The 71,980-nt window shown below is 42.2% G+C and overlaps 1 protein-coding gene across 1 annotated transcript; it reads right to left on the bottom strand.

Moving 5' to 3' along the window:
• Positions 1-24,003: 24,003 nt before the first annotated feature.
• PRDX4 (peroxiredoxin 4) lies at positions 24,004-47,248 on the bottom strand. The gene is made up of 7 exons (XM_055121041.1): positions 46,878-47,248; positions 43,515-43,632; positions 34,472-34,588; positions 31,098-31,220; positions 29,145-29,275; positions 28,531-28,565; positions 24,004-24,120 (listed from the first exon to the last, which is right to left on the bottom strand). The coding sequence occupies exons 1-7, from the start codon at positions 47,122-47,124 to the stop codon at positions 24,070-24,072; spliced, it is 822 nt and encodes a 273-aa protein (XP_054977016.1). The 5' UTR covers positions 47,125-47,248; the 3' UTR covers positions 24,004-24,069.
• Between the last annotated feature and the right edge of the window lie 24,732 nt (positions 47,249-71,980).

Below are 71,980 nucleotides of genomic sequence, written 5' to 3'. Positions count from 1 at the left end.
ATCAGGTAAATTTATTTGTAATATTTTTTTAAGTGTGTCTGTTTTAGGATTCTTGTTTCCTCAGTATTTTTGGAGAGTTTGAGGAATATGGGCACTAAGTCTTCTTTGAATTTTTTGGGTCTACACCTGGTGATGCTCAGGATTTTCTCCTTGCTCTGCACTTGGGAACTACTCCTGGCAGTGCTCAGGTGACCATATAGGATTCTGGGTGTCGAACCTGGGTCAGCCACATGCCAGGCAAGTACCCTATTCACTGTACTATCTAGCCCTAAAGCTTTGTTAGAAATTACTAGTGAATCATTCTGGACCCAGACTTTTTTTCTTGGAAAGAATTTTTTTTAATTTTATTTTTATAAAATTGGTCACAGTAATTTATTACAATCAGTATTTCAACACCAATCCTATGACCATTACACCTTCCCACCACCATTATTTCCTATTTTCCCGACAAACACCCAAGCCTGCCCCAATAGCAGGCCCATAGTGATTTATTTTGTATTCTTATGATTAATTCACTAAAAATGATCAAAAAAGATTTCCTTAGAAAAATGTTTGTGGAAATTGTTGTATCTCACCGTGGAACCATTCAACTCTTGTTTAAGAGATTAGTAACCTAGTTAAGCCTTGAGTGTTAATATTTTCTTAATCAAGATTAGTTGCTTTCTACTTTACATCCCATCTAATGTGGTGTGCTACTCCTGGAATATCAGTGGTGTAGAGTATGAGATGTCACTCTAGAAATTCTAAAATTTTGATAGGGTGATACAGCTGGGGTTAAAGTTTTAACTGAATGGTAACTTTGGAGTCCAGAAACATCTCTGCAGCTCGATGATCTCTTTATGAGTCGCTGGGTCATGGCAAGTTAATAGGCTTATTTGGCACCAGAGGTAGTTCATGGGAGTGATTGTCAGGCTCCCGGAAGAACAGGGGGATAGTGGGAGGTCACCTGTCCCCGACTCTGTGGGAACCTGGAGATTTTGGTCACAAAACCCACATACATAAGTTTTTCAACAGATTCATTTATGGATGAGGCTCACCTGAGCCTGTGGAGTCTGGCTGTGAGCATGCCATCGATTGGGTTCTGGAGGTTTTTGGCTGCCAGGGCTCTGCATGGGTGAGTGGAGGGACTCACCTGCCCCCCTCCAGAGTTCTTGGAGAGGTTTTAAACTGCTGTTTCTTTAATTGACATTTGTCTATTCAGACTTTCTGTTTCCTCTTGGTTTAACCTTGGGAATTTGTATAATTCTAATAATTCATCCATTTATTTTAGGTTCTAGAGCTGTTCATAATAATCTCATGGATTTTTCTTCTGAGATCTCTGTTGCAATTTCTTCCCTCTCAACTGTAATTTTACTTATTTGGTTTTGTTTTCTGGTGAGTCTAGCTAAGGGTTTTTCAATCTTTCTTACTATTTCAAAGAACCAACTCCTGGTTTTGTTGATCCTTCATATTGTTTTCTTGTTTTTTTTACTATTGATTTCCACTCTATTTTTTATTATCTCCTGCCTTCTACTTGCCTTGGGGTTTGTTTTTCTAGTTTCTCTAGCTGAGAAGTTATGTCATTGATTTGAGTTCCTTTTTTCTTCCTGGTGTGTGCTTGAATAGCTATGAACTTTCCCCTTGTTTTGCTTTTAACATGTCTCATAGGTTCTGGAATTGGTGTCTTCATTTTTGTTTGTTTTGAGGAATCTTTATTTTTTTCTTAAATCCCATTGTTGTTTAGAAATATGTTGTTTAGTTTCTAGGTATTTAATTTTTTGCCACTTTCGTTTTAACATTTATTTCTACTTTTGTGGCTTGGTGATCTAAGAAGATAGTTGGTATGACTTCTGTTTCTGTAATTTTGCAGATGTTCAAGTCATGTCTCAGCATGTGATCTATCTTAGAGAATGTGAAGTAGAGAAGTATGTGTATTCAGTATTTTGGGGGTGCATCTGTTCCTTCTAGAGCCTGAATATTCTCTGAACATTCCCTTTTCGATTTGTATTCTATTAATAATTTTTCCCCTCACATTTTAAGTGAGGAACTTAATTCCTCACATTTTAAGCTAGGAACTTAATTCCTGAAGAACTGAAATTTACGCCCTCTGAAGAAAACCCCAGGGAGTTTACTATCTAATTTTTTTTTGTATAAGTTTGTGGAAAAATCAAAATCTTTAAAATTTTTAATTATTTAAAATTATTTTTATTGGTTTCATAGTTTTCATTATTTTAAACCATTGTTTCATTTTGAACCAGTTCCTCCACCGGTGTTTCGTGATCCCCCACCATTATCCTACACAATTTTTTTTCTTTCTAAAGATAGAATTTGATTCTGTGGGATGGCTGTGTCCATAGGGCAAGTTCTTCTGTTGCATGAGATATTGGCTGGAGTAACTTAGGGAGCTGTTTGCAGCTTGGAGGTTAACTGGGAGTCTATCTGGGGCTGAGATATCTGGCATTTAAGCTGGGGTGGCTGGAATGAGTGGTTGCTGGCCAGGCTACTCGAACAAGCTGGTTAGAATTTGTAAATGGAGGCTTTTTTTAGGGTGGTGCTTTGTGGAAACCCAATTCTCAGGTCCTGAGGGTCATCCTCCTTCTACCTTTCAAAGTCATTTTCAGAGGGGGAATGATGAGTGGCATCATGGAAATTGACAAAGATGAGCATTGAGAAGAGATTACTGGTTGGGTGTTTGAGAGTTTGCTAAAGAAGACAGTTCCGAAAAGATATGGTTTCTGGTCTAAATGGAAGGAACTCTGGCATTATAAGCATCCAACTCTTTCCAGGGTGAATTCCTCAGACACTGGTGCTGGTGAGATACTCTTGTTTAAACATTATATGGACAAGTAATTTTGGAAAGCACTGTATAGGATAAATACTCCTTTGAATTTTAAGATGTGTCTATACTTATGAAAGGCTCCTTGAAAAGTAGGGCTGTCGCAACCACATGCAAAAGAATGGGCTTAGACCTCGACTTGACACCATGCACAAAAATCAGATCAAAATGGATTAAAGACCTCAACATCAGACCACAATCTATAAGGTACATTGAAGACAAGGTCGGCAAAATCCTTCACGATATTGAAGCTACAGGTATCTTCAAAGATGACACGGAACTAAGCAATCAAGTAAAACAGAGAAAAACAAATGGGACTACATTAAACTAAAAGTTTGTGCACCGCAAAAGACACAGGGACCAGAATACAAAGGCAATCTACAGAGTGGGAAAGGATATTCACCCAGTATCCATCCGATAAAGGATTGATATCAAGGGTATACAAAGCACTAGTTGAACTCTACAAGAAGAAAACATCCAACCCCATCAGAAAATGGGCCGAAGAAATGAACAGAAACTTTTCCAAGAAAGGGATACGAATGGCTAAAAGGTACATGAAAAAATGCTCAGCATCACTAATCATCAGGGAGATGCAGATCAAAACAACTATGAGATACCACCTCACACCACAGAGAATGGCACACATCCAAAAGAACAAAAGCAACTGCTGTTGGAGAGGATGTGGAGAGAAAGGGACCCTTCTACACTGCTGGTGGGAATGCTGACTGGTGCAGCCCCTTTGGAAAACAATATGGACACTTCTCAAAAAATTAGAAATTGAGCTTCCATTTGACCCAGCAATACCACTTCTGGGAATATATCCTGGAGAGGCAAAAAAGTACAGTCGAAATGACATCTGCACTTATATGTTCATCGCAGCACTGTTTACAATAGCCAGAATCTGAAAAAAAAAAAACCCGAGTGCCCGAGAACAGATGACTGGTTAAAGAAACTTTGGTATATCTATACAATGGAATACTATGCAGCTCTTAGAAAAAATGAAGTCATGAACTTTGCATATAAGTGGATCAACATGGAAAGTATCATGCTAAGTGAAATGAGCCAGAAAGAGAGGGACAGACATAGAAAGATTGCACTCATCTGTGGAATATAAAATGGCAGGGTAGGAAACTAATACCCAAGAATAGTAGTATATAATACCAGGAGGTTGGCTCCATGGCTTGGAAGCTAGCCTCACACGGTGGGGGAAAGTCATCCCAGATAGAGAAGGGAACACCAAGTAAAATGTGATTGGAAATCCCGAGCCGGGAGGGAGATGCACACTGAAAGTAGACTAGAGACTAAACATGATGGCCACTCAATACCCCTATTGCAAACCACAACATCCAAAAGGAGAGAGAGAGAACAAATTCGAATGCTCTGCCACAGAGGCGGAGTGGGATGGAGGGGATGGGATAGGGAGGTGGGAGAGATACTGGGTTCATAAGTGGTAGAGAATGGACACTGGTGGAGGGATGGGCTCTCGAACATTGCATGAGGGAAAAACAAGCACGAAAATGTGTGAATCTATAACTGTACCCTCACTGTGACTCACTAATTTAAAAATAAGTAAATCATTAAAAAAAAGAAAAGTAGGGCTGTCGCAATCCTTGTTAACTTTTTTGGTAATAAATTCCACAGCTGGCAGAGTTCTGTCCAGCATGGGCCAGTGGTGTTCCGGCCTTGTGGTGTTTGGTAACCAGCAGAGCCACCCAGTAATGGTGCTCAGCTCTGCTTGGTGGAGCTCAGTATGGTATGCTTTCCTGGAGAGCTAATTCAGGGCCTTAAACTCGCTATGTATATGCGTATGTGCTTTACCATTTAAGGTCTTTCCTTCAATTTATTTAAGTATTGAATGTAATCAAAGTAGAGAGAAAGTATTATGGAAATTGTCTGCTACACAGGCAGGGAAAGGGTTGGGATGCGGGGGATACTGGGGATTTTGGTGGTGGAAAATGTGCACTGGTGAAGGTATGGGTGTTTGATCATTGTGTGACCGAAACTCAGACATGAAAGCTTTGTAACTATCTTATGGTGATTCAAAAAAATTATATAAGAATCTTTTATATAGGTAATTTGACTACAGAACTCATTTCTTGTTTTTAAAACCTATGAACAAACTGAACACATAGGAGTTTTCATTACTCTGTCAAAACTGGCATCAGTCTCCTATTTTGTAAGGCAGTATATGGTGTTTTCCAAGGAAAACAATTGCACTGTTTTCTTTTTTTTTTCTTTTGGGATCACACCCAGCGATACACAGGGGTTACTCCTGGCTCTGCACTCAGGAATTACTCCTGGTGGTGCTCGGGGGACCATATGGGATGCTGGGAATCGAACCCGGGTTGGCCGCGTGCAAGGCAAACGCCCTGCCTGCTGTGCTATCGCTCCAGCCCCTACACTTTTTTCTTTAGATATGAAAAATCAGGGGCTGGAGCGATAGCACAGCGGGTAGGGCGTTTGCCTCGCACGCGGCTGACCCGGGTTCGATTCCCAGCATCCCATATGGTCCCCCGAGCACCGCCAGGAGTAATTCCTGAGTGCAGAGCCAGGAATAACCCCTGAGCATCGCTGGGTGTGACCCAAAAAAGTAAAAAAAATAGATTTGAAAATTCAAGTGTTATTATTTTGTTTCTGAATACAGATTGTGGAAAAATTTTAGATTTACATGCACTCTTTAGTTTTCAAGAGCTGGCGTCTTGCTTTTTGAAAAAGGAGTATATTGTTTGGTGTCATTTCATAAAATGTTTCATAAAATGATAGCTTGTAATATTGTGTTTATCTTCACAGAGAATCTGAATAATTATCTTTTAGTTTTCTTATACCCCTTCATGGAAAAGAAGAAAAAGAAAAAAAAGAAATGCATCAGGAATGTGAAGGTCAGTTTATAAGATACTTGCTTCCATCTTGATCAGTTAACACAATTTTGCATTACTAATTTCTGCTTCTGGGAAAAAGCCTCAATGATTTCTATTTTAACTTCAATTCAGAATGACGAACTAATTAGGAATTAATTTTATTATACTCTGCAGCTACTTGAATGATATTAAAGGTTGTAAAAATCAGTTGAGGTAATTATAAAATATGAATTTTAATATGCAGCCTACATATAATTGGGTTGTTAATATTGTAGGCACTGTAGTAATAAAATTAGAGTGTATTTTACTCATCTAATGGTTATAGTTATGCGCTGAAGTAAAAAAAATTTATTATCCACATTTTGCAGATGAGAATAATGTGGCTGAGAGAGTAAAGGCACTTCCTAAATGTCATCTGATAAATGCTGTAAGGAGGGTAGATTCATACAAATTCTAGAATCTTGACCCTTTGTCATGTTTCATACTTGTATCAGCTGTTACATAGAGAGTGTTAATAATGTTTATGGAGATAAATTTAAATATATGTATATACACATGCATATCAGTAACATTGAGTCTCAATAGGAAATAGAGATAGTTGGAATATTCTTGGCATATTCTTGGCAGAGAGTCTCTTGCCCGCACGCCTGGCTGTCTTCCCCGGGGCCCCTCGGAGGGGATGGGCTCCAGCTTCCCTCTCTGCCTCGAGCAGAGCTCCTGGCGGCCGAAGACCACTGGAACCTAGCCACAGCCATGCCCCTCTCCCTCAAGGCTCCTCTCCACACGTTCGGACAAGCCTCACGAATGAAGGTACTGGCAGAGGAACCCAGTTGTGTGTAATCCCATCAACGGCCACCATCCAGAGACTTAAAACCAAGCTCCCAGATATCTTATAACCTACTTCTCCCTCTGGGAGAAACTAGCAAGCTACTGAGAGTTTCCTGCCCACATGGGACAGCCTAGCAAGCTTCCCATGGTGTATTCATATGCAAAATCCAGTAACAAGCTGGATCTCATTCCCCTGACCCTGAAAGAGCCTCCAATGCCGCATCCTTGGGAAGGCCGAATGGAGAGAGGCTTCTAAAATCTCAGGGATAGGACAACTGGAGAGGTTACTGAGCCCGCTCAAGAAATCGACAATCAACAGGATTTCGTGATCGTGATCGTGATTCTTGGCATTAAAAAATTATCTCAGAATAAAATTTCTGCTAATGTTTTTGGCTCCTATATATTAACTTGTGGATATTTTTCTTCTCCTTTGGAACAAATTGTGGATTACTATGAAATATAACAGGAAGCATGAATTCAAAATAGAGATTTGGGGGCCAGGAAGATAGCTGTCAGCAGTGTGGGGACCATGTCTGAACTCTGGCACCACATGGTCCCCTAGTGCCACTGAGTATGACCCTGGAGGCCCTGAGCACTGCTGCGGTGGTCCTGATAGCACGTGTATCATAGGACCAAAGCATTGAATATCCTGGACCAGTTATCGGGGTCCCAGGTTTCCTGAGAACTGGTTGGGAGTCCCCACCCCGCCCTCCTACCAGAGAGGGATTTTGTCACTTAATGCATTTAAAGGTTCTTGACTTTAAATGTTGCTTCTAGATGAAACTGTTGTTATGAAATTATTTTGATATATAGGGATCAATCTGAAGTGAATTTTCAGATCTTTTGGTCCAACAGGTGCATTTCTGGCAGGCAGTGGGGCTTGGGAGCAGTGGTTTTGAGTAGAATGTTCACTCCTCCGAGGTATTGCCTCCTTCTTGTACCCCCTCACTCTGTGATTAGCCTGCAGAATCTCTCTCTTTAGGTTTGGGTTAATCATCCATAAAAAGAGGTGTTCTCTTCTCTTCCCAGGTCCCCCTGATTTAAGCCCTCATCCCTTCACTTGATGCAGCTGTTTGGTTAGTTCAGTATTTTTATGATTATATTATATATCATTTAAAAATTTTGTTAAGGTACCATGATTTATTTATTTATTTATTTATTTTTTGCTTTTTGGGTCACACCCAGCGATGCTCAGGGGTTACTCCTGGATTTGCACTCAGGAATTACTCCTGGAGGTGCTTGGGGGACCATATGGGATGCCGGGGATCGAACCCAGGTCGGCCGAGTGTAAGGCAAACGCCTTACCCGCTGTGCTATCGCTCCGGCCCCAAGGTACCATGATTTAAAGAGTTATTCACAGTTTAGTTTTAGACACACAGTGTTCAGCACCACCCACCACTAATCCCACCACCAGTGTTCCCAGGTTCCCTCCCATCCCCCCTGTCACTCCAACCTGCCATTTGACAGGTACTTTTTAAAGTTCAGTCATTAAAGTTTGGGTCTTATGATTTCAGTGTTGTCCAGTCTGTGATTTGGATATTTAGCTGTCATTAATATTACAGATGTACCTGAAATCGCTTGGCCCCTACCCCCCATTGCGTCTCATCTATCTCTTCTCCTCCTCCCCTCTATTTCTTTCCTTATCCACCCTGTATTCTGAGGCCAAGGGTGATCTAGGCATCCCCCTTTAAACTATTGTGTTCCCTCATCCAGTTACTCTAAAGACTACATATGTGTGATACCATTCTGTGTTTCTCTTCTTCTCACTTACTTCATTTGACATGTTATCTTCTAGTTCCATGCATGTTTCTGTGAATAGCATTTGATCATTCCTTACAGCTCTGTAGTATTCCATTGTGTATATATTACCTCATCTTCCCGATCCACTTGTCTATCAATTGGACATCTAGGTTGATTCCAAATCTTAGCTATTGTTCTGCGTGCTGGAATGAATAATGCTGTGCATATGTCTTTTTAATGAATGTTTTTCTGTCTTGAATATAGATACTTAAAAGTATAATTGCTGGGTCATATGGGAGCTCAATTCTGAATGTACTGAGAACCTTCCATACTGTTTTCCATAGGGGCTGGATCAGGCAACATTCCTACCAGGAGCAGTTGAGAGTTCCATTTTCACCACATCCACACCACCATAGATTGTTTGCAGAATTTTTGATATGTGCTATTCTCACTGGTGTAAATGATCTCTCATTGTTGTTTTGATTTGGATTTCCCTAATTATAAGTTATTATGAGTATTTTTTTTTCATGTGCCTGTTGCCCATCTATTAGTCTTTCTCAAAGAAGTGTCTGTTCACTTCTCCCCATTTTTTGATGGGGGTTTTAGACTTATTTTTGTTAATCTTTGTGAGTACTCTCCCACTTGGAGAGCCGGGCAGGCTACCGAGAGTACCCCACCTACACAGCAGAGCCTGGCAAGCTACCCGTGGAGTATTCGATATGCCAAAAACAGTAACAAAAATGGACCTCATTTCCCTGACACCGAAAGAGCCCCCAATATGGCAACATTAAGAAGGATGAGCAAGAAGATGCTGATAAAATCTCAGGGACGAATTAGACTGCCAAAATGAAGAAAGACTAAAATGACTGTCTGTACTTTCAATGCACGTACACTGGCATCGGAATCATCCACTGAGGACCTGATGGTGCAAGCACAGAAGATAAAGTATGTGGTCTGACCAAAACAAGAAGGCATCAATCACAGCATGCCATTTTCGACACTGGAGAAGAAATTTTCCTTGGAACATATGACAACAGAGGCATGGTGGCATTGGTGCCCTTGTCAACGTGAACTTGGCCATGTGCATTGATTCATTTGAATGCCTAACAACCTGAATCGGACGATTACACTTGAATAGATGTAGTCACTGCCAGTAGTGACTACGCATCTTCGTCGTCTACGCACCAACATCCAACTACAATGAAGAAGAAATTGAGAAGTTCTACATGGAGCTGGAGAAGTTCTATAAAGAAGACCACACCTTCTACAAGATCATTGTTGATGATTTTAATGCCAAGATAGGACCGAGAAGGTTGCCTGAAGAACTCCACATTGGGACCCATGGCCTAGAATGGAATGATCAGGGTGAGAGACTGTCTGAGTTCATCATGTCCACCAAGACCATCCATGGTAATTCATAGTTCCAGAAGGCCGAATCTAAACGATGGACACGGGAGTCACCCGGTGGACAGTTCCACAACGATACTGACCACATCATATTCAATCGAAGGTTTGCCTGACCGATGTCGCTGTTGTCCCAAAATTCCAAATGGGATCAGACCACCGTCTCCTTCGTGCAAAATTCTACTTCACAGAGCAGGGATAAAGGTCTGCAAAATTTAAGTTTAAGAAGGGAACTCCCAGAATGACCACCAACGGGAAGCTCTTTGGCACTATTGAGGGAACATGGGAAGATGTTGTCCTTGACAACATCGACGTGGAATATGATCAACTGGTTCAGCATCTCCATGACTGCACAAAGAATGCTGAGAGTGGGAAAGCCACAAACAGACGCCTTTCTTTGGAAACTCTTGAGCCAACGTGGTTTGTCGCGAGCCTCAGGTAACCACAAGCTAACATCCGAGCTCACAAAGCTGTGCAGAGAAGTGATAAAGAAGACCTCAAGGAGAGAAAAGCAGCAGTTTGGCCAATGTGGCAGAAGCCAGGAAAAGTATTCGCAACGCTTGCCTGTCCTTCACCAACTACAAGACCAAGATGACTGCCCTGCGATGTCCTGACGGATCTGTCACATCTCCCAGAAGAGCAATGGAAAAGGTTATCCATGACTTCTACTCAGATCTCTTTGACAGCCTTGTCCACCTGCCTATAATTCAAATTCTGCAGGATGGATATGTTGTTCCCAGCGTTCTCCCTTCGGAAATCCGACACGCCATTTCGTCGGTAAAGAAGTGTACAGCACCGGTCCAGACAAGATCAGACCCGAACACCTGAAGAATCTGCCGCCAGTACTCGTCAATACACTGGCTCAGCTCTTCACATATTACCTGTCTGAATGCAAGGTTCTGTCCCAATGGAAAATCAGAGGACTGTTCTGTTGTACAAGAAGGGAGGCATCACGACATCGGTAACTATCCCCTGATCTCAGTACGTCATGATCCTGCACGAGCTGTATGATGGATTCACCACCAGGATATCACCATTCTACAAGGAAGTCATCACTGATGTAAAGAGAGGGGTTCGGCAGGGTGATACTCTTTCACCAAAACTCTTCAGTGCCACCCTAGAGAATGAAACGCGACAACTAGAATGGGATGGAATGGGAGTGAAGATAGATGGTTGGCACCTCCGCTTCACTGGTGACATCCTTCTCATAACACCAAACATCAGCCAAGTGGCACAAATGCTGGCCGACTTCGACCACGAGTGTGGAAAGGTCGGACTACACCTTAATTTCAGTAAAACAGTGTTCATGAAAAAATGAACTAGTCCCTGACGTTCCATTTGCTCTCAATGGAACAAACATATCCGAATGCAGCAACTATGTATACCTTGGTCGAGAACTCAAAATGAGGAATGACTTAGTGCCAGAACTGTGCAGGAGGAAGAAAGCAGTGTGGAACACTTTTCAAGAGCGTCAAAGAAGTGGTTAAGAGGACAAAGAACCTCCGGCTCCAAGCACATCTTTTCGACTCCACCATTCTTCCTGCACGAACATATGCCTCAGAGACCTGGGCCCTATGAAAACAGGATGAGAACGCTATTCGAGTATCCCAAAGAGGAATCCAAAGAGCTATGCTTGGAGTATCATGTTCCACTCAAGTGAGAGAAGGAATCCGGAGTTCCGACCTCCATCAATGGTCAAGAATCAGGGATGCTGTCTTGTTTGCCAAGACATCAAAAATCAGATGTACTGGACATGTAATGCTGGATTCCATGGGACGTCAAAAGACCGAGTGTCCGCCCACAAGCGAGATGGTCAGACCTCTTCGTCAAAACCCTGAATGAACGATCTGAGGCTCTTCCTGTTCCTAGAGCGAGCAGATATCTGGGCTATACTAGCACTCGACAGAGATGAATGGAGACATTACTGGCACCTGCTCGAGCAAATCGAAGATCAATGGGATGACAAATGATACAAGTGATTTTTGAGTACTTTATATGTTCAGGATATTAATCTTTGATGTGTTGATTGCAAATATTTTCTCCTATTCTTTTACCTGTCTTTTAGTTTTAGCCCATGTTGCTTTTGTCACACAGAAACTTTTTAGTTTGATGTAATCTTATTAGTTTAGACTCTGTAGCCTTTGCCAATGATTGAAGATTCATTTGAGGTTTAGATCTTCAGCATTCTGGCTATATTTCTCAATGTGCTATATAGATTCGGGTGTGATCTTAAGATCTTTGGTCCACTTTGAGTTAACTTTTGTGGAGGGTGTGAGGTATGGATCCAGCTTTAATTTATTACACGTGGTCATCCAATTCTCCCAGCACCATTTGTTGAAGAGACTGTCTTTATTCCATTTCATGCTCTCAGATCCTTTGTCAAAAAGCTGACTGTGTATATGGGATTTGTCTTTGGATATTTTATTTGGACCCTTGGTCAGAGAGTATGTCTTTATTATAGTACTAGGCTGTTTTGATCACTATGGCTTTATAGCTTCAAATCAGGTCATGAGATGCCTCCCAGTTTCTTATTTTTCAGTATAGTTTTGGCTGAGGTCTTTTATGACTCTACATAAATGTCATAATGGACTATTCTAAGTCCTTGAAGAATGTTGTCTGAATTTGGATAGGGTTTGTATTGAGTCTATGTAATAGTTTAGGTAGGATAGTGGTTTTGACAGTACTGGTTCTTCCACTTAAGATGTGTATGCTAAAAAGTTGGAGGCTCTACTGAAAAGCATTTGGTAGCCAGAGGAATTAATAAATTACATATAATCATATTTATTACATATGGTATACCTTACTACATATGACAAATACCTTAACCCAAACTTTCTCTGGTCCCTATTTATAATCTTTTTTTTTACATTGGCCATACCATGAAGTGGTATCTCATTTTGATTCTGATTTTCATTTTACAAATAATAAACTATGTTGAGCATAAAATGTATATTCAGCTGGCTCGTAACCATTGATGAAAAGTATGACTGTCACTGTTACTCCGTTGCTCATCGATTTGCTTGAGTGTGCACCAGTAACATCTCCATTGTGAGACTTGTTGTCACTGTTCTTGGCATATCGAATATGCCATGGATAGCTTGCCAGGCTCTGCCGTGTGGGCGAGATACTTTCGGTAGCTTGCTGGGCTCTCTGAGAGGGGCAGAGGAATCAAACCTGGGTCGGCTGCATGCAAGGTGAATGCACTACCTGCTGCACTAATCGCTCCAGCCCATAAAAAGTATAATCAGTAAAAATTGAGATGTCTAAATGAATTATACTTAAGTTTTGAATTGGTTTGAATTTTAAATAAATTACATATACTCATATATATGACATATGGTATACCATGTAATTTACATGAACACTGTATCACTTGTCATCCATTGATCTTTGATTTGCTCGAGAGGGTGCTCAGATCCTTCATTCAGGGTTTTGACGAAGAAATCTGACCATCTCGTTGGTGGGCAGTCATGTGATCTTTTGATGTCCTGTGGAATCCAGTCGGTAATAGCTTTAGTCCAGTGGTCGTCTCTGAATCGCATTACATGTCCAGTACATCTGATTTTTGATGTCTTGGCAAACGAGACAGCATCCCTGATTCTTGACCATTGACGGAGGTCGGAACTCTGGATTTCTTCTCTCACTTGAGTGAGACATGATACTCCTAGCATAGCTCTTTCGATTCCTCTTTGGGTACACGAATAGTGTTCTCATCCTGTTTTTGTAGGGCCCAGGTCTCTGAGGCGTATGTTAGTGCAGGAAGAATGGTGGAATCAAAAAGATGTGCCTGGAGTCAGAGGTTCTTCATCCTCTTAACTACTTCTTCGACGCTCTTGAAGGCGTTCCACGCTGCTCTCTTCCTCCTGCGCAGTTCTGGCACCAAGTCATTCCTCATGTTGAGTTCTCGAAGCAGGTACACATAACTGCTACATTTGGAGATGTTCGTTCCATTTAGAGCAAATGGAGCATCAGCGACTAGTTTGTTTTTCATGAGTATCGTCTTGAGATTCTTGTTGAGATTCAGCTGTAGTCCGACATTTCCACACTCGCAGTTGAAGTCAGCCAGCATTTGTGCCACTTGGCTAATGTTTGGCATTATCAGAACGATGTCATCAGCGAAGTGGAGGTGGTGTAGTTGCCGACCGTCTATCTTCACTCCCATTCCATCCCATTCCAGTCGTCGCATGACATTCACGAGAGTGGCACTGAAGAGTTTTGGCGAAATGGTACCACCCTGCCGAACCCCTCTCTTTACATCAGTGATGACTTCCTTGTAGAATGGTGAGATCCTGGTGGTGAATCCACAATACAGCTTGTGGAGAATCTTGATGTACTGAGTTTGAACGCCCCGATTGGCTAGGGTTTCAATGACCACTTTAGTCTCAACAGAAACGAAGGCCTTCTTTAAGTTGGTGAACTTTAGAAAGAGTGGCATCTTGAACTCTTGCAAAACTTCAATGAGTTTGGTCACTGTGTGGATATGGTTGATCGTGCTGAATCCTTTTTGGAACCCAGCTTGCTCGCATGGTTGTCCTTAATCTAGTGTTCTGCCTTTTCTCTTCAGGATGACACGAGTGAACAACTTGTAGAGGACAGACAGCAGGCAGATTGGGCGATAGTTGCCGGTGTCATGAATGTCTCCCTTCTTGTAAAACAGAGCGGTCCTGCTTGTTTTCCACTGGGACAGAACCTTGAATTCAGAAAGTAGTGTGTGAAGAGCCAAGCCAGTGTATTGATGAATACTGGTGGCAGATTCTTCAGGTGTTCGGGTCTGATCTTGTCTGGACCGGGTCCTGTATGCTTCTTTACCAACGAAATGGTGTATCAGATTTTTGGAAGGGAGGACGTTGGGAACGACATATCCATCCTGCAGAATTTGGTATGTGGGCAGGTGGACAAGGCTGTCAAAGAGATCCGAGTAGATGTCATGAATAATCCTCTCCATTACCTTTCTGGAAAATGTGATAGATCCATCAGGACGTTGGAGGGCAGATGTCGGAAGGCAGTCATCTTGGTCTTGTAGTTGGTGAAGGACAGGCGAATGTTTGGAATACTTTTCCCAGCTTCTGCCGCATCAGCCAACACTACTGCTCTTCTCTCTTTGAGGTCTTCCTTTATCGCTTCTCTGCACAGCTTTGTGAGCTCGGATGTTAGCTTGTGGTTACCTGAGGCTCGTGACAAACCACGTTAGCTCAAGAGTTTCCAAAGAAAGGCGTCTGTTTATGGCTTTCCCACTCTCAGCATTCTTTGTGCAGTCATGGAGATGCTGAACCAGTTGATCATATTCCTTGTCGATGTTGTCAAGGACAACATCTTCCCACGTTCCCTCAATAGTGCCAAAGAGCTTCCCGTTGGTGGTCATTCTGGGAGTTCCCTTCTTAAACTTAAATTTTGCAGACCTTTCTCCCTGCTCTGTGAAGTAGAATTTTGCACGAAGGAGACGGTGGTCTGATCCCATTTGGAATTTTGGGACAACAGTGACATCGGTCAGGCAAACCTTCGATTGAATATGTGGTCAGTATCGTTGTGGAACTGTCCACCGGGAGACTTCCATGTCCAGCGTTTAGATTCGGCCTTCTGGAACTGTGAGTTACCATGGATGGTCTTGGTGGACATGATGAACTCAGACAGTCTCTCACCCTGATCGTTCCATTCTAGGCCATGGGTCCCAATGTGGAGTTCTTCAGGCAACCTTCTCGGTCCTATCTTGGCATTAAAATCACCAACAATGATCTTGTAGAAGGTGTGGTCTTCTTTATAGAACTTCTCCAGCTCCATGTAGAACTTCTCAATTTCTTCTTCATTGTAGTTGGATGTTGGTGTGTAGACGACGAAGATAGAAACTACTGGCAGTGACTACATCTATTCAAGCATAATCGTCCGATTCGGGTTGTTAGGCATTCAAATTAATCAGTGCTTATGGCTAAGTTCATGTTGACAAGGGCACCAACGCTACCACGCCTCTGTTGTCATATGTTCCAAGGAAAATTTCTTCCCCAGTGTCGAAAATGGCGTGATGTGATTGATGCCTTCTTGTTTTGGTCAGACCACCTACTTTATCTTCTGCGCTTGCACCATCAGGTCCTCAGTGGATGCTTCCGATGCCAGTGTATGTGCGTAGAAAGTACAGAGTTAGTCTTTCTTCATTTTTGACAGTTTAATTCGTCCCTGAGATTTTTCAGCCTCTCCTTGCTCATCTTTCTTAATGCTGCCGTATTCGGGGCTCTTCCGGTCTTAGGTGAATGAGGCTCATTGTTGTTACTATTTTTGGCTTATCAAATACGCCACGGGTAGCTTGCCAGGCTCTGCTGTGTGGGCAGGGTACTCTTGGTAGCTTGCTGGCTCTCCGAGAAGGATGGAGGCTTTTAGGGCAGCCTCCAATTGCCCTTAGAGGTGTTTCCATGGTTCACACCATATTTGAACCCCATCAAATATGGTGCAGGAATTATGGAAAATGAGTATTAAGTGTTTTATGGTGTGTTGCGTGGCCGCTCTGCGGCCGGGCTGTCCGGAGAGTGGCCTGCAGCGTGGCGGTGGCTGGTTAGTGGAGGTAGTGTGGGTTGGCTGGTGAGGTATTTATCTGGCTTGGGTAGGGTGGGGCATCTGGGTTTGACCCCCTCCCTAAGGTGCTGGAGATGGGATGAGGCAGACAGAGGATCTTGTTTCCGGGTCTAGTTTAGCCTAGAATCCAAGGTCGCAAAGTTCTGCTTACCTGCTTCTGTGGAGTTTCACTCGTGCTTGAGGTTCAGCCCAAGTGTTCAGAGAGTGGCCTGGAGCGTGGCACTGGCTGGGTAGTGGATGTGAACACATGTAATTTATTAATATATATTGCACTGTCTGTCATCCCGTTGTTCATCAATTTGCTCGAGTGGGCACCAGTAACATCTCTATTGTGAGACTTGTTACTGTTTTGGCATGTCGAATACGCCATGGGTAGCTTGCCAGGCTCTGCCTTGCAGGCAGGATATTCTCAGTAGCTTGCTGGGCTCTCCAAGAGGGACGGAGGAATCGAGCCCAGATCAGCCGCATGCTAGACAATCACCCTACCCGCTGTGCTGTTGCTCCAGTCATTGCATGTGGTAAAAAGAAAAAAATAACTTTGTTTTCAGTGATTTTGCCTAATCCCAGTGTAAATATTGAGGCAGATTTTAAGTGGTAGCATCTAAGTTAAATTTAGAATTGTGAAATACAGTGGAATTATCAACTTAAAATATGAGAGTGAAATTGAATGTAAATGACTGAAAAACTACCTGTCCAAAGCAGAGTTTGGCATTAAATGTAAAAGGACAAAACACAACAGCTCTGATATAGAGACAAAAAAGTAAATGCACATCCTTTGGGTTTAAGTGAACATCATACATCAGGGCATTTAAAGAGCAGGCTTAAACAAAAGCCTGAAAATGGCATGGAGCTGTATTATCAGGAATTATTTAATATTCTGTTTTTTGACTTTTAAACTAAATTGTCATAGGAAGAAAATCTCTGAAGAGCAGAGGGTGCAGAAAATGAATGGAGGATCCAGACACATTTGAGAGGTTGCAAAATACCGAACACTAGACAGATACATTCAAATGAATTTAGAATCTCTCTAAATCCATCCTCCAAACTATGACCCTACATTTAGATCTATTCAGAAAATTTGGTGACTGTCTTACCTTACAGAAAAGAATATATACTACTCTTCATATATTATTCATATACATGTATATATTATATACACATAATCACTGTATCACTGTCACTGTATCATTGTCATCCCGTTGCTCATCAATTTACTCAAGCGTGTACCAGTAACATCTTCATTGTGAGACTTGTTACCATTTTTGGCATATTGAATACTCCATGGGTAGCTTGCCAGGTTCTGCTGTGCGGGTGGGATATTCTCAGTAGCTTGCCAGACTCTCTGAGAGGGATGGAGGAATCAAACATGGGTCGGCTGCATGCAAGGCAAATGCCCTACCTGCTGTGCTATCGCTCCAGTCCACACATGCACATAATACATTAACATATTATTTATATATTAATATATAACACATTGAGATATTACATATATTAACACATAATTATAACATATTGTAGTATATTATTTATCAATGCATTATAATTATATGTTAGTAGGGCATTTGCTTTGCACGCGGCCAACCCGGGTTCGATTCCTCCGTCCCTCTTGGAGAGCCCAGCAAGCTACCGAGAGTATACGCCCGCACAGCAGAGCCTGGCAAGCTACCCGTGGCGTATTAGTGCCCAAAACAGTAACAAGTCTCACAATGGAGATGTTACTGGTGCCTGCTCAAGCAAATTGATGAACAATGGGAAGACAGTGCTACGACAGTGCTATATTTCACCATATATATTATTTAATAAGATATATTCACTGTATCACTGTACTGTCATCCTGTTGCTCATCGATTTGCTCGAGCGGGCACCAGTAATGTCTCCATTGTGAGACTTGTTGTTACTGTTTTTGGCATATCAAATACACCACGGGTAGCTTGCCAGGCTCTGCCTTGCGGTCGAGATACTCTCGGTAGCTTTCCGGGCTCTCCGAAAGGGATGGAGGAATCGAACCCGGATCAGCCGCATGTAAGGCAGCTGCCCTACCTGCTGTGCTATCACTCCTGCCCAAGATTATATTGTCATATATAATTTATATATGAATATTAATATTTAATACACAATATATTACTGTATGTTATGTGTAAATATGCACATTTTATACAGAGACTTAAATTTTTCTTGGAAATATAGGGCTTTCTACGTGCCCTACTGTAGGGATGTTTTGGATTTTGAATGTTGTGGAAATTGAGATTCTTTAATACAGTATACAGTATGACTTAAATAAAACTGGGATGAAGAGATAGTACAGTAGGTAGGGCACTTGGTTTGCACACAGCCAGCCTGGGTTCAATCCCCGGCATCCCATCAAGTTCCCCCATGCCCTGCCAGGCATCTCTTCTTTCTTCTTTGAGTATTAGTGCTGAAGCCATATTTGGCCACTGTGAATAATTTTGCTATGAACACATATTCAAAGGACATGATTAAAACTACTTAAAATAGATATATCTTTTGATAAATAAGTAGGAGTGGCTTTGTTTGACTATATGGAATTTCCAGTTTTAATTTAATTAGGAATCTCCATACCATTTTTCATAGAGACTTCACCAGTTTACAATCCAGCCAACAGGGTAAGAGTTCCTTATCTCCACACCATCAATAATACTTTTCTTAAAAAGTTATTTAAACACTATGATAGTTCTTGATACAGTTGTTTCAGGCTTTCAATAACACTTATTTCTAATCTTTTCTTTTTGGATCACACCCAGTGGTGCTCAAGTCTTATTCCTGGCTCTCTGCTCAGGGTTTACTTTTGGCAGTGTTCCATGTACCATATGTATATGATGCTCAGTGGTGCTCAAGTCTTACTCCTGGCTTTGTGCTCAGGCAGTGTTCCATGTACCATATTTGTATGGTGACAGGGCTCAAACGGGTCTGCTGCATGCAAGGCAAATAAATACCTGAACCCCAATACTTTCTCTGGTCTCTAATTATAATCTTTTTTTCTTGCATTGGCAATACCATGAAGTGGTATCTCACTTTGATTCTGATTTTCATTTTCCAAATAAACTATGTTGAGCATAAAATGTACATGAAGCTGGATTGTGACCATTGACAATGAGTATATATTCAGTACAAGTTGAGATGTCTAATTGAATTATACTTAAGTTTTGAATTGGTTTGAATTTTAAAGTTGTTTTCATTTTTTTTCCAAATTCGTTTTTAAATGAAAAAAAACCCCTCCAAATAAGAAAAGCCCTTCTTTCTGTTTTAGAAGGTTAGCCTGAAAAGGATCTCAGAACATGGCAAATTATTATTGTGGGATTTCAGTGTGCCTTGCACCATCTAGTGGCTTATAAATTATAGTGCCCTGGGTTCCCTTTTGCTGAATACTTGCAAATCCTATTCCTCATGTGTCCTGAGATTGAAGATATATTCAGTTCTTACCTTCTAACCTTGGCCACACGTCTGGACCTTAACCCTAGCCAATCAACTCTAAAATATGTGTGATTTCCCAGTCAAGTATTTCATAGAAAACTAGCCACAGTTTTGTGTTTTGAGGTTGGATCAGAAGTACTGCTGTTTTTTTATAAGGGTAGTGTTCTGGTGAGATGTTCAGTTGAAGACTAGAAAGTGCTTTCACTCTTATCTGTGTTTCCTTCCTCATTATAGTTACTTATGCTCACCTTGGAGTCACCAGAGGTGTATAATCACAACGTTTGGGAGAGAGACTGTTTTGACTTGAGGTCGTTTTCTTTTCTTTAAATCTGCAATGCCTAGTGAAGTCCCTTGCATATGTGCAGTAAGAAAGATTTACCATGTGAAAACAGTGCATGATTTCATGATTTGGGGTGTTTGGCTTAGCATTTGATGTGTTAATTTTAAAATGTACTGTTGTAAGCCCACATAAGTTAGATCTTTAAAAACACATTTTTTAGTTTTTTTTTTTGCCTAAGCATATAACATGCCAAAATAGTGTTGTTAATATGGAATTGGTAAATTTTGGTTATCTGAGGAAATGTATAGTACGATAAACATTTTCTATTTTAAATGCTAGATAAAAAAATCCTGAATTTATAGAAGTATGTGTATTATGTTTGCTTATAGGTAAGGATAATGTACACATACACAAACCTCTATGTCCCCTGCATGGAGGCTTTTATGGAAATAACTGAAGTGCATATTCCATTATATATTCAAATATATTCCTGTGACATGTCAGAAAATGTACAAATAACAAGAGATAAAGGTGCGTTCTTTCCATGTTATTAGATGGGAGGGGCATTAGAGTACAAAATATTAAATAATAAACTAGTTAATGTATTTGAGAAATTTAGAATGTAAGATTAGATGCACTCTCAGACAGAGAAGAAATGGTGGAAATGACTCCCTGCCTGGGATTGTGGGGATGAAAATATCCTGATGGACTAGATAGTTGCCTTGCATTGTTCGATCGCCAGCAACACATATGGTTCCCCGAGCCCCACTGTGAGTGATCCCTGAGTGCAGAGCCAGGGGTAAGCCCTGGGTATGACACAAAAACAAAAAAGTAGCCCCTCAAAGAGCAGTCAGTAAATCACTGAAATGCTGTAGTAGTGCCAAGTCTTAGTGGCAAATACTGAAGACAGGAGGAATATTTTTTATTAAACAAGTTTTATTGGATCACCGTGAGATAGTTACAAACTTGCATGACTGCATTTCATTGAACAATGCTTGAGCTTCCATCCCTTCACCAGTGCACATTTTCCACCACCATTGTTCCCAGTGTCCCACTGCTACCCCCACCCTACCCGACTCCCTGCCTCTGTGGCAGGTACAGTCCTTACTCTCTAATTTTGGGCATTGTCATTTGCAATACAGATAGTAAGATGTCATTGTGTTCGGTCCTTGGTCTGCTTTCAGCACACTTCCCCCAACCTAGGCGATCCCTCCAATCACCATTTACTTAGTGGTCCCCTCTCCGTTCCAGCTGCCTTTTCCCCCAGCACGTGGGACCAGCTTCCAAACCAACATGTGAGAAATTCGAAAGAAGCAGGGAACAACTCCTTTTTTTTTTTGAGTAAAGATATTGTCTTTGTAGTGTTCTTTAGAAACTTCATGTCACTTTCATGTATTTTGGCTATGTCCCCATAGCATGGCCTTTCTGTCCCAATGTAGATGCAGCTACTACACTGTTCTGGTCTCTTTTCCATGATCTTTTGGCTGCTGCCATTAGGAAGATTATTTCTCTTTTGTGGGGATATCCTGTGACTTGTATATTTGGCAGCATCCCTGGCCTTTACCCACTAGCTGCCATAAGACTGTCAAAGTTGTGACAAGCAAAACCATCTCAAGACATAGTGTCCAGGGCTGGAGTATACCGATGACCTCTGGTTGAGAAGTTACTGCTCTAGACGATACTAGGCCAGCATATTCTGGGAGTACGTCTCTTGTAGCTGCATCCAGCTGGGCTTGGGGTTTGTACTTGCCAGTAAGCCTGCAGTGGTATGGGTGGGGGTGTTCTTCTGAATATTCTTTTTTTCAGTTCTTTCTAAATAGCCAGATAAGGTCACCCTTAGACTATCATTTTGAATATTATATACTTTCACAAATCAGTTGTTTGTAGGAACTTTTTAAAAAAGTCATTTAGGTGTGTATTTCATGCTATTTTAGTTATAGGATAAAACATTACTGTTAATACAGAAAGTGGCAAGTCAGGATGTATTTTCAATTATTTGTAGATACACAGAAATTAACACTTTCAGGATTAACTTCAGTGATCAAATACTTAGTTTCTGATAGCAATTTTTGTCTTGCTTTGCTGTGCCACATCTGGTGGTGCTTAGGGCTTACTTCTGGTTTTGCACTCAAGCATTACTCCTAGTGGGGCTCCAGGTACCATGTGGAGTGTCGGGGATAAATCCCCAGTCTGCTGTGTACAAGGTAAGTGCCCTGCCTGCTGTATTATCTCCCTATTCCCATTGATGGCAAGATCTGTCACTTGGTCACTCCTGAATAAATGTGTTAAGAGTAAGTGACCAATAGTTGCAGAATGCTGAAACAGTAATGCTTGGCTTTTTCAAATGGTGCTAATAACTCTCCTTGTCATGTTTACAAGAGGCTAGAAAAACTCCAAAACATGGTAATTTTTAGTCATGGAGATACAAGCTTATTCCATGATTTAATTGCAGATTGTAAACAGAAGATCACTTAACGGGATTCTAATTGTATTACAAGTATCGACAAGATTATCATAAATCTGCTTCAACACAAAAGCACTAGCTATCTTCAACTTTACTAAGAGGCTGGTTTCTAAAATTTTGATTGTAAGCTACCATTAATAATACTTTGCTATAGGAAAGGGTCTTTAATGACTATTTAAGTAGCTATTTATGGACATGGATCACCATGTCCGCATTAGAGTACTCATTACTAATTACCTACCGTTAGTGACAGAACACAGCGCTTCAGTTAGGAGGCCACTATTTCCAATTCTAGTGGCCTCTGCTGGTTTGAGGGACTCTTTGTGGTATAAGGGACACACACAAGGAATTATTTACAAACTTTGTACAAATTGAGACTAGGAAGCTAAATTAAAGGGAGTCCAAAGGGCTCTGTGTTATATACAGAGCTCTGGGGTTAGATGTCCCTACCGGATACCATGAAAGGTGACTGTGCTCAAAACATTTTTTTCTGCCACCCTCAAAAGTTTAAGGAGCCACCATGAAGTACAAAAGGAGATCAGAAGTAGAATTATCCTTTCTGGGTTCAAAAGTCTGATTCTGCCTTTTCTTGCTAGCTCTGGTTGCTAGATTTCACTTGTAACTCCTTTATCCGATCTTGAGTTCGCCATGTTAAAATAAAGAACTAAGGGGCTAGAGAGCTAGTACAACAGGTAGGGTGCCTGCTTTGCATGTGGCCAACCTGGTCATAACCGTTATGGTGTCCAGTTAAAAGCCAATTGGATTGGTAAGCTTTGACCCCCATCTAGTGGGTCGTCTCAGAATGAAACAAAAAGAAAAGTAGACAATCACAGAGGGACTGGTCAAGCTTTAGGATATAGCCTGGGCAGCCATCAGTGAGCTATCGAGGCTGACCGTTGGTTCGGTACAATATTACTACCCTGACCTGGTTTGCAACACCTGCACCACTGTTTAAGTTGACAGGGACGTAAAGGCCAGTGAGCGAATCAGCACTCAGTATGCAAATGAAGGCTGAGATGCTCCACAGTCCATCAGTAGGCACCTTTGAAGTACAAAGTTATCGCAGTTCCCTATTCTATTTCTGCCTCTTGCCCTCTACATTTAAAAGACCTACATTGTTTTATTCTGTTCTTTTCTGGGTGCATCCCTCAAATCTAGTCTTTCCTGGGTGAATTTTTGCTGTCCATTTGTAGTCTAAGACCTGTACTGCTTTGCCCAAGGGACTAGCCTGACCTTAGAGTTGGGTTATTGTTAGGGGATGATCTCCCATATCTCCCAGTCTCCTGAGCCCGCCAGGAGTGATTCCTGAGCAGAGCCAGGAGCAAGCCCTGAGCACCACTGGGTGTGGCCCAAAACCAAACCAAACACACACCAAAGAAACACCAGAAAAAAGAACTAAAAATATTGTAAAGATTTAAGTGAAATAACAGACGCAAGCTGCCTAACCAATGCCTGGTACCTACCATAAATTTCAGAAACATTCTTGTTGGTAGTGATGCAAAACGTCATTTCTCATTCTGAATAACAGAAACTGCCAATGTTTTGCTCAGCTTAAGCATTAAACATCTCTGGGCTGTGACATACAATTTTATATTCTCCAAGAAATTATTGTAATAAAATGTGAAACTGAAACAGAGAAGTTTGTTTATTGAGACGTTTCAAGCATTGAAATCTGAGGAACTATTTTTCAGTTGAGTTTATCAAAATACTTTAGTTTTCCAGCTGGATCTGGGATTATCTGTAAAAAAGAGACCAGTAAATCATACATGTTAAAAGTCAAAGTACATCGTTAAGTTTGATATTAGTTGCATGGTTCTTGACTAAAGACAATATAGACTTTTTAATACCAAATTACTTATATTTAGGAAAATGAGATTTGTCCTACCTATTAATGCTAGGTGTACTCCAAAATGGCAAATAAGGGGCCAGAGAGATAGTATAGGGAATAAGGCCAGGGGAGGGGTTAGATCCCTGGCACCATATAACCCTTGAGCATAGTCAGGAATAGTCCCTGAGCACCAGTGTATGTGTCCAAAAAATCCAAAAACAAACATAAGGAACCCCAAAGGCAAGTAACTCATATATTAGCATCTGTACTCAAGCACCCCAAGTTTACTTACAGCTCTTCTCTTGACCACCAAGCTTTCATGACATCATCAGGTTTGATCTAATTAAATCAAACATATTAAGAGAGCATGGCTACAGATGTTAATGTGATTTTTAAATTATCTGATGAAAAGATCATGTGTCAGTGGCTGAAAAGGAAGCAGTGCGTGCAAATGAATCTGAGGGAGATGCAAAATGCACATGTTTAATTTCAAACTGCAAATTAAAAAAATAAAATACACCTTCAACAAGTGAATGAACTCTGAAAGAAAAGTTCACTCTAGAGTCTTAGTAACTTTCTAGGCTTTTTTTGTAATTTCCAACAAAACTTGGCCTCATTATGAATTATGCTACTTGTTGTGGATAGAATATATTTATTCCTGTGTCAGAAAAGAAACTATTGAAATCAGCCTCTGTAATCGTATATATACTTTCTTAAGAATTTTTCTTTTCTTTCTTTTTTTTTTCTTTTTGGGTCACACCTGGCGATGCACAGGGGTTACTCCTGGCTCTGCACTCAGGAATTACCCCTGGCCGTGCTCAGGGGACCATATGGGATGCTGGGATTTGAACCCGGGTCGGCCGCGTGCAAGGCAAACGCCCTACCCGCTGTGCTATCTCTCCAGCCCCTTTCTTTCTTTTTTTTGCTTTTTGGGTCACTTCCGGTGATTCTCAGGGGTTACTCCTGGCTCTGTACTCAGGAATTACTCCTGGCAGTGCTTGGGGTACCATATGGGATGCTGGGAATCGAACCCGGGTTGACCGCATGTAAGGCAAATGCCCTACCTTCTGTGCTATTGCTCTAGCCCCAGAATTTTTCTTTAATGTCAAATATTATCTAACTTTTCAGGTATTACTTGAAGGAACATCATGTTTTTAACCAACTTATGATTTCAATTTGCAAATACTTAAGGAATAACTACCATGCGCCACCAGTGTGTTGGGCAGTGGGAGATATACAAAGTTAAGGATCATATCCCACAGTACTGCAACTCATATGAGAACTAAGGGGAGATGTACATGTATACAGTGTTTGATGCAGTGGGAGCTGAGAGGCCACCAGGGAGGGCAACGGTCTGAGTAAAAGGTGTATTTACGTTGGTCTTGAAAGATGAGTAGAATTTAATTAAGGGGACAGGTGTACCAGACTATTACAGAAAGACCCAAGTAAATACACAAAGGTCTACTGGACTTATTTTGGGGAAAGTGAGCCACGTGATTTGGTGACAGCACAGTATGTGAAAGACAGAGAAGAGAGAGGGAGAGGCAGAGAGAGAAGGAGTAGGGGCAGTCTGATTCTGGGTATACTGGAGACTCAAAGGTTCTGGTCTGAGGACATCTTCTGGGCAGAAGGGAAACTGAGGTAATGGAGACAAATCAGGAGAGAAAAGATGGTGACAGACATGAAAATTATCTTCAAAGAAAGACTCTGAGATTACTTTTTTTTCCTTTTGGGGCCACACCTGGCTCTATTCAGGGCTTACTCCTGGCTCTGAGCATAGGGATCACTTCAGATGGTCTTGGGGACCATATTTGGTGCCAAGGATCAAACCCAGGTCAGCTGCGTGAAAGGCAAGCACTCCAGCTCCAACAAATTATTTCTGACCCCACATGCTCTCCAGATACTTTCTCCTCTCCCTTTAACAGTTGTATTTTTTATTTTTCAAAAAATTATTTAATCACCATGAGATACAAAGTTGTTCATGACTGAGTTGTAATTGTACAATGTTCGAGCACCCTTCCACTCACCAGTGTCCACTTCCCTCTACCAGTGTCCCCAGTTTCCTGCCTGTCCTCTAGCCTGCCTCTATGGCAGACACTTTTCTTACTTCCTTGTAGACACTGTCGTTTGCAATACTATTACTAGAAGGGTATCATGTATATCACTTGACCTCCTTTCAGCACCCGATTTCTTGTCCAGTGGTTACTTCCCATTATCATGGTCTGAACTAAGCTCCCTCCCCACATTGTGGCAAGCTTTCTAATAAGAACTGTTGTATTTTTAAATGGTTTTTCTTTATTTGCCTCCTTTTCCTTACTTTTCCCTTACCCACATCCTCAACCTACTCCAAAGGGTAGGGTGCTGCCCTAGATGTGGTCACCAGTGATTCCACACTGTGGATACAGTTCCCTAGACTCTAAGGCTCTATGCCAGGAGACACTGGCATTCCCACTACCATCCCTCTAGCTTCCCTCTATTCCTGCCACTTATGCCCCATTTCTGGTCCCTGAAATATGTTCAGCTTCTATCCTTATTGTTCTTTCTGTGTTGCACTTTACATGACTGGCTTTCTCTACTCCAGTTTCACTCACATGTCAGTAAGAAGCATTTAGCCATACTCTAGGCACACCCCCATCTATTCTATCAACCTGTTCCTAAGAGCATCTGCCACAACCTAAATTTAGAGTGTAACTTGAGGGTGGGGACCATGGCTGTGCATTTCACTGATAAATATTATCTGGCTATTGTAATAGCTCGAATAGTTGTCATACAAGAAGTGTTGAATAAATGTCTATTCAGAATACCCATAGGGGGAGTTTAAGGCACTTGATCACATGTAGCTGATCCCTGATACTGCCAGGAATAATCCCTGAGTACTCCCAGGTGTGGCCCCAAACTGTCCTCTCATTAAACCAAAAAAAAGAAGAAAAAGACTATCCATAGAAACATAATGATGATTTCCTGGCAGGTGGTGGCAGGTGAGTAAGGGAAATGAGATATTGAGCAAAGGGTACAAAAGCCTTCATTTATAAGTTCTGTAGATCTAATATACAACATATTGACTACTGGAGATGTTTTTTTTGCATGAGGCCAACCCAGGTTTGATTCCTGGCTTCACATATGGTCCCTAAGCCCTCCAGGAGTGATCTCTGAGCACAGAGCCAGGAGTAAGCCCTGGGTGTGGCTCCAAAACAAAACAAAAAACTAGAGATCGTTAGGGTGCCTTGTATGTGGCCAACCTGGGCTCAATCCCTGGAACTCCATACAGTTCCCTGAGCACCTCCAGGAACAATTCCTGAGCGCTGAGCCAGAAGTAACCGTTGAGCATTGTAAGCAAAACAAAGACAAAAAAGACAACTAGGTGAGATGATGTAATATGTTAATTAATATGAATGTGGTTTTTCTTGCAGCCTATACCTATACCAGATTATCATGTTCTATATTTAAAACATCCAATTGTGTGAAATAAACCTCAATAGTGCTGTGGTTTAAACAGTATGCATTAACGCAGGTATATTTTTTAGAGGGGAAATTCAAGATTTTTTCCTGAGATTCTTTAAGTGTTGGTGGCCTCAAAAATTAAGTGGATAGTCAATATGTTTTCTGAAATGTACTGTTATTTATAACCTACTATTAATAATAATATTTATATTCACATTATTTATAAAATATTTCCAAGCAAGCTTCCAAATTGTATTTAGGCCAGAGATAACTTCAGTGAATGTAAATTATAAAGTCTCCCTAAATGAAGGTATGTACCTGGTTATATTTATTTGTTCAAATGACAAGGAAAGAATCATTAACATCAATGTTAATTAAGCCATATTTTTCTTAAAACTTTTTACTATACACTGTAAGGCTTTCTTTGTGATTTCTCTTGGTATGGGAAGAAATCCAATACATGATCTCAAAAGATTTCTGTGTGTTTGACCAAGTTATACTGTTTCCAGATTCTTTGTTAAGTTGTGGGAGCCATATCCAGCAATGCTCAGAGGTTATGAAGTGCCAGGAATCAAACTCAGTTCCTTACATATGTTAAGACATGCTCTGCCACTTAAGCCACATCCTCAGCCCTCCTTTCCTATGTTCTACTTTGGTGGATATTTACTTTAAAATTCACAGCATTAAGTAGTATATCCTGCTGTCCTCAGTCTGTTACTCTCTGTACCGTCAGAAAATGCCTTTACTCTTAAGATTTTGCCCTAGTAATGTTTACCTTTTTTATAAGATGCAGTTCTATTACAAGAGATGATTAACCAGAATGTTCCCTTATCTTTTCTCAATCATCCCCTTAATGGAAAAAAAATCAATGTGACTTACTGTTTCACTACCAGGCTTCCAACCAGCAGGACACACTAAAAGGAACGAAAACAGACAAGAGACAGTTTTAAAACACAATCCACTTCTCTCTAGTAAGTCTTGGCTTTTCTTTTTCCAAAACAGTGTATTAATTAGAACATTTTTCTGAAAACAACGTATTATTATTTTTCTAGGCCACTGAGCATGCTCAGCTTTGTTTCTTATATTGTAAATGTATTTGAATATAACTACTTATAACAACATAATGAGGCAAAAATGAAAATAGATTAGCTGCCTGCTCATAAGCTCTGTAATAAAATTCTTTTTTAAAAATAAGTTTCATCATTTTATTTATTTATTTTTGGGTCACACCCAGTGGTGCTCAGGGGACCATATGGAATGCTGGGGATGGAACCGGCTTGGCCGCATGCAAGGCAAACACCTACCCGCTGCACTACCGCTCCAGTCCCTGCGGTAAAATTCTTAGTGTTAAGTAACCTAACAGGTGTGAAATGTTTTGCAGTTGAGAGACCCAGATTCAATCCCAGAGCACCACTGGGAAGTACCTCCAAGCACAGAGCTGGGAGCAGCCCCCAGCGGCTGACTATGGCCCAACCCTAGGATGGAAAAGGTACCTTCTCCATGTTTGTCAGTGTACTGGAATGCTTGAACTAAACGTAGTGTCTCATCCACTGATCTGCCCACAGGAAGATCATTCAGAGTAATCTGTCTTAGGATTCCTTTGTCATCAACAATAAAGAGGCCTCTGAAAAACAAGAGCAGTAGAGATGGTTAGGGTAATGAAAATGTTCTAAGATGGACTGTGGTTATGGTTCCACAACTCTGACTATACTGAAAATCACTGAATTGCAGGCTTTAAATGGCTGAATTATATGGTAGATGAATGATATAATCTCAATAAAACAGAAAAAAAAAGAATTATAAAATACTTAAACTTTCAGAGAAAACATTATTAAAAAGCAATTATTTGTACTGCAGAACAATCAACAAATATAACAAAATTATAGCTGTCCTGACCTAAAAGTACCCCTTTTTTTCAGAAAATTCTATGTACATTTTATTACCCATGTAACCCAGTGAGAACTGTTAGATAAAATAATTCCCTTAATTTTTTCCACTCCAAAGACACGTGTTTATTACGTCCTATGAGAGTTGTATTCAGGAAAACCGTTATTGAGGTCCGTCTTGAAAGGAGAAAAAAGAAATGAATAAGGAGCCTGGGTTCATGTCCGTTTCTTTCATTAACCAATGGTTTGACTTTGCTGAGTCCGTGGTATTCTATGAATCTTTCTATCTTTAAAATGACAGGGAATGATCTCTAAATTATTTTTCAGCTCTATCAGTCTGATACATAATTGAAGTCAGATACTCACCAATGACCATTTTAAAGTATCTACATTTTTTTTCAAATAGAGCAAATAATTTGTCTTTTTTTATAATTTATTTATTTTTAATTAGAGAATCACCGTGAGGGTACAGTTACAGATTTATACACTTTTGTGCTTATACTTCCCTCATACAAAGTTCGGGAACCCATCCCTTCACCAGTGCCCATTCTCCACCACCCGTAAACCCGGCGTCCCTCCCACCCTCCCCACTCCCATCTCCCCCCCACCCCACCCTGCCACTGTGGCAGGGCATTCCCTTCTGTTCTCTCTCTCTAATTAGCTGTTGTGGTTTGCAATAAAGGTGTTGAGTGGCCGCTGTGCTCAGTCTCTAGCCCTCATTCAGCCCACAACTCCCTTCCCCCACATGGCCTTCAACTACAATGTAGTTGGTGATCGCTTCTCTGAGTTGCCCTTTCCCCGGAACGTGAGGCCAGCCGCGAAGCCATGGGGTCAACCTCCTGGTACTTATTTCTACGGTTCTTGGGTATTAGTCTCCCACTCTGATATTCTATATACCATAGATGAGTGCAGTCTTTCTATGTCTGAAACTTTACCAAGGAAGAAATACGAATGGCCAAAAGGCACATGAAAAAGTGCTCTGCATCACTAATCATCAGAGAGATGCAGATCAAAACAACCAGGAGATACCACCTCACACCACAGAGACTGGCACACATCCAAAAGAACAAAAGCAACCGCTGTTGGAGAGGATGTGGGGAGAAAGGGACCCTTCTACACTGCTGGTGGGAATGCCGGCTAGTTCAGCCCTTTTGGAAAACAGTATGGACGATTCTCAGAAAACTAGAGGTTGAGCTCCCATTTGACCCAGCAATACCACTGCTGGGAATATATCCCAGAGAGGCAAAAAAGTACAATCGAAACAACATCTGCACATGTATGTTCATCGCAGCACTGTTTACAATAGCCAGAATCTGGAAAAAACCCGAATGCCCCAAAACGGATGACTGGTTGAGGAAACTTTGGTACATCTATACAATGGAATACTATGCAGCTGTTAGAAAAAAGGAAGTCAAGAATTTTGTAGTTAAGTGGATGGGCATGAAAAGTTTCATGCTGAGTGAAATGAGTCAGAAATAATTTGTCTTGATCTAACGAAATTTAAAGGATTACAAATAAATTTGGGTTTGGCATAATGTGAAACCACTGAAAGTACAGTACCTAAGAGTATGGCCGGAATCTTCCAGATACACGCCGTAGTCCTTGGCTATCTGATGGGTCAAATCTGAAAGAAGTGGAATCTTTATTGGCCCAAGACCTCCCTGTTTTCGAGGTGTATTAATCCTGTAATGAAGAGAACAGTGACCTTTCAGAGTTAAGTGAATGGTGCAGACCTAAACAGCATCTTCTCTGCATGTGCACATAGATGAATGAACATATACACATTCTTTAACAAAAAATCCTCTCGTTCTCCCATCCCTGCTTAATTATACTCAGATCCTTTAAACGCTAATATGTGGCTATATGTTTTCTATGTATATTAGCTCTTTAACTTACAGACTACTTTCTATTTCAGACAATTAAAGTTCCTGGATACTATAAAGTGGTTATTTTAAACATGGATGAAAACATATCACTCTGTAAACTTATCTGATTACATCATTTTTAGGGGGTGGGGCACACTTGAAGTGCTCAGGCTCTGCACTCACAGTCACTCCTGGTGGGGGTTGGGGTAACGTATGTGGTCTTACGGATTGCATCTGGCTTAGCTTCATGCAAGGCAAGCACCTTACCTGCTCTACTCTGGCCCTACTCTTGATTACTTCTTACTGCTGGAAACAATGGATCAAAGGAGATTCACTGCTCATAAGTATAACCTTAGAATCGTGAACTTGTGATCAGAAGGTACTTAAGTGTGACATTTTAATAATTCCAAGGCAAAAAGAAACGGAAAAGTCCATTAGAAGCAGCTAAGGAAGTTATTTGTAACTTGAGGAGCAAAAACCTTCAGATTGAAATAATTTGTAACTTGAAACCAGGGAATGTGAACTGGTGCCCCATTGGGAGGAGACACAGCAGGGAGCCAATAGCGAAATCCTACTTTCACTGTTGAAAACTCTGGTTAATACAAAACCTACTCAGCTGACACTGTCACTGTCATCCCGTTGCTCATCGATTTGTTCGAGTGGGCACCAGTAACGTCTCTCATTGAGAGAGTTATTGTTACTGTTTTTGGCATATCCAATACGCACAGGTAGCTTGCCAGGCTCTGCCGTGTGGGCTCCATACTCTCGGTAGCTTGCTGGGCTCTCCGAAAGGGGTGGAGGAATCGAACACGGGTCGGCTGCGTGAAAGGCGAAAGCCCAACCGCTGTGCTATGTCTCCAGCCCCAGCTGACACTATATCCCAGAATTCTTTGGGAAAGAAATTATTTGAGATGACACTTTTTCCTTAGGTGGATTTGTTTGGATTCTATAAAGCTTTAGTTATTACAGAAATGAAGCAAACCAAATCCATATTTTTGATATTTTATATTAAATAATCACTATATGTTTATAAAGTTTTAAAATAGCATTTTAGAGAATTTTGCCTGCTAGAACAAGATTCATGTTGTGATTCTAATTAAAAAAGTCTAATTTGGGGCCGGCAAAAGAGCACAGCAGGTTGAGTACATGCTTTTTATGTGGGAAGGCAGGGTTTGTTTCCCCAACACTACTGATGGTGACCGCTGATCACAGAGCCAGCAGTCCCTGAGTCCCACTGGAAGTGGCCCAAAATAAAAACAAAACGTCTAATTGGAAATTTCAGTTTATAAATGGTAGAGAAATTTTTTCAGTTTATAAACCATTTAAAAAAATTTCAGGGACTGGAGCAATAGCACAGCGGGTAGGGTGTTTGCCTTGTACGTGGCCAGCCCAGGTTCGATTCCCAGCATCCCATATGGTCCCCTGAGTACCACCAGGGGTAATATCTGAGTGTACAGCCAGGAGTAAACCCTGTGCATCGCCGGGTGTGACCCAGAAGGCAAAAAAAATTTTTCAAGTAATTTTTGAATGGTAGGCACTGGTTTTGACAAAGTTATTCATAGTTGAGAATAGGAAAGGAAAGCAACTGAAGAGGGAGAGAGGAAGGTAACAGGGGTCAGGGGGCAGGGGCCACGGGCACATTGGTGGGGAAGAGGTGCTATTTATCCATCGGAACCACAGAACCAAGAAACCTGTTTTATTTTTGGACCACACCCAGTGGTGCTCAGTGAGTGTTTATTTCTGGCTATTTGAGGACAACATGCAAAGAATGAATTCAGGTTGGCTGCATACAAGGCCAGCACCTTATCTGCTGGACCATGTCCAAAAACATTTTTAAGGAACTTAAAAGACACTATATTTATTAAATTTGTGGTAATTACCACAATTTTGTGGTTCTTGGGAAGCTATGTCTGAAAATTGAGATTCTTCAAGGAAATCAAATAACAAAGAACTACATCTTAAAGCACTTAAGGTAATGTAAATTAAATTTTAGTAACTATAATTGTAAATACATGAAAACTTCCATGTCATTAGTGAATATTGAGGGCTTTTTCGGGGGCACGCACAACCAGTACTGATCAGGGCTTACTCCTGTCTCTGCACTTGGGGCTCACTCCTGGCAGGGCTCAGGGAATATATGCGGTGCCAGGAACTGAACCCAGGGCAGCTACTTGCTAAGTGCTTGACCAGCTGTGCTATCTCTATGGCCCTGAATATTGAGTTTTAAAACCAAGATAATTTCAAATGAATCTTAGTGGGCACAAAATATCATACTCAAAATTGTGGACATCATTAAAAACTTAGGAATCAACACGCACATTTCAAAATTTGAAGCTTTCTGTTTAGCTGTTCTCCAGAAATGCTTAACCAACTTCATAAGTGTCATTTATTCACCCCTCTGCACGGTCAATGTAATTTTTCAGTACTTGCAATCTTTGCCAGTCACACCAAAAGAGGACAAAAATTAGCATTACTCATCAAAATCTGTAATTCTTAGCAATTAATTGGTGGAATGACTTTTCATGTTCAATGAATTTCTGAAAACGAACAAAAAATTTAAAAAATCATTGTTGATGGAATCTAGGGGCCAGAGAACTAGAACAAGGGTTCAGGTGCTTGCTTTGCATTCAGATGACCCTGGTTTGAATGTGTTGCCCTGAGCACAGAGCCAGCCAGGAGTACTCCTGCACACTGCTGGGCATGGGGTAACGTATTTATGAATGCCTTTGTGTTGGACTCAACATAATATAAATGTGTAACAGAGAAACAGTATTTAAAAAGTTTTTACCTACAATTTAGCTTTATCCAATTTATTATAACAAAGTTATATAACTGGATAGATTTTCTGCTATCACTATTACCTGTCACCTTTAACTGCCTTTCATATTGAAATGTCCTATAACCACCATGAAGCATTTTTTACGATAATTTCATTGAACTAGCCACTTCTAGGTAAATCCATTCCCAAACTGACAAACTATTATATTTCATCATGTTAAGAGTTGTATGCCCAGAATTTACAACTAAGTCATTTTCTTTACAATACAAATTTAACTATGAGATACTGACCAGGCCAAATGGGTAAACTGTGAATCAACAGAACATGCGACCACTTCTGTGTTTATAGATCTGAATTCTTCAATTCTGTCACTGAAGGCGATAATTTCCGTTGGACACACAAAAGTGCTAAAAGGTGAAAAAAAAAAGTTGAGTACTCTCAAACAGCCTATGTGTAAAGTTTCAAGCACCGTAGCTTTTACATCTTCAATATATAATGATGTATATTAAGAATAGTTGTCCCTAGTCCCTTGGAACCAGTGCACTGCTTGTCTTGCAGGTGGGTCCGAAGAGCAGCCCCCCCACCAAGGGCGCACTCGCACCCCGCACCCCCCACCAGTCCCCAGCACCTTCCAGGCCCCCAAGATCACTTCCGGCTCCCCTAGTGTGACCTCTGAGCCAGGGGTCGTGGGCCTCCAAGCCAGGGGTCATGGCCTCCTGTGGGGCCGGTGGCCATCTTCTTTCTTAGCACTTTGGACTCATATCTTGACCTCCCTCATGTAATTCTGGGGAGAATATCCTAGCCCTTTTAAATACATTAGGCCAATAGTCCACTAGCTTATCCCAACTACACCATAATACCCATAGACAGAAACACCTGTACAAGTCCAATGTAAAATAATACATCCCCCGAAGCTTCACTAGAGGCCTCACATAAGCCGCAGAGGAACACATGAGAGGAAGTTGCAACTGCTGAAAGGGAAAAAGGCAAACACCACAGACCGAGCTCACCCAGAATCTCTAATCACACTAAGAGGGAAAACTGATAGTGAGCTGGAAGGCCCCACCTCCACACTACCACCACAACATGAAGAAACGGCGCAAATCCCCACCACAAGGGGAAGATGAAGGAAAAGTTCCAGAGGCCTCAACAGAGGCTACTCACAAATACGATCTCTCCGATAAGGAGAGATGTTGAAGATGTTCAATGAACATCGAAATGTTGAAGATGTTCAATGAACTCAAAGAAACAGTGGAACAGACATCCAGAAAATTAAAAAAGGACTTGAATGAAACAGTGGAATGGGCAGTCAACAAAAAATAGGAAGAAATGAGAGCAGAAGTAGAAAAGCTACAAACAGAAATGTCACGAATAAAGGATTCGATAGATGAAATAAAAAACTCAGTGGGTGCCCTCAACAGTAGAATGGCTAGAGCTGAAGATAGAATCAGTGACCTTGAAGATGAGTAGCAGAAAGCTTAAACACAACAACAGACCATGGGAAAAGACCAAGAGGAACAACATAATAATCACTGGAGTACCAGAAGGACAGGTAGGTAACCCCAATGAAAAAGCCATAGTTAAAGATATCATTGCTGAAAAGTTCCCAGAACTGGAGAATGCAGGCATCCATATCCAAGGAGCTCGAAGGGTGCCAGCTAAAAGACACCCTAATAAAAAGACTTTAAGACATACTATAGAGTGATGAATGACACAGATAAAGACACAATACTACAAGCAGCAAGGTCAAAGAATGGAATCACAAACAAAGGAGCACCCCTTAGATTTACAGCCGATCTATCAGAGGAAACCCTCCAAGCCCAAAGACAATGGGGAGATATAGTGAAAAAACTCAATGATATGAACACCTCACCAAGAATACTCTATCCAGCTAAACTCACTCAAACTCAAAAGAATCATACACTATTTCATGGATAAACAACAGCTTAGGAACTTCATAGACTCAAAACCAAACTATGAGGGCTTCTGTAAGATAAGCACAACAAACTCCTACAGAAAGAGCACAAAACCCTGTGACAATAGTCTCTCTCAACGTCAGTGGTCTAGATGCACCAATCAAGAGACACAGAGTGGCAAATTGGATTCAGAAACTGAACCCAACATTCTGTTGCCTATAAGAAACACATCTGAACGGTCAGAGCAAACACAGACTCAAAGTCAAAGGATGGAAAACAATCCTTCAAGCAAACAACTCCCTCAAAAGAGCCGAGGTGGCCATACTAGTATCTGACAACATAGATTTCAGGTTGAAAAAGATTAGAAGGGACAGTGAAGGCCATTTCTTACTAATTAAAGGAAATGTACAGCAGGAAGAAATAACACTCCTAAATGTATATGCACCTAATGAGGAACCAGCTAAATACTTACAACAACTTCTAACAGATTTTAAGGAGGACATTGCTAACAACACAATAGTAGTTGGGGACTTCAGTACTGCCTTACCACCTCTAGATAGATCAACAAGAATAAATATCAGCAAGGAAACACTGGCCTTAAAGAAACAGAAGAGAGAGAGCTAATAGATAGCTAATAGAGCTAATAGAGCTAACAGGGCTTTTCATCCCCAAAAGAAAGAAATACGTTTTTTTCCAGTGCACATGGAACATTCTCCAAAATAGAACATGTGCTGGGTCACAAAACATACCTCAATAGAATCAGGAAAATAGAAATTGTATCAACTATCTTCTCAGACCATGATGCACGATGCACTGAAAATAGAAGTTAACCACGCACAGACGCAGAAAAGCAAACCAAACACCTGGAAATTAAACAACTAAATGTTGAACAATGAGTCGGTCAGGAAGGAAATCAAGGAAGAAATCAAAAGATACCTGGAAACCAATGAGAACGAAGACACGACTTACCAAAACTTATGGGACACAGCTAAAGCAGTGTCAAGGGGATAATTTATAGCCCTGCAAGCATTCGCCAGGAAAGAAGAGCCCACATTGATAACTTGACTTCACAGCTCAAGATCTTAGAAAAAGACCAACAAAAGGAGTGCAAACCAGGCAAAAGGAAAGAAATACAAAACTTAGAACAGAAATTAACAACATGGAAACCCCCAAAAATACGAAAGATCAATGAAACCAATAGCTGTTTCTTTGAGAAAATAAACAAGATTGATAAACCACTAGCAAGACTCACAAAGAGAGAACTCTAGTAAACTGTATCAGAAATGAAAAGGGGGACATCACAACAGAAACCAAAGAAATTCAGAAGATCATCAGAGACTACTTTGAAAGCCTGTATGCCACGAAACAAGAGAACCTAGAAGAAATGGATAAATTCCTGGATTCCTATAATCTCCCAAAGTTGAACCAAGAAGACCTGGAATACTGGACTAGATCTATTAATATCAAGGAAATTGAAACTGTAATCCAAAGTATTCCCCAAAGCAAAAGCCCAGGTCCTGATGGATTCACTAGCGAATTGTTCCAAACCTTTAAACCTTTATTGCCAGTTCTTCTCAAGCTTTTCCAGGAAATCGAAGACACAGAAACTCTCCCAAACAGTTTCTATGAGGCACATATCTCCCTAATACCAAAAGCTAACAAAGACACCACAAAGAAAGAAAACTACAGGCCAATATCCCTGCTAAACACGGATGCAAAGATCCTCAACAAAACACTAGCAAATAGAATCCAACAACTCATCAAAAAGATCATACACCACTACCAAGTGGGATTCATCCCGGGGATGCAATGATGGTTTAACATTAGGAAATCAATCAACATAATCCATCATACCAACAAGAGAAAATGGACACAGATAAAGCATTTGACAATATCTTATGATGAAAACTCTCGCCAAAATGGGTTTTGAAGGAACTTTCCTCAATATAGTCAAAGCCATCTACCACAAACCCATGGCAAGCATTATCCTCAATGGGGAAAAACTAAGAACATTCCCTCTAAGATCAGGAACAAGACAAGGATGCCCACTCTCACCACTTCTATTCAATATAGTACTGGAATTTGCAATAGTGATTAGGCAAGAAAAAAGATATTAAGGGCATCCAGATAGGAAAGGAAGAAATTAAGCTTTCACTATTTGCAGATGATATGATACTATATTTAGAGAACCTTAAAGCCTCTACCAAGAAGCTCCTAGAAACAATAGACTTGTATAGTAAAATTGTAGGCTATAAGATCAATACCCAAAAGTCATGGCTTTCCTATATGCAAAGAATGAGAGAGCAGAAAGTGACTTGAATAAAGCAATCCCGTTCACAATCATGCTTCAGAAAATCAAGTACCTCGGGATCAGCTTAACTAAGGAGGTAAGTGCCTATACAAATAAAATTATAAAACACTACTTCAGGAAATAAAAGAGGACACAAGGAAATGGAAACATATCCCTTGCTCATGGATTGGGAGAATTAACATTGTCAAAATGGCAATACTCCCCAAAGCATTATACAGATTCAATGCGATCCCAATAAGGATACCCATGACATTCTTCAAAGAAATGGACCAAACACTCCTGAAATTCATATGGAACAACAAACCACCATGAATAGCTAAAGCAATTCTTGGGAAAAAGAAGATGGGAGACATCACCTTCCCCAACCTTAAACTCCACTACAAAGCAGTTAAAATTAAAACAGCATGGTATTGGAACAAAAACAGAGCTGCAGACCAATGGAACAGGGTGGAATATCCTTACACACATCCTCAAATATATGATCACCTAATCTTTGATAAGGGAGCAAGAAATGTGAAGTGGAGAAAGGAAAGCCTCTTTAACAAAGCCTCTTTAGAGACCTCAACACCAGACACACCAGTCCATCAGGTACATTGAAAACATGGTCGGCAAAACCCTCTACGACATCGAGGCCAAAGGTATCTTTAAAGAGGACACTCCAACTGGCCAACCAAGTGGAAACAGAGATAAACAGATGGGACTACCTCAAACTGAGAAGTTTCTGCACCACAAAAGACACAGCGAACAGAATTCAAAGACAATAAACAGAATGGGAAAGGATATTCACCCAATACCCATCCAATAAGGGGTTGATATCAAGGTTCTATAAGGACTGGTTGAGCTATACATTGAGCTATACAAAAAGAAAACATCCAACCCCATCAGAAAATGGGGCAATGAAATGAACATAAACTTTCTCAAAGAAGAAATCTGAATGTCCAAAAGGCACATGAGAAAATGCTCTTCATTACTAATCATCAGGGAGATACAGATCAAAACAACAACAAGATACCACCTAATACCACAGAGACTGGCCCACATCCAAAAGAACAAAAGCAACCGGTATTGGCGTGGATGTGAGGAGAAAGGGACTCTCCTTCACTGCTGGTGGGAATGCCGACTGATTCACCCATTTTGGAAAACAATATGGACAATTTTCAAAAGATTAGAAATTGAGCTCTCATTTGACCCAGCAATACCACTTCTGGGAATATATCCTGGAGATGCAAAAGAGTATAGTAGAAATGACATCTGCACTTATATGTTCATTGCAGCACTGTTTACAATAGCCAGGATTGGAAAAAACCCGAGTGCCCCAAAACAGATGATTGGCTAAAGAAACTCTAGTACATTTACACAATGGAATACTATGCAGCTGTTAGAAAAGATGAAGTCATGAAATTCACATACAGATGGATCAACATGGAAAGTATAACATTAAACAAAATGAGTCAGAAAGAGAGGGACCGACACAGAAAAATTGCACTCATTTGTGGAACATAAAGTAACAGAATGGGAGACTACCACCCAAGATTATTAAAGATAAGTACTGGGAGGATTACTCCACAGCTTAGAAGCTGGCCTCACATAGTGGGGGAAAAGGCAGTTCAGTTAGAGAAGGGATCACCAAGTAAATGATGCTAGGAGGATCTGCTCGGGATGGGAGATGCACCCTGAAAGCAGACTATAGACGGAACATGATGGCCACTCAATACCACTATTGCAAACCACAACATCCAAAAGGAGAGAGAAAGCAAAAGGGAATGCCTTGCTATAGAGGCGGGGTGGGGGTGGAGGAATGGGGTGGGGGGATGGGGTGGGGATAGTAGGAGGGATGCTGGGACCATTGGTGGTGGAAAATGGGCACTGGTGGAGGGATGAATACTTGACCATTATATGACTGAAATATAAGCACGGAAGTTTGTAACTGTACCTCATGTAACTGTACCTCATGTTGATTCACTAATAATAAAAAATAGCTGTATATATGAACCTTAGCAAGAAGGGACTGTTCTACAAATCTTATTTGGACAAATATAATTAAAAATCACATATAAAGCTTCAGTGACATTCCAATAAACTTAATTTTCATAATTTAATAAATTCACTGTTGACTGTTATTTCCTTCTGTATAGAATTACCTCCACACTATTGATAGTGTTTATATAATTACCCCCACATTATTGATATAGTGTTTCATACCTTTCAAAGGCTCTACACAATGTTTATATTATGCATTTATTTTCATGTTGAGATGAAAAAATGCTCTCATTCCCTTCCTTTTCTTGGTAAGGCCTCTTCCATCTTGCCTCCCAGTTCTGTGGTGCCAGGGATTCTACCTCGTGGTATCTTCATTTTATTTAGAGCATATGACCTTAGGGTAGTATTTTCCAAACCTTATTATGGACTCCTTAAAGCCAATGGAGTAAGTTCCAATAAATGTTTAAAAAAGTGAAATAGGAAATTTGAGGAATACATCATACATAGTAAGGGTAACTTGAAACATGTATAGGTTTATATAATACACGTATGTGTGTACAGAAGTGGCATCTTTTTGTATTGTTTGGGGGCCATACCTGGCAGTGCTCAGGGTTTAATCCTGGCTCTGGGCTCACGGTTCATAAAGGACCATATGGGATGCCAGAAATGGAACCTGGGTTGGCAGCATGCAAGGCAAGCACCCTATCTGCTGTTCTATTGTTCTTGCCCCTGAGAAGTGGTATTAAATATCTTAACAACCTTCAGTGGACCTTGAAAATATTATTCTAAAAATATAAGCCAGACGGAGAGAGACAAATACTGTACGATCTCATTCATATGTGGTATAGAGAAAAAAACAAATTTAAAAAAATATTTTTTTAGACTACAAAAAAGTAATTCCAACAAAGAACTATAACTTTCAATGTTTTAGTTGTAGTACTTTTCAAGATTGTAATGTTACTTAGGATGACGTGGAAGTAGCACTTGCACTTGCATTTGCTCAAGCGGGCACCAGTAATGTCTCCATTGTGAAACTTGTTCTTACTGTTTTTGGCATATTGAATATGCCACGGGGAGCTTGCCAGGCTCTGCCGTGTGGGCGGGATACTCTTGGTAGCTTGCCAGGCTCTCCAAGAGGGACAGAGGAATCAAAGCCAGGTCGGCCGCGTGCAAGGCAAATGCCCTACCCGCTGTGCTATCGCTGCAGCCTTGGAAGTATCTTTGGCAAAAAAATTTTAATAAACGATAAAGTATAATAAATAAAAGTGAGTAAAAGCCAGCTCAAAACTGTGATAAAAATATGTCTACTTCAGGGCCAGGAAGACAGCTCGCTGTCAGGATGAGTTCAAATCCCAGCATCACCTGGAGCCCCAACACCTCTGGGTGCAGCCCTAGAGGCCCCTAAGCAATGCTGGTTGCCCTGGTTACCACCAACAGCACCAGACTGCAGCAGTGCTGCATTCTTGGGCCCTTGCATTGAACCACCTGGTCCAGTTGGCTGAGTACTGCCGCGAGTGGCTCTCTGACCTCTTGAGCACTGCTTGCAAGGCTTCCTCCAACAAGCATATTTGGGAATAAGTTAAAGGTGACTTCAGTTCTGAGGCTGGAGTGGTAGTACGTCACGTAGGGCACTTGCCTTGCATGCCTCCGACCTGGGTTCGGTCTTCAGCACCCTACATCCTCCCCTGAGCACTGCAGGGTGTAGCCCCCAAACAAAAAAACAAAACAAAAAGCAAAGTTAGCATTAGCTCTGAAGTTTCTGAAAGGCAACTGGTAGGAAGTGATTGGGAAAGCGGCTATTTTTCATGTGGTACGAACTAACACTTTCCACCGTGGAAACCAGCAGGGCTGTGCAGGCGTGTTCGTTACCATGAAATAAAGAAGATGTGAAAGAAAGTCTGAAGATTTTGACTGGGAGGATGGCAAATTCCTACCACAACCCAGTCTTGGCTTTTCAAATGTTTTGTTCACGTGGAAGACTGATATATGCAAACAGCCAGTTGTAATCTAGAATGGCCCTGGGAACCTCGGCTAGAATGTACTTTTAAAATATTTCCCCAAAGGTAAGAATGGTCTGACAGTCATTCATTTTGAGATTCCTTTCTACTTGGATCTGAGGAGGGGTCAGAAAACTTACTCCGTAGGCCAAATCCACCTCTCTGCTTGTAACTGAACCTTCAGTGGATCATAGCACCCATTTGTTCTGTACTGTTTATGGTTATTTTTATGCCACAACAGCAAAATTTAGAGCAGATGCAATGGATATCACCACAAAGCTATTGGGGCTGAAGCAACAGTATAGCAGGTAGGGCACTTGCCTTGCATGCAGCCGACCTGGGTTTGATTTCTGGCATCCCATCCCAAGTCTGCCAGGGGTGCAGGGCCAGGAGTAAACCCTAACTACTGCTGGTTTTGGCCCAAACCCAAACAAACAACCTCCCCAAAAAACTATTGGCACTCTACAAAAGTTTTCCCACCCCTAAGCTTAGAGACAACATATAATGATGAGCTTAAGTACATCTTCCTGCAAGTTAAAACTTTATTTACATCATTCTAGGTTAGTCCTAATGGAAAAAGATCTTAATATACAGTGGCAAGAATGAATGTCTGTTAAATTTTTTATAACCAAAGATTTTTTTCAAGTAAAAAAAGATAGATTAATCGTTCTTTCGGTATCTCTTCACTTTCATGAAATTTGGAGAATGTTCAAAATTCTTGATGTGACAAAATCTGACAGTAATTTTGAGTCAATTTGGGATTATCTTCAAAGTGGTGGATATTACAGAGTTAAACCTAGAGAAAAGGGTCCCACGATAATGGTGGGTTTTATTAACAGGTATTGTTCCTTAAACATATGCAGTACTTTTAGGAAAATCCAAATCAGAGGAAAATAGCAGATGCAGCAAAAGAATAAAACTAGTAAAACCAAAGTTAAATGGTATCACCAGAGAAAAGAGACTTAATTTTCTCATTAATAGAGATTTACATTCATAAAAAGTATCCTTAATCTCAGCTTGCCTTTTAAAAACCAAGAGGTAAGGGAAAAAAATTCCAACTATTTGATATTACTGAAGAATGATTGACATTGACAGGTTTTACTAACTTTTATGTGTTGGTATTACTTACAAATCGAGTGGATAGAAGAAAAAAACCAGGTACTTCCCACGATAGTCAGTTAACTTCAGCTCCTTAAACTCGCCATTTATTACAGCTGTTCCTTCCCAAGAGGGTGCTGGCTTAGAAACTAAGAAAAAAAATACATGTAGTTTAAGTTCGAGAAAAGTTAGCGGGATGGGAGGTCAGCTTTAGCTTATGATTAAAGATCAAGGCTTCTTTTGACCTCTTTAGCAGTCTAATCACATGTATGCATTTCTCAGGAAAGGTGCTAGAAACAGTTATAAAGGAAACCCACTGTACTGAAATACAATTATCAAAATATTTAAAACAAACTGTTGATATAGTAATACATATATCCTTTTATAAACCCTTTAAAACTGCAAGATTTTAAAGAAATCTTTAAAATCTGGAGAGATAACAGTGGATAAGGCACTTGCCTCACACGTGCTGATCTGGGTTTAACCCCTGGCAACCCTAATGGTCTCTCGAGCCTGCTAGTAGTGAACCCTAAGAGCAGAATTGGGAGTAAGCCCTAAGCGTAGCTGGGTGTGTTCCCCCAACCAAAACCAAACTGCAGGACCTAGCAGTAATACAAAACTGCCCACGTGCAGCTGGAGAAATCCAACTGGCCAAGTGTGCGCTTCTTATGCAGGAGGTCTGGGTTCAATACCAGGTGTCAGATGGTCCCTGGTACCACCGGGGGGCATGTCCTAAAAAAATAAAACTGGGATTGGAGCGATAGTACAGCAGGTAGGGTGCTTGCCCTGCACATGGGCAACTCGGGTTCAATGCCCCTGGCATCCCATGTGGTCCTCTGAGCCTGCCAAGAGTGATCCCCTAAGAGCAGCGTCAGTAGTAAGCTCTGAGCACTGCTGGGTGGGGCCCCCCAACAAAATAAAAACCTACTCAAGACAGTCTGAATGTAGATGCTTCAGAATATGTGCAATGATCAGAATTTGGTATGAAAAGATCTGATTTATTCAGATTGGTACAAGCAAATAATGTTAAAGTAATGTGCTTTATTACCCATTTTCATAATAGAATGCTAAATTTTAGTCTGTGGTAAGTTTTAGGGAAAAATAAGACTCCCCCCACGTTCATCCTCAGTGACCTGTATTCTATCCCTGCACTAGCCTCACTGTATGCTCCACTAGAGCTCCTCTAAGCCAGTCAACTCCGTACAGTTAAAATAAGACTATCCTTTCCGAAATGGCAGTCTTTCATATGTACTAATTTAAGTGCTTTTCCTGCTTCTCACATACACAGAGGATCTATTGCAGATGAGTCTCCACTCAAGGAGTAAGCCATATTCAAAGCTATTGTGAGGACAAAAACGGCAAAATCCCCGACATAGGATTTTTTCCTAGAGAGTTTTTAAAAAGAACTCCTCTGAACTGGTTTCAGATGTCCTGATGGAATGTGAATAGTATCTCTGGCTCTCTTACAAGGGCATACTGTAATTCTAGCCAGTAGCTTTGAAAATAATATACCTTAATCTAGTGTTACTATATTCAGGTATCATTGAAACTTTTAGAACTGTCACACACATTGAAGTTAGATAAAACCATACAGATTTCTCTAAAATATACAAGATGTGATTTTCTTTCTTCTTTTTTTTCCTGCTTTTTGGGTCACACCTGGCAATGCAGAGGGGTTACTCCTGGCTCTGGCTCTGCACTCAGGAATCACCCCTGGCAGTGCTCAGAGGACCATATGGGATGCTGGGAATCGAACCCGGGTCAGCCGTGTGCAAGGCAAATGCCCTTCCCGCTGTACTATTGCGCCAGCCCCAAGATGTGATTTTCTTGAGCCATCTGTCCCCATCATATGGTACTGGACAATATATGATTTATATACATTGCTAAAAATGGTACTCAAATATGAAGTTACAACTCTAATTATTTTAGCACATTTGTGAAAAACATATCTGGAAACTACATTTTGTTTTGAACACTGAGGGTTTGGGATTTAAGAACTGCAATATTAAATGTTATTTTTGTTCTTATTAGGATTTTGTTTAGCCTTGAAAACGTTTTACAGTGCAAAAGAAAAATAAGGTAGCAGTAAGAAAAAAAATAAAAAGAATTGGTGGGTTGAAAGGAAAAAACCCCTCAGTTTATAGAGCAAGAAAAAAAGTGCAGTTACTTTGCTAACATCTATAAATGGAATTCCCCAAAGCGATTACCCCTTCCCTCTTCAAAGAACAAAAACTGTCCCAAAAGACCAGTGATTCTGGCAAATCCAAGCTAGCCGTAATAATACTTAAATTCCTGCTCCTCATAAAAATCCCCATCAAGTTCACCACGGCTAACATTTTTGATATCTTTCATTCTTTTAGAACATTTGGGTCATATTTCCCCCCCACAACACGCCTTTTTAGGGGGAAACAGGAAATCAGTGACAGTTGTTCATATTGCTCAGAATTATTGAAAGTATGATCTAATGGGTCTTTAACATTCCATTTTATGACTTACAAGAAGTCCCTGTATCTTTAATTCTTGACTACAAGGGATACAAAAATGTATAAACAGCCAAATTTTAACATCCAGATGTGGCAGGCCACAACTTTCTCAGTATCTACTTAGTCTGACGTGTTCTTCCTGAAAGTGGCCATCAGCTGTGTACACCGGACTGAAAGGCAAACAATCAAACCCAAGTTGGCTCGTCACAAACTTGCTACGAGGTTTATCATCAACCCAAACGAGTTACTTCCAATTTCTTTCTGTTTGCCTACAAAGAACCGCCAGCACACCCAGTTAACAAGTCGGCATTTCTGAGCGACACAAGGAGACCCCACATAGATTTGGAGAAACGACATCGGGGCTTGGGGGGAGGGTGGCTCTCAGTTTTCAAAAGATCCCCTCCCCCCAAGTCTGAAGGCTCAGACTTCGGGGTTCGCCGCTTTCCCGTCTAATCAAACTTTCTGTGAATGATTATTCGACTTATCGATGTATGTTTCCCAGAAATAGTTCTTGAAAACAGACGTGATGTGCTGCAGGCACTTTTCGAAGTCCGAGGAAGTGTTTCAGTTTACACAACATCCTCGATGCCTGCGAGCCCCGGACGCGTGCCACCCTCCCCCCCCCACCTCATCTGCGGCTTTTGGGGGTAACCGCCGCTTCTTAAAACAATCTGATCAGTGAAAACCATGTCTTTCGTCACAGCCGGACCCCCCGCCTCCCAGCCCCCACATCCTCGAGAGCTCCCGGCCCGCCCCGCGGGGGGAGGAAGCCCGGAAGGTGCCGCCCAGGCCAGGCCCCCGAGGAGCCGCCGAGGAGCCCCGGGTCCACGTGTCTGCCGTCCCTCCCCCCCTCCCGCTTCCCGCGGGCACACCCCCCACCCACCCACTCTTCTTCACCGGGCACCACCTACTCTTGGCTTTGCTAAGGTGCAGGGAGTGATCGGCGACCGACAGAAGGGATGCCTCCCCCGGGTACACTTGTCCCCCCGCGTAGAAGTGGCACGCCTTTTCGCGGGCTCGGGGACCCTCCTCGGGCTCCCGGTCCTTCTGCGCCTCGGCCGGGAGCAGGAGCAGAAGCATCGGCGGCAGCAGCAGCAGCAGCAGCAGTTTTCGGCTCCCACGAGCCGCGACCGCGGGCGGGGGCGCAGGCGCTTCCATGGCCGAGAGCGTGAAGGCACCCGTCTCGCAGTTCCAGACCTTTATCCCGCCGTCCGCCAGCGACAACGGCTCGCTCGGCCCCCGCGCGATCAGGGGCGCGGCCTCGCGAGACCTGCTCCGCCCCTCCTCGCCGCCCCGCCACGTGGGCGAAAGCCCCGCCCCCGAGCCCCCCCGCCCCCCCGTCCGCGTCTGCGCCTGCGCCCTGAGGCGGCCGGGGACCCAGCGCGCGCGGCCCCAGCGGGGCGGAAGGCGGACTCGCCCGCAGCATCCCGGGCTCCGGGCTCTCGGGTGGCTCCCGGGTTTCTGCCCTCCCTCCACGCCCATCTCTCTCACTGAGCCTCGGCACCGCCCGCCGCCCCCCTCCCCCCGAAGGGAAACTAACCCATCTGCTGGGGGACGGGTTGCCTTTTTTGTGCAGTCGTTTCTAGTGATTTTCCTCCGAGCGATCGGCGCGAGCCGGGCCCTGGCCCCATCCCCACCCACCCCTCCAGGTGTAAGGTCCTGGGATAACGCGGGGAAAGGTCTGGCCGGTTCCTCTCCTCCGGGCGGCGACGACTAACACTCTGCCCGCCAACTTTTGCAGAGTTTGTGTCTGAAGACTTGAAAAGTTTCCCCCAAATACCCAACTCCCTGCCAGCGCAGTGTGGGTCGCCTGACCAGCACCCGCTCACCCCCAGCAGCCGTGGGCAGCTTTGTGCAGCCGCCGCCCCCACGGCCTTGCCGTTGGAGGATGCGAGCCCTCGGCTTCTTTCTCAGTGTTGCAGAGCCGTCCTAAGGCGGTCTTTCCCCGCCAGACCGCCAGCTCCCCGGGGCTGAAACTGATGCCGAATTCATTTTGGTTTCCCAAGGCCCCGGGCGTCTGGCGAGCATCTGATCGCCTAGGGACCTGGGAGGTCAATAGCCAAAAGCTACAACAGCTGCGCTTGCAGCTGCGCTCACGCAGCCCTGCTTCTGGGGACACCTAAGTCAGATGGGAAATCTGACCTTTCAAGCGCACCCCTGACCCCACTTCTGCCACTTAGGGGTCCGGAAGAACGGGGTGGGAAGAAAGCCAACGGTTCCCTATTCTCCGGGTCCCACGCGGCGGCGGCGGCGCCGGGGCGAGGTGATTCCCCTCCCCCGCCCTGTGCGTCCGCGCCTGCGCTTTGGGGGCTCTAAGTTAACAGGGAAAGAAATGCGAAGGCTCTTTTGTTACGCAAACTCGAGCCTCTGACCCCTTGTCCTGCAGCCTTCTCTCTGCGCTAGCTCAGGGTACCGCGGGAGGCCCAGAACATCCTTCCAAGCTCCCTAACAGAGTTTCGCCTCAGCTTGCTCCCCATCGGCCACAGCTGTGACCGGCGCGCTCCTTCACGGGTTCCACCCGGTGCCCCGTGGAACCCCAGGCCTCACGGGGTAGGGGGGTGGGGGAGTGTGTTTTGCCACGGACCCAAATCCACCCCTTTACCCGTCTACGTTTATTTCTCCCACAGAGCGTCACTATTACCCCTTTTCTCTGCCCTATCCGCCCGGCTCTCACATATATATATATATATATATATATATATATATATATATATATATATATATATATATCTGGACCGAGCCTTTGACATCCAATAGCTTCCATCTTAGGCCTCTGAACACGCATTTCCCTTTCCCTTGCAGTGATCTGTGGGAAACCTCTCCCGTCAAAGCCTTATGTCATGAGAAAAGTTGGTGAAGGTCTGACCTGAGAAGCAGTCTCCGGAGACCATCTCGTCTCTTCCCGCGGGAAGGAAGGAGATCTTTCAGCAGGAAAATCAGTTTGCTGACCGGACACTGTCTCGAGATAAAAGTCAAGACTCCAGGGGCTGGAGCAGTAGCACAGCGGGTAGGGCGTTTGCCTTGCACGCGGCCGACCCAGGTTCGATTCCCAGCACCCCATATGGTCCCCTGAGCACCGCCAGGGGTAATTTCTGAGTGCAGAGCCAGGAGTAACCCCTGTGCATCGCCGGGTGTGACCCAAAAAGAAAATAAATAAAAAAAAAAAGTCAAGACTCCGTAAGTTCCCAGGTCGCCCCTTCTCCAGCACAGCGTTTCATTTATGGCTACCCTGTCGCCCATGTGCGGCCACGGTGAGAGGGGACGGGGGAGGGGAGGCAGTGCACAGCAGGAAACAGCCCTGCAGCAGCCTGTGCATCCCGGCTGCCGACCCGGTGGATCCCTGCATGGCCACTCCGTGTCTCGTCTATCCTCTTGTGAGCTCTTGCCATCTTTTGAAGTTCGCAGAAGTGAATCCGTCTTTCTTCCTAGACTTCCAGCCTCCCTTGGTAAAGCGTTGGGAGAGTGAGTGAAGTTTGGTGGAGAGTTAGTCAATGTAGAGTTGGTCTTTGTTTCCTAAGACACCAGGCCAGTGGTGAGCATTTACATTTGTAAATGACCTAATGTTGGTGAACTCCTAACCTAATGTTAGTGAACCTAACGTTAGTGAACTAACGTTAGTGAACTCCTTAGTAGAGTTAATGAAGTTAGTGAAGTTCAGTGAAGAGTTAGTCAATGTAGACTTCGTTTGTCTTTGTTCCCTAGGGTACCCAGCCAGTGGCGAGCATTTACATTTGTAAGTAACCTGGTGTTACAGCAGCCTGCTTGCTTTCATGGAAAATCTTGCTCCTTGCTACAGCCTTTTGGAGGCAGGTAGAGAACCCGCTGTTTTCCCATCTCACCCCTCACCCCCAGTTCTGATCATTCTATGGCCCGCTTTTTTGTTTTTTGATCCTTGTCTCTTGTGGGCAAAAGAAAACTATGAAGCTACTTTGCCTCTGGCAAGTCGGAAGAGCGTGTCCTTCCCTGCTGCGTTGTGAACTTTTCACTTTCTGTTGGACTGCAGACAGGAGTCCACTAATTATGTACTTCTTGCTCTCTTCCATGATCTCCTGTTCCACGTGTAAGGGGAGTGGGACCTTGGGGTTTCCCAGCTGAGCCCCAGGGATTCTTCCCAGGCCTTTGGTCCTAGGTCGACTTTGGTATTCCATGTTGGTTGTTTAACAAATAGCTACGAAGTTTCAGTAAATTATAGGCCCTGAACAAACGTCTCTATTTGGGGATGAGTTAAAAAGATTAGTAAAGGAATATATTTCATTATTTCTTTTAAAAAAAAACGTTATTTATTTATTGGTTTTGCTTTTTGAGTCACACCCGGAGATCACAGGGGTTAGTTCTGGCTCTGCACTCAGGAATTACCCCTGGCGGTGCTCAGGGGACCATATGGGATGCTGGGAATCAAACCCGGGTCGGCCACGTGCAAGGCAAACGCCCTACCCGCTGTGCTATTGCTCCAGCCCCAGTTTCATTATTCCTGCACTCTGGACCGAGGAGAGGCTGTTCATCAAGTGGGCTCCAGTGAACCCCCTGCCCACTGGAGGAAGTAGTCAGGTTCAAGCTCCCGGGCACTATTGTCTGTCCTCAGCTCCACCGGAATCCCTTTGCAGCTGAACTTCTTCTGGGTGGTACGTGCTCTATCCCATATTTCCTTAGGACCTGCCTACTGAAGACTGGCATTGTGTTGTCATAATGCTAATCACAATGAGGCTGGAGCCCACCCCTTGCTCTCACTGTCCAGATGGAGTCTACTGCCCTTTTAAAAATTGAATCAGTTACAAAGCTGTTCATGGTCAGGTTTCAGTCATAAAATGTTCCAACACCCATCCTTCCATCAATGCGTATTTCCCACCACTAATGTCCCCAGTTTCTCTCCCACTCCCCTTTTCTCCCCCCACCCTGCCGCCTGTTTCTATGGTAGGCACTTTCCTTCTCTTTATTTCTCTCTCACGCACTCTGTCAGTAAAGATACTGAGAGGTTATCACGTTTGTTCCTGTACCTATTTTCAGCACACAGTTCTTATCCAGACTGATCATTTCCGACTATCTTTGTCATAGTGGTAACTTCCCTATCCTAACTGCCTTCTTCTGCAGTACCTGAGGCAGCCTTCCAATCGTGGATCAAACCTCCTGGCTCTTGTTTCTACTGTCCTTAGGTATTAGTCTCATATTATGTTTTTATATCCCATAAATGAGTGCAATCATTCTGTCTGTCCCTCTCTTTCAGACCCATTTCACTCACCATGATACTCTGCATGTCCATCCATTTATAAGCGAATTTCATACCTCCATTTTTCCTAACAGCTCTGTAGTATTCCACTGTGTAGATGTACCATAGTTTTTTTCCCCAGTCCTTTACATTTGAGCACTTGAGTTGTTTATAGATTCTGACTGTTGTGAATAGAGTTGTGATGAACATAGAAATGCTGTGTATTTTGCCCCTCCCCCCCGGGATATATCCCCAGAAGTGTTATTGCTGGGTTGTATGAAAGCTCAATTTCTAGTTTTTTAAGGAATGCCTATATTGTGTTACAAAAAGGTTGGACCAGTTGGCATTCCCACCAACAACGAAGGAGAGTCCCTTTCTCCCTGTATCCATGCCTGCACTGGTTGCTTTTGTTCTTTTTGGTGTGTGCCAGTCTTTGTGGCGCCCTTGTTAATAATATTACATCACTAAGCACAGAGGGTCATTTTTGTTGGTGTTTTGGACCATGCCCAGCAGTGCTCTTTCTCCTGGCTTTGTGCTCAAGGAACATTCCTGGTGAGGTTTTGGGACCCAAAGGGGTGTTAGGAAATGAACATGGATCAGCCACATATAGAGCTGGACTATTTCTCCAGCCCCAACAGTGGGACATTTTTATGGGATATGCCCTAGAAATATCAAGGGAGTTTACCCCCCTCACCAATTCCCCCAGTGTGTGAACTAAGTCTAGGTATGATGATTTAAGAGGTCCTTGCTAGGAGCAGGGAGTAAGACCAAGTTATGGTTTTGAAAAGGATGTGTTCAGTTAAGAACCACTGCTGACAGAGGCGAAGAGCAAAGGCTATAGAAGCAGCCATTTCTAGGATCCAAACTGAGCTCTGCGTGAGATAGGAAGAATCAGAACCTAAGTTTTACCAGCATAGGGGAAATATTAATACCTTCCCGGTGTGAAATGGAAATATCATTTCGCGATATAAGTGTAAAAGCTAATTTGGGAAAGTAGTCTAAATCTAAGGATTCACTTCTATTGCATATGGCAGGAGGAATGTTTTCTGATTTCTGAATCTAGGTCATAAAATGAATAGCTTTTGTCTAACTTGAACTTCGATGACACACAGGTAGAAGAGATTTTCATCTAAAATTTTACTGAGATAACATTCGTAAAAACAGTTTAGCATTAAAAATGTATAATCCCACAGTTGTTAATAAAGTCACGAAATTGTGACTTTTATTCAATAACATCAAATTCCCCATCAATTTTATCACCTTAAGAAAGAAACCAAGGCTAGAGAGCTTGTACAGAGCTTACAGGCATGCAGCCCCCTCTGATTCAGTCCCCAAGGAGCACCACATATAGTCCCCAAAGCACCATCAGGAGTGACCCTGTATGTTTGTTTTGGGGGTTTGAGTCATACAAAGGCTCAGGACCTCAGCGCTTACTCCTGACTCTGATCTCAGGGATCACTCTCGGCAGGGCTCAAGGGATCATCTGGCGTGTCAGGGACGGAAGTCAGGATCTCAGCTGCTGCATGGTAAACACCTTATGTTCCATTTGGCCCTGCAGGAGTGACCCATGAAACAAAGCCAGATGTAAACCCTGAGCACCGCTGGGTGGGTATCGCCCCCCACCACAAGAAAACCCACCCAGGCTAACAATTAATTACTTCATTTTTCCCATCCCTAAAAGCGATAGATTTGCTCCTTCTTCCTCTAGATTAGCCTACTCTGGACAATTCATATAAATTGAATCATGCAATATTATTCTTTTCTATGCCTGGCTTCTTTTACTTACATATAATGAGAAAAGATATCTCAATATTTTCTCCCTTTTAAAATCTTATAGTTAGGGCTTTCAGTTATGTATTTGATTAACTGAGATTTTATAGTTACAGCTTTTAATTTTTGGGGGGTATACCTGCAGGGACTGCTTCCAGCTCATTGCTTGGCAGTGGCTCTTGTGGTCCTCAGATGGTGACCGTGGGGCTGGGGGAGTCCCATCTGGGCTTTCTACATGCAGAGCATGCATTCCAACCCATTGAGCAAGCTCTCTGGCCCTGTGGTTATTTTTTTCCCTTTAGAACACACCTTTATTTATTTTGTTCCTTACTAGTTTTTAAAAAATTTCTTATTTATTTTATTTTTTATTATTGAATCACCATGAGATTAAGTTACAAGCTTTCATGTTTGAGTTTCAATCATACAATGATCAAACACCCATCCCTCAACCAGTGCACATTCTCCACCACCAATGTCCCTAGTAAAACCGCCCTTTCCAACCTTCCCCCTGCCTCCATGGCAAACAATTTCCCCCATACTCTCTCTCTACTTCTGGGTCTTATGTTCTGCAATACAGATACTTAGAGGTTATCACATTTGGTCCTTTATCTACTTTCAGCACACATCTCCCATCCTGAATGATCCCTCCAATCATCATTGACTTAGTGACCCCTTCTGTAGTTATTTTTTAATGTGGTATTTTTAAAAAATTTTATTGAGTCACCGTGAGATAGTTACAAGCTTTCATGTTTGGGTTACAATCTCACAATGATCAAACACCCATCCCTCCACCAGTGCACATTCCCCACCATCAATATCCCCGGTATACCCCCCCTTTCCCACCCTCCCCCTGCCTCCATGGCAGACAATTTCCTCATGCTTTCTTTCTACTTTTGGGCATTATGGCTTGCAACACAGACACTGAGAAGTCATCATGTTTGGTCCATTATATACTTTCGGCATGCATCTCCCATCTCAACTGGTTCCTCCAGCCATCATTTTCTTAGTGGTCCCTTCTCTATTCCATCTGCCTTCTCCCCTCCACTCATGAAGCAGTCTTCCAGCTATGGGGCAATCCCCGTGGCCCTTGTATCTACTGTCCTTGGGTGTCAGCTTCATGTGATGTTATTCTGTAGTCCACAAATGAGTGTAGTCCTTCTATGTCTGTCCCTCTCTTTCTGACTCATTTCACTTAGCATGATACTCTGCATGTCTATCCATTTATAAGCAAATTTCATGACCTCATGTCTCCTAACAGTTGCATAGTATTCCATTGTGTAGATGTACCAAAGTTTCTTTAACCAGTCATCTGTTCTAGGGCACTTGGGTTGTTTCCAGATTTTGACTATTGTGAACAGTGCTGCAGTGAACCTATAGGTACAGATGTAATTTCGACTGTGCTTTTTTGCATCTTCGGGGTATATTCCAGAAGTGGTATGATGGGATCATATGGAAGCTCAATTTCTAGTTTTTGAAAGATTGTCCATATTGTTTTCCAGAAAGGCTGAACCAGTTGGCATTCCCACCAACAGTGAAGGAGCGTCCCTTATTCCCCACATCCAGTGCAGCATTGGTTGCTTTTGTTCTTTTGAATGTGTGAATGGCTTATACTACATAGTGCATCTTCCCTTTTAATTATCTGGTCATAAAAATTTAATAAATCAACTGTCACTGTCACTGTCATCCCATTGCTCATCGATTTGCTTGAGCGGGCACCAGTTATGTCTCCATTTTGTGACTTGTTTTTACTGTTTTTGGCATATGGAATATGCCATGGGTAGCTTGCCAAGCTCTGCCATGCGGGCGAGATACTCTCAGTAGCTTGCCGGGCTCTCCGAGAGGGGCAGAGGAATCGAATCCAGGTCGGCTGCATAATAAATCAACACAGTATTAAACTATCAGTGCCATTACTGGAATAGTCTTGAGTTCATAGGATCCATTTTGAAAAGCAGTACTAACCAGTGGGTAATGTTTGCACTTTTATTTATTACTTGATATACTTTTTGGTTGTGGAGCCACATTTGGCAGCATTTGAAGTCTACTCCCAGATTTGTATCTGATAATAACTCCCAGCAGTGCTCAAGGGATCATGTTGTGTCAGGGTTTGAATCCTTGCCTCCATGTATGAAACATATTCAGTCATTTGATCTATCTGTTTCTTAAGATTAATTTTTAAGGGGATTTGTGAGTAATTTATGGGACTATTCATAAATTTAAAACCATAGGTATTTTTACTTAAAGAAAAATATAACTTAGATAGTCCATATCAATAAGACAGTGTTTATTCTCTAATGGGATCATAGTGGGTGGGTCTCCAAGGTACACTTTCCTAAGAAGGTAATTTTAAGACCCAAGTAGTTGTCACTTGGAGAAGTCCCATCAGTAGGAGATAGACTTAAGGATCAGTAATGAATATACTAGATGTCCAGAAAATACAGAGTGGAATGACTTGACACTGGAAGCGATAATGTGAATTTCCAGAATTGGGAGGAATGTTGAACATATTTAATATGATATATCTATCTTAATTTAGATGTAAGGAGATTTAGCTTGGGGAAGGGTGTTTTGTGTGTGTGCTTAAACTTCATTTTTTTTCTTTTTTTTAAACATATTTTTTAATGAATCACTGTGTGATACAGTTACAGACTTATAAACTTTCATGATTACATTTCAGTATGTTTTGCTGGAAAGCTTAATAATTTTTTGTTCGGGGGCCACACCTGGGAAATACTCAGGATTTATTCCTGACTCTACATTATGTAATTACTCTTGGTAGTGCTCTGGTGACCATGTGGGATGCCAGGGACCAAACCTGGATTGATAGCATGCAAAGCAAACACCTTACCCGCTGTACTATTGCTCTGGCCCTCTCACCTCAGCTCTTTTATATTTCTGTAGTGGATGATGTATTGATGTCAACAGAACCCATATGGGTCCATTGCTTTGAACAATAGTGAATTAGTCTTTTCAGGATATTATAACAAAATGTGAAAACTTGTTAGTTTAAATCAGGACTGCTTTACCTTGTTCCATTCACAAACCTCTTTTACCTGAGAAAAGCAGCACAGGTGAACATTACTAGAAGCACTTCAGACTCATTATAAATTTGATTTTGAGTCAATTTTTGGTCTGTATAAGCTCAGAAACCTTTCACTGAGACCATTTCTTGGTAAACCCCACATTTAGTTATTTCCATATGAGATCTATATCTGAAGATTAAGAAGCTAAGGGTGAAACAATGGAAATGTCCCTTTTTTCATGGTTCTGTGATCTGCAAGTCCAATATTAAGACAACATCAGGGTTGGTCTCAAGAAAACTCAGCTTGCAAATTGCTGCCTTCTTGTTTAACTCACCAGACTACTTCTGTGTCATGTGTGCATGCACGCATAGAGAGAACTTTGATTCCATTTCTTATTCTTCTTTTTTTGGTTTTTGGGTTGCACCCGGCGATGCACAGGGGTTACTCCTGGCTCTACACTCAGGAATTACCCCTGGCGGTGCTCAGGGGACCATATGGGATGCTGGGATTAGAACCCGGGTCAGACGCATGCAAGGCAAATGCCCTACCCACTGTGCTATCACTCCAGCCCCTCCATTTCTTATTCTTATAAGGTATGAGTCTACAGGAATAAGTTCCCAATCTTATCATGTCATTTAACCTTATTTACCTCTATTTTGCGTTGGGAGGTCACACACAAGACTCTTTTCAGGGTTCACTCCTGTCTCTGTGCTCCGGGATTACTCCTGGCAGGACTTGCGTATTGAATCTGGGTCAGTTGCATGCAAGACAAAAACCTTACCCACTGTACTATCTCTCTGACCCTTTATTTACCTCTTTAAGATATAAAGACATAATCACATTAGGGTTAAGGACTCTAACACAAGAATTTTGGGATGGGACTGGAGCGATAGCACAGTGAGTAGGGTGCTTGCCTTGCATACGGCCGACCCGGGTTCTATTCCCAGCATCCCATATGGTCCTGTGAGCACTGCCAGCGGTAATTCCTGAGTCAGAGCCAGGAGTGACTCCTGTACATTGCTGGGTGTGACCCAAAAAGAAAAAAAAGAATTTTGGGAGACACAATTCAGTTTATAATGTATCCTAGCACATCACTTTATATTCTAGAAATATTTGGCATTTACTGTCTTGAAATTTGGAGTCTATCCCAATATTTACTGAGAGACTGTGACTTCAAGATTCTGTCAGCACAAGCTTGCAGTGTGCCATTCCTTTACTCTCCATATAATTCAGTATCAGCTATTGGACCTTTGGGACTGACCCTTCCGTTTGGTTCCCTCTGTTCTTTCCTCATGCGTCTCTGGGTAATTTTATTTTTATATGGCTGAACTGAATGCAACTCACAATTATACCATCTACATGCAGACATTGGAAACTGCAGTCCTTTCTTCTGCATGTGATAGAAATATAGGTCACTCCGAAGTCCACACTTTTATCATAATTTAGGAGCAGCTGCTCCAGTCCCAGGTTCTTGACTTCACTTGAATATCTCAGACATTCAGACCTTCTATTTCATAAACTCCACAGGACACGAGAAAAGGTTTCTGAATCTCTTTGTTATATGCTGCCCTTCTCTTACAAGGGTGAAAAAAAAACTTACCACGTTTTCTTTCTCAGAGTCTACAACTCATCGTTGGATAACACTGGGTTGTCCTTGCTTCTCCTCCTGGGAGCTTAAGGTTTATTCAGCCACTCCCATAACAGTGCAACTGAGGCACACCCAATTTCATAAATCACTAATAATCATATATTGCTTTTCTCTTTCCTTTATGTCATTTGCATGGTTTATTTAGCAATGTCTTTTTGTATAGACATAGGAAGACAGTTCATGTTATGATATGTAACATGGGAGTTAATTGATTCCAAAATAATATTTACTCCTGGGTATCCATATTTACTTGACTTAAGACTCCGTTGCCCTTAGTTCCTAGCACTCTAAGAGCAGGGTCCCGACAGGGGATCAGATGGACCCAGGGCCAATTGTGAGCTACCCTGGCATCAAAATGGGCCAGGCCAAGCACCATAATACTTAACTATAAGTTAAGAGCATGGTCATGGTCAAACTCTGTCATGATCCAAAATTTAGTAATTGAATAAGGACCCTGCTGGGGTTAGGAATGACTAACCTGGCCTGAGGACTATGGTCTGGAATATATAGCGAGATGTCCTCAGGAAGAGCCAACCTTAAGCTTAATATATCTCTTACCGTGTTCATACAAAATGACATTACTAGAAATATTATAAGTAAATTTACTATGACTGTTTAAATGGATGAAAAGAGAAAGCAATACACTGGATGGAATCCTGCCCTTGAGCAGATCTCCTAGTAATCTGGAGTGCTGAATCCTCAAATGAGATTTTGTCCTTGAGTTAATCCCCTGTAGGAGAGCCTTTATATCTCTTTTTTGTTATGATAATGTTCAATGCCACCTTTGTATCCCCACCTGTTGGGGTCTCAGCAGCCAGCCTGAGATTCTGGCCAAATCCCCTGCCCCTAGAAACAGGAGCAGGCTCTGTTCACAGGGGCCCAGGGCCCTGTGCCAGCACTCCACCCAGAAAGGCACTCTGGTTGAGGAGATAACGGGATCAGGGGCCTGACAGTCATCACTTGTCTGAGCTAACACACCCGGCCTCTGTAGAATAACATGGGGTTTGTCCTTTTAGCCTTGCCGCAGGGAACTTAGTTTACCTTAAAGCAATGTCCTTTCTGTATGGACACAGGGAGACAGCAGAGACAGAAGGGGAGACAGCAGAGACAGAAGAAGAGGCAGCAGGACACAGACAGAGGCAGCAGGGCACAGACAGAAGAAGACATAGCAAAGAGAGGACAGAGGCAAGACACAGAAAGGCAGAGGTAAGACAGAAGCAAGGAGAAGAGACAGAAGCAGAGAGAGACGATAGAGAAGCAAGAGAGAAGACACAGAAACAGAGAAAGAGAGAGGTCAGAATAGACCAGAGGAGAGACTACAGGGACAAAGACAGAGATAGACAGAAGAAAGCACAGCGGCACACACAGAAGCAGAGCACAAGGAGGAGAGGAGGAGCCAACCCGATCGGTCCATACACAGTGGCTCGAGAACAGCGAAAGAGAGCAGGTTGGGGGGGAGGGGGATGGGGGAGAGAGAGAGAGAGAGAGAGAGAGGAGAAAGAAAGAACAGAAGAGAGCGCCACCCCTAGAGTCCGAGACAACACAACAACAACACACATCTCATCTCCCCCTCCTGCGAGCATGTGCACGCGTGTCTGAATTTTTTACAGCTGTTGTCCCTGGTGCAGGCACAAACTACCAACTAAAGGTAAGAATAGCGGTCGGCGTACCCCTACTCTAGAAAGTGAGTGGGAGAATAGTTTTTTTTTAGGGTGCTGGGAGTTAGAATCCTACAGCTATCCGCCACTAAGATGGGACAGATTCTGGGTCTTCCCAAGATCTTTCATAGTTTCTCGAGCCAGATTGAACGTGCCAAGTCATTTATGGATTTGATTCAGCATCTCTCCCACAGAACAGGGGACCTGGAACTCTGCATTTCTAGAGACCAACTCCGGTCCTGCTTTAAAGTAGTTTAAGAGGTAAACCTATGGTTCCCAGATGAAGGAACTCTAGAACCAAGATTTGTAAAAATGTTAAGAAAAATGTCTATAAGGCATCTAAGGAAGGGACTAAGATTCCCATGGAATTCTGGATTACATGGGAGATTATTAATTCTATTCTCCTGTTTTGGAAAAATACAGTCGATGAGGAGAATGAGGAGGAGGAGGATATTAGTGATAATACGGGCCTCAGCTCCTCCTGTACCTAAGTCTCGAAATGGTTTTCATAGTAAAAATATTTATAAGGCCAGTGATTATAGCTCTACTTCCAGTGCATCAGATGAAAGTGATGCAGATTATGAGTCTGCTGCCACTCCCTCGGATTCTGAGTCCGAGAGTAGCTCAGATGAGTGGCCTCCAGACTGCTCAAGACATGCTCCCAACCGCCCAACCCAGATGGAGAAGAAGCAGCCTCCATCTTTTTTTTTAAATTTATTTATCTTTAATTAGTGAATCACCATGAGGGTACAGTTACAGATTTATACATTTTTGTGTTTATGCTTCCCTCATACAAAGTTCGGGAACCCATCCCTTCACCAGTGCCCATTCTCCACCACCAGTAAACGCAGCATCCCTCCCACCCTCCCCAATCCCATCTCCCCCCACCCCACCCTGCCACTGTGGCAGGGCATTCCCTTATGTTCTCTCTCTCTAATTAGCTGTTGTGGTTTGCAATAAAGGTGTTTAGTGGCCGCTGTGCTCAGTCTCTAGCCCTCATTCAGCCCGCAACTCCCTTCCCCCACATGGCCTTCGACTACATTATAGATGGTGATCCCTTCTCTGAGTTGCCCTTTCCCCAGACTGTGAGACCAGCCTCCAAGCCATGCAGTCAACCTCCTGGTACTTATTTCTACAATTCTTGGGTGTTAGTCTCCCACTCTGTTATTCTATATTCCACAGATGAGTGCAATCTTTCTATGTCTGTCTCTTTCTTTCTGACTCATTTCACTTAGCATGAAACTTTTCATGCCGATCCACTTAAATACAAAATTCATGACCTCCTTTTTTCTAACAGCTGCATAGTATTCCATTGTATAGATGTACCAAGGTTTCTTCAGCCAGTCATCCGTTCTAGGGCATTCGGGTTTTTTCCAGATTCTGGCTATTGTAAACAGTGGAAGCAGCCTCCATCTTATCACGAGTTAAGAATGGACTCACTCAGTCATTTCAAAAGGGCCTGTACCACGTTTAGACCTACATCTCTGTACTGTAGAGAGTATCTTACAGACTGGAGTAAAAAGGCTTATTGAGTACCTCAAGATTTTCACATGGTCGTTAAGATGTGTTTAAGCCCTTCTCAGTACTTGCAGTGGAGGATGTGGTTCAGTGATGAGGCCAAGGCAAAGCTTCAGGGCCTAGGCTATGCTGGACGAAAATTTTCAGGGATTAAATTGATTTATGAGATGTTAATAGGTGAAGGGAAATGCCGCAACCCAAAAAGGCAAGTCACCTTGCCTCGTGCTTTTTTCGCTCATGTCCGTGATGCAGCCCTGCGTGCATGGGAGAAGATTGATGCAGATGCTGAATTTAAGGGAAGTTTTACAAAGATTGTCCAGAGAGTCTCAGAACCTTATGCAGATTTCATAGGAAGGTTGACGGAAGCCATTGAAATGCAGGTAACCCAGGAGCTTTTGACTAACCAATTGGCCTTTGAAAACGCTAAGGAGGATTGCCAGGCCATTCTGCACCCTATTAAGGAGAAGGAGGACATAATGGGGTACTTGAAAGCATGTCGAATGTTGGTTCTGTTAAACATAAGGTGCAGATGAAGCCTGTTGAGGTCTATGCCTTACAAGCTCAGAAAAGATGTTTTAATTGTGGAAAACCAGGCCACTTCCGTAAAGATGGCAGGGCGCCTCCCAACCGTGCTACTGTGAGAGTACCTCCTGGGCCCTGTCCCAGGTGTAACAAGGGAAACCAGTGGGCCAGAGACTGCCGAGCCAGACTTGCACCTCCTGGGCCCTGTCCCTGGTGTAAGAGGGGAAATCATTGGGCTAGAGATTGTCGCTTCAATTTTGATGCAGCTGTTGACCCCAATTCGGGAAACTTGCAAGGGGGCCAGCCCCAGGACCCGCAAAATCAGGGGATGTTTCCAGTTGCAGCCCCTCTTCCCAGAGCTCAAATCAGTAGACTCACTGCAGCCAGTGACGGCAGGAAGCACAGCTTTGGATATTTCCTGCCCTGATACGATTACTATAACCCCTGCCCAGTGTCCCTACAAATTAAATTCTGGTGTAAAGGGACCAATTCTCACAAGCCGCTATAGACCTACTCTTAGGGAAAGCAGTTTGACTATTAAGGCAACACTGTGGCTTTATGCCAACATGTAGAATGTTAAAACAAAAACAAAAAAGGAGGTATTTCCCCAGTTAAATGTATTGGGGAAACTCCTCATGGGAGGAAAAGTTTATGCTTTTATTTTCGCAGGTAACAGACCCTACGGGGGCTGGAGTGAGAGCACAGTGGTTGGGCGTTCGCCATTGACTCGGCCGACCCGAGTTCGATTCCTCCGCCCCTCTCGGAGAGCCCGGCAAGCTACCGAGAGTATGGAGCCCGCACGGCAGAGCCTGGCAAGCTACCCGTGCGTATTGGATATGCCAAAAACAGTAACAATAAGTCTGTCAATGAGAGACGTTACTGGAGCCCGCCCGAACAAATCGAACATATCATTGCACCCTCCCGCACGCACACGTCCTTGTAATTTTTTTACAGGCCTCAAGAGCAGGAAATATAAATCATTAGCTAACATCTGTAATGAGCTCGGCAAGGTGTACGTGACAAACATGATATGCTTATGTGTGCGTGATATGCATGTAGGCTGCCCTGAAGTTCATGTATAAATACCCTGTGTGAGAGCTAATAAAATGAGAGCTGCTTGACCTCCAGCTTTTCCCCCTCGGTGTGCCTCTTTCTTGGTGGTGGCAGAAAGTTGAGGTGCACAGAGGGGCAGGACAGAGGCTTCTCCCTCTCCCACTCCCTGTCCTATAGGGAGTAGTCTGGCAGCTTGGGGGATCATACTCCAGTTTGCCAGGGTCGACTGGCCAGGACCCCCACACCCACCCTTGGTGATTTCTATATAACTATGCTGTAAGGGTAAGGGTGACGAGAAACTCAGCATGAGATGCTGGGAATGAGATGTTGGAGACATTAGGGACTAGATGCTGAAGACTAGATGCTGAGGACTAGACATCGGTGACTAAAAAGTTGACGATGAGGAGGAGAACTGAGACTTTGGAGATTTTGGGACTAGAAGGAAAACCAGATAACAACAATGACTGGAAGTAGAGGACTGTGAGATTACTTTGAGATGAGGAAGAAAATATAACGAGGAAGAGGACTTTTTTCCCCCCTTGATAAATGTCTTTTATTTGGGAACATTTTCCTATGGGTGAATTTTCTTTTCTTCTTCTTTTTTTTTGCTTTTTGGGTCACATTCGGCGATGCACAAGGGTTACTCCTGGCTCTGCACTCAGGAATTACCCCTGGCGGTGCTTGGGGGACCATATGGGATGCTGAGAATCGAACCCGGGTTGGCCACGTGCAAGGCAAACGCCCTACCCGCTGTGCTGTTGCTCCAGCCCCTCTTTCTTGAATTTTTTTAATGAATCACCATAAGATGTTATGATGATTCATTAAAAAGAAAAAATAAAATTCACCCATGGGAGAGGACTTTGAGGTCTACAAGGAGACTAGAGTTATGGAACTCTGATGACTGGGACTACGACCAAAACTATGACTATGACTGCGCCATAAGGGAGAGATCAGACTACTTGCGGCGGGTGGGGGGGGAGGGTAGAAATAAACCGACTACTGACCAGCCTGGGCCCCGGTTCCTATTTCTCCATTTCCCTGGTCCTCATTCACCACCTCCATGGACCAGCCTAGGAAGTTGGCTCTCAGTCACCGAACGCTAGAGTCTCCTGCGGGGACCCACTGCACCTTTATTCTTTTTGGAAACTTACAGCACATGGAGAACAAAAACCTCTCTTTTGCAGAAGTAGAAGTACAGGTGCTTCTAAGTCAGCTATCTCATTTTAGCCTTGTGTAGGGGCAATTATTGATTATTTCCTACATAAGTCAGATACTAGTCACTTGTATCTTTTTACAGGATCATGGGTGAAGCTTACTGTGAAGCTGTTATTCTTGTTATCATCTGTCCCATGTATGATAGCATCATCCTGAGCTGATATAATAAATTTCTGTAGACTGGATGATGGGCAATAAATATTTTTTCTTACAATTGTGGATATTGAAAAATCTAAGATCAAGGTTCTGGGGAAGTTTTAGTTTCTACCAAGAGCCACCTTGTTACTGTGTCCTCACATGATGGGGAGTCAACTTTGGTGTCTCTTTCTCTTCTTACAAGGATACATATCTTTTCATGAGGGGTGTTCTCTCTCTTTTTCAAATTGAATCACTATGAAATACACACTTATAAAATTGTTCATGACTTGTTTTTAGTCATAGGATGTTCTAATACCCATCCCTTTACTAGTGTACATTTCCCAACTCCAATGTCTCCAGTTTACCTCTCACCACCACCTTCATCCCCCACCTTCACCTCAGCCTGCCTCTATTACAGACACTCTAAGGCACTTCTCCTTCTCCTTCTTTCTCTTCCTCCTCCTCCACTCTCCATCCATCTTTACCCTCTCCACGTCCCTGTCCCTCTCCTCTTCCCTTCTCCCTGCAGGTACTGACAGTTTATCATGTATATGAGGGCTGTTCTCTTATGACTTCACCGAAACTTAATTAGTTCCTCAAAGGATCCACCTCCAAATACCATCACATTGGAGTTTAGGGCCTCATACTATGATTTTTTTGCAGAAGGTGGAGGGAAAGTTCATATTATACACATATCATGATATGCCATGGATATCCATCCAAGCTTTATAGTGAAACCTAGTGGGTGATGGGTAGGCTAAGCTTTCTCCAAGAATGTAGAGGTATTTCAAAAAACTTTATTGATTGAGGTACTATACTTTGCAATACTGTTAATGACTATTTCTCATGTACATAAGAGTGTGTGGTCTTGACCTCTGATACTGCCATGTAAGCTCATCTACTGGCTTTGCCCAGAGATTCATAAATAAATCTTGAAAGAGATCAACAAGCCTCAGAACATTTTTTAGACACCCAAACATGGCTGAGAAACTCAGGGCACCTCATAGGGGGTAGGATCAGCCCAGTGGCCACCCAAACAGAGCCCTGAAAGCTGCTTGCTCCTATACTCCAAAATCTCTGTCATGCCACTGACCTGACTCCATTGACTTGGGACAAACCTTACCAAGAAGTTAACCTGACCAGAATTCAGGTATGCGGGTTTTATGACTGCAATCTCCAGGCTTACTCAGAGTCAGAATGGGCTACCTCCCCCAACCTCCCTGTACTTCTAGAAACCCTGGCAATCATGTCCACACCCCAAAGCCTTTACCCAGTCACAAATTTAACTCCAGGCTGTTCTCTCACTCTGGGCAACTCAGAGAAGGGAACACCAAGTAAAATGTGGTTGTTGGTCATGTGGGGGAAAGATGATGCGGGCCGAATATAGACTAGAGACAACACAATGGCCACTCAACACCTTTATTGCAAACCACAACACCTAATCAGAGAGAGAGAACAAAAGGGAATACCCTGCCATAGTGGCAGTGTGGGGTGGGGGGAGACGGGACTGGGGAGGGGGGGAGGGATGTTGGGTTTACTGGTGGTGGAGAATGGGCACTGGTGAAGGGATGGGTTATCAAACTTTGTAAGGGAGAAACATGAGCACAAAAATGTATAAATCTGTAACTGTACCCTCACGTTGACTCACTAATTAAAAATAAACTATTAATTAAAAAAAATAAAGAAAAAAATGCACTTACACTATAATTATTGTATTTCTGTAAAAATATTCCTATATCAAAAATAAAAGAAAAATTTGTTTTAAATTAAAAAAAAATTTAACTCCAGCTGTACCAATTGTTAAAAATTCTGGACTTCCTGGAATGTGTTCACATTTGCAACCTCACAACATCTCAACACTGTCGTAGCACGCCATATTGGATGGGATGTAATGTAGAAGGCAACCAAGCTGGATTAATAGAACATAAACACAGAAGACTTAACCTGTAGCAACATCTTAGTAATTTCTTATACAAGGACTTAATGTCTCCATGATGAGATACAGCAGTCCACACTAACTTTCTTTCTCTCTCTCTTTTTTTATGTGATGCACAGGGGTTACTCCTGGCTCATGCACTCAGGAATTACTCCTGGCGGTGCTTAGGGGACCATATGGGATGCTGGGAATCGAACCTGGGTTAGCCGCCTGCAAGGCAAATGCCCTACCCGCTGTGTTTCAGCTTCCTACATTAACTTTCTTTTAAGGAAGCATTTTTTTTTCTTTTTTGGGTCACACCTGGCAATGTTCAGGGGTTACTCCTGGCTTTGCACTCAGGAATTACTCCTCGCGGTGCCTGGGGGACCATATGGGATGCTGGGAATCGAACCCAGGTTGGCTGCGTGCAAGGCAATCGCCCTACCTGCTGTGCTATTGCTCCAGCCCCCTTAAGGAAGCATTTTAATCATTCTTTTACCAAATTATTGATAACAAGCAATATAAAATAAATTATTGAGGGCCTGTTCTAGGGGCAGGATTAAGGAATGGTTGGGAAAATTAGAGACAATGATGGAGGGAAGATGTAATGGTGATGGGATTGGTGTTGGAATATCAAATGCCTATAACAAATCATCATAAACAACTTTGTAAATCACAGTGTTATAAAAAGTTTAGGGGGAAAATTCACTTATGTAGTCCTTACATATTTAATGTAAGGCCCAGAATATTTTAACACAATTGCTTTAAAAGTTTTATTAGTGACAGGTGACACATGATTTTTACCGTAATGAGATCCAAGTATAAAATAAAATTTAATATACTTTAAATTCCAGAGTTGAAAACATACATATGTAAATATGAACAGTCATCTTATTATATTGTATTAAATGGTTTTAATTTTCTTATTCACATAAGTCAAAATTATACGGTAACACAAATTGGATCTTACTGATTTATTTTCTGATCATTCTATTTGCCATTTCTTAAAGCTTTGTTGGAATAAGCAATATCATGTAAATTTGTTACGTGCCTAAAGGGGGCAGGTTGGGATTTGGAGGGAAACTGGGGATATTTGTGGAGGGAAAGTCATTCTGGTGGTGTTGGAACACCACCAGTGCTTGAAAAAATTGTATAATGAACAACTTTGTGACTCATGGTGTTTTTTAATAAAAATTCATTTAAAAAGTATAGTGGTCTTATGTATATCCCAGATGGAGAATCTCCATGGTGCTATCCATATGTGACCTTGACATGAAGGTCACACAAGGAACTCTTGGAATGTGGCAGAATTACTCGCCATGTTCCACTTGCCTTTCTTCTCTTTTAGATTGTCATAAGGCAAAATTCATCTACTCCATACATTTTCAAGACGTTGAACATTTTCTCCACAGTATTTTTTTTGAAAATAGACCACAGAGGGACCAGGAAGATGGCTCAAAGGGCTGAAGTGCACGCTTTGCAAATAGAACCTCTGTGTTTAATCCCCGACACTACATGATCCTCTGAGCACTGTACAGGGCAAACCCTGAGCATTGAGCCCAGAGCAGTCCTTGAACACCTCTAGGTGTGCCCCCCAATCTGAAGAATAAATTGCAGTGTTGACAATATTAGTGTAAGTTTGCATGTCATATTGCTAATTTCTTTGATGACTGGAATGCATGTGATTCTTCACCTTTGTCTCTGGGGCCCTCGTTGAATCATGTAGGTAGGTTGAGTAGGATATAAAGGATTGAGATTCTCATAAATCTCAGAAAAACATTCCTTAGTTATTTCCTACTCATCTGTGTCACTGGAAAATTAAAGCTGATTTTGTATGACTCATGACTGTGATTGCAGATTAAATACTCCTTATTTAAGAGTGATCAGTGATGTACTAATCTCTGCTACTACAGAGAGCAGAAGAAAATGATGTAAAAGATTGCTTTGGGGAAAAAATCCCAATAGGATGCCAGCGTACATTCAACTCCAAATTTATACCCAAACCTTTTCTTTTTCTTTAAGTTCAAAGAGATTTAAGGCAGTGACTAAGACCCTAGGTGGTCTCCAACTGGAACCAGAGACTCTATCCACTGTTTAGACTATGTTGTGCACTTGATTGGACTCCTGTTCTACAAATCTTTTTTAGTACTTATGCATGTGGGCACAAATTCCTGTGGCATCTTAAAGTTCCCATGATCAGCATCATAATTTATTCTGTGTGTCAAAATAGTTCTCAGATTGGGCTATGAATTTATGTATGTTTATGGGTGGGTCATCACAGACATCATTGCATATGCAACATATTGTAACTGTTACTGATGAGTGTGTTGTGGGAAAATTTGGGTTATATATAATATAATTAGAAATATTGTATTATATATTATATAATTTTTCTAATTGTAAGGGGTGATTTCAATGGGTGCAATGCCAAGATTAGAACAGTGATAGTGGGTTGACTAGACAACTGAAACACTAGGTCTGTCTTATTCTAAATACAGATAGCAGGACCAAACTTTTGGAAGCCTTCTTGGGTCAGTCATTCAAATACTCATTTTCACATATCAGTTTTCCTATCCCCGCCAGTGTCTCTTGAGGTGTGCTTTTTTCCCCCTGTCCTCATTTGAGTATATAGCTGAAGGATAGAAACTGATTTAGCTGCATTGAGAACTATCTCCCTCACAAGACAATATCATGCAACTTGCACTGAGATCATTTTATCTATTTTCTTAGCAAGTTTTTTTTTTTGCTTTTTGGTCACACCTGGTGATACACAGGGGTTACTCCTGGCTCAGCACTCAGGAATTACTCCTGGTGGTGCTCAGGGGACCATATGGGATGCTGGGAATCGAACCCAGGTCGGCCGCGTGCAAGGCAAACGCCCTACCCGCTGTGCTATCGCTTCAGCCCCTTCTTAGCAAGTTCTTAGCATCTCTTCTGGTATGTGGCTTATGGATTACCAAGGACTCGTGTTTGCTCTGTTCTCTTTTGCTGCATTTATAAATATTAAAGTATTATATGTAAAAGGGTCTGTAAAAATATTTTAGCGTAGTAATGTTTCACCTTGTTCATAGTGCTGCTTGCCTTTGTGAATGATAGCCCAAATTTGGCACCCGTTGAACAGCTGCTAAAGTTATGGTGCTTTTATTACCCAAGAAACCAGCTTGGTCAGATAAGTGGCTCTTTGACTCTGAACCTCAGATTTAGAGTGACTTGAGTTTACCTTCTGCTCTCTGTGGAAGACACTGACACCTTTGGGGTCCAAATACATTTAAAAAATTATATTTTAGACACTGTGGAAATTTTTTATTTTTTGTTTTTCCCTTTTGGGTCATACCTGACAATGCTCAGGGGTTGCTTCTGGCTCTACACTTGGGAACTACTTTTGGCGGTGCTCAGGGAACCATATGGGATCCCGAGGAATTGGACCCGGGTCAGCCGCATGCAAGGCAAATGCCCTACCCACTGTACTATCACTCCGGCCCTAGGCACTATGTGGCTTACAGAACTGTTAATCATAGTTTTTTTTTTTTTTTTACTCAGTAAATCTCTAATCTTTGCACACCTTAATTTTTATTGGGTTATCTTAATTATTATTTTCCTTTTTAAAAGACTTTTATTATTTAGTCTCCGTGAAAGTAAGAAGTATTCTATGCTTTGGTTTTCAGGCATACAGTGTTTCAACGGCAGTTCCTTTACCAGTGTCCATTTCCTGCCACCAAACCCCCTACTCCCACCCCCAATTGCCTCCCACCCACCAGCCTGCCTCTGTGAGTGGAGCTCTTCTTAAAATAAAGTTTTGCACTGTGGGTTACATACAGCACCGTTCCTGGTAATCATAGGGTTTGGTGTGTAAAATATTCCAGCCCGAGAGGCCTTAAGTTCCCATTCATTGCAAGCTTTCAGGAATGTGTCTTTGCTTTGACTCATCACTAGATGGCCTCTTGTCCCTAGGATTTGGGGAGTTCTCTTGTGCTTTGTCTTTTCTGTCGGGAAGCTCCTCTTAGGTGCTTTAATTTTGATACTGTCTCAGATCACTCATGATCACAGACATTGTCATAGCCTTTCTTTTCTAAGTGGCAGAGTGCAATTCATTCTCAAGACAGATTTTTCTAAGGAGACTGTGTTTGTATTCATCGACAGCTACCCTGGATATTTACTAGTCTGTTCATGCCCTGTGTCAGGTAGCACTGAAGAATGGCTTGGTTTCTTGAAAAATATGTTGAATAAGAGAAATGAGATATCAATTTTCAGTTCCCAGTAGAATATTCTTCCAGTTTGAAAGTCAGTTTGGGTTTCAAATGCATATTTCCCAGAAGGTTAGTATGTAACTGGAATGTTTAATTATGTATTTTGGGAGTAGTGGCTTGATAAAGGTCCAAATCTTGATGGTGGATAATATTCCTCTTCACAGACAATTATCACTAAACATTTTATATTCTTTCCAAGTAAATTTTATAATTTTGGGTTGAGTCACGGATAAATCTAAGTGAACTAGTTATAGGCAAATTCTTTGCAATATGGCCTAGCTCTTTAATTTAGAATATGGTTGTACTGGTCATTTAAAGATTTGTCTGTTAGTGTTTCTGCCATATCTCTCAGGTGAGGAATGTTTTGCTTTCAACGTCCCTTTAAATACAAACTTTAATTTTTTTATTTTTTAGCTTTTTGGGTCACACCCGGCGATGCACAGGGTTTACTCCTGGCTCATGCGCTCAGGAATTAACTCCTAGTGTTGCTCAGGGGACCATATAGGATGCTGGGAATTGAACCCAGGTTGGCCACGTGCAAGGCAAATACCCTACCCACTGTGCTATCGCTCCAGCCCCTAAATACAAACTTTTAGAAACATATCTTCTTTACTCCTATCTTCAGTCAGCAAACACCTATTGTAGGCATCATGCATTTCTTAAACACTTCACATATTTGAAACATTACTAATTTTAGGATCTAACCTTCAGCTTCCTGTGCACGGCTATGGCTTCAGGGTTACCCTAGAAGATCCCATCTAACTTGAATTCTTTTCTTTCTCATAACAAAATTCACAGTTAGATATTAGAATTATCATTAATTTAGAATGCTGTAGAACTTCAGGGTTGCAGCTTAGCACCTCTGTATGTGTTTAATACCATGCCTGCTACCAAAATTCTAGTGCCATTTCATCACAAAAAGGCCACTTCATTCATTCCTCCTACCATCACCCCATTTACCCTCTGGTAGTTATCCCAGCTTTCACAGTTTTGTTTTTGTTGTTTATTCCTATTTTATTTACTTATATGCCTCTTGTAAGTGAAGTGTTAGGTGATTTTTTTCCACTTTCACTTGGTATAATCACTTCAAGTTCCATCTTTTTTGTCCTCAAAGATACAGTTTCATCCTGTGACACAGAATAATATAAGGACCACAACTGTGATATCCAGTCATATGGTGACAGGCATTTATTTGGATCAATTCCTTTTGACTATTGTGCATAATTCTAATATAATACAGGGACTCAAATATGTATTTGAATTAGTAAACACATGTTTTGAGTCAATCATTTAGAAAAAGAGAAGAGAAGGGAAGAGGAAGGAAAAGAAAAGAATAGAAGAAAAAGCATTGACTCCTAGAGAATTTCTCTCTAGTGTTCTTCACTGACCAGGCATTTGGATACTTCTACTATTTTAAATTTTTAGGGTTGTGGAAGTTGGTATTTGGGTTGTGGTGCAGGTCTTATCAGTATGTGGTTAGTCACTTAAGTGTTGTAATTTCATGAGTCCTTGAAAATCATTCACTTTCCAAATGTCTCTCTTTAATATCTGTTCCAAATGTGCACTCTTTGGTCATTGATCCTTTTTTTTCTAAAAGATGTACAGTCTTAACCTTTTAGTACTTTGTTCTGGTCAAAACTCATTCAACAGGGCTGGAGTGATAGCACAGCAGGTAGGGCGTTTGCCTTGCATGCAGCCTACCCGGGTTTGTTTCTTAGCATCCCATATGGTCCCCCGAGCACACCAGGAGTGATTCCTGAGTGCATGCGCCAGGAATAACCCCTAATAACCCCTGTGCATCACTGGGTGTGACCAAAAAAAGCAAAAAAAAAGACTCATTCAAATGGACCTATTAAAACATGACCTTATGGGACCAGAGAGATGGCTCAAAGGCCTGGAGCACATGCCTGGCATGCAGAGGTCCTAAGTTTGAACTCAGCACTGCATTCTTCCCTGAGCACTGACAGATGTGACTCTGATGGTGCCCACCATCTACTGCTTCTGAGAATTGAACTGTCCAGCTTGAGCTAGGTCTTGTTGGGAGTGGTTCCCAGACCTCCTCAGTACTGCTGGTTGGCCCAAAAGAAATGAACAAGCAAAAATCTGG

Source organism: Sorex araneus, chromosome X (genome assembly GCF_027595985.1).
Source record: "Sorex araneus isolate mSorAra2 chromosome X, mSorAra2.pri, whole genome shotgun sequence".
NCBI classification, from domain to species: Eukaryota; Metazoa; Chordata; class Mammalia; order Eulipotyphla; family Soricidae; genus Sorex; species Sorex araneus.
This window is presented reverse-complemented; position numbering and strand designations above follow the sequence as displayed.

Bases quoted from the DNA above. Each gene is read 5' to 3' on its own strand.
- PRDX4 (XM_055121041.1), bottom strand. From the start codon at position 47,124: ATGGAAGCGCCTGCGCCCCCGCCCGCGGTCGCGGCTCGTGGGAGCCGA. The intron at 28,566-29,144 runs GTACCTTTTCCA...CGTTCCTTTTAG, and splicing joins CACTGACAAACATGGAGAAG to TGTGTCCTGCTGGTTGGAAG. The intron at 24,121-28,530 runs GTAAGTCACATT...TCTTTTTTACAG, and splicing joins GGAAGCCTGGTAGTGAAACA to ATAATCCCAGATCCAGCTGG.